The 72,089-nt window shown below is 43.7% G+C and overlaps 2 protein-coding genes and 1 long non-coding RNA gene across 4 annotated transcripts; all 3 read left to right on the top strand.

The window, feature by feature from the left end:
- The first annotated feature begins 9,534 nt into the window (after positions 1–9,534).
- LOC118964986 lies at positions 9,535–10,891 on the top strand. The gene is made up of 3 exons (XR_005052321.1): positions 9,535–9,616; positions 9,773–9,880; positions 10,775–10,891. It is a non-coding gene; the product is annotated as an uncharacterized LOC118964986 (long non-coding RNA).
- Positions 10,892–19,788: 8,897 nt separating this feature from the next.
- LOC110532522 (tyrosine-protein phosphatase non-receptor type 13-like) lies at positions 19,789–31,700 on the top strand. Its single transcript, XM_036989748.1, has 7 exons — positions 19,789–19,979; positions 29,505–29,606; positions 30,056–30,149; positions 30,248–30,333; positions 30,840–31,002; positions 31,428–31,642; positions 31,695–31,700. The coding sequence occupies exons 1-7, from the start codon at positions 19,812–19,814 to the stop codon at positions 31,698–31,700; spliced, it is 834 nt and encodes a 277-aa protein (XP_036845643.1). The 5' UTR covers positions 19,789–19,811.
- Positions 31,310–66,368, top strand: LOC110519525 (tyrosine-protein phosphatase non-receptor type 20-like). Of its 2 annotated transcripts, XM_036981596.1 has the most exons (21): positions 31,310–31,642; positions 32,535–32,633; positions 32,773–33,212; positions 33,410–34,238; positions 34,852–35,022; positions 35,118–35,292; positions 35,850–36,060; positions 36,162–36,199; positions 37,327–37,391; positions 37,901–38,062; positions 40,118–40,550; positions 41,736–41,857; positions 41,961–42,046; positions 53,625–53,761; positions 53,988–54,136; positions 54,303–54,393; positions 56,249–56,405; positions 56,663–56,840; positions 57,190–57,405; positions 65,407–65,469; positions 65,945–66,368. In XM_036981596.1, exons 3-21 carry the CDS (start codon positions 32,914–32,916, stop codon positions 66,113–66,115), a joined length of 3,753 nt encoding a protein of 1,250 aa, XP_036837491.1. In that variant the 5' UTR covers positions 31,310–31,642; positions 32,535–32,633; positions 32,773–32,913; the 3' UTR covers positions 66,116–66,368. The 2 variants fall into 2 exon arrangements, with proteins under 2 accessions (XP_036837491.1, XP_036837499.1); XM_036981604.1 differs by lacking the exons at positions 31,310–31,642; positions 32,535–32,633; positions 32,773–33,212; ... (3 more) ...; positions 35,850–36,060; positions 36,162–36,199 and adding an exon at positions 36,799–36,916.
- The last annotated feature ends 5,721 nt before the right edge of the window (positions 66,369–72,089 follow it).

The raw sequence follows: 72,089 nt of genomic DNA, 5'->3' as shown, positions 1-72,089 counted from the left end.
TATATATCTCTCACTACTTGTTGTCTTTGACTCTGAGCAACAATGACACTGTCTGAGTGTGTCACTCATCTCCCCTGTCCCCTTCTGCACATTGTCCTTGTTTATTTCTCTCTCTCGCTCTCTCTTTCTCTCCTTCCCTCTCTGACTATCTCTCTTTCTTTGAATCTCTCCATCTCTCTCTGATTATTTCTCCCCTGTCCTTCAAGACTGCCACAGGGTCTCAGACACAGAGAAAGTAGTAGTAGCTGGCTGTGCCAGAGCCCCTACATTGGCGTCCCCTCAAAGGGCGCACCCCAATCCCCCAGCCCCTCCATCACTTTCAGCGACTCCTCAGCCAGCCTCACCCAGAGGAAAGCCAAGGTAAGTCTGTCTGTCCATCCGTACCTACAGCCATACCTACATCCATCCGTCTGTCCGTTTGTCTATGATCTATCTATGACACCCTGTGATGTTGGCTGAGACCCATGGAGTTATTTGCTGGGCTCTGGGGGTAATAATGCACAAGAGCATGCATGACTCTAAATCATAGATTCTATAGACTGTGTACTTCTTATTATTCTCATAGTTTGTCCTATGAGGCATATGGCTCCTATACAGTTTAAGCTAGAATCCCAGTTTCTTAGATAATTTGATTGATTTGTATGTTACTCAAAGTACATTCAAGGTTTTTTACAGGAAAAATAGTTTTTCTTTGATAACTAGGATGTGTACATGCAGCAAAGTGTGTGTGGGGATGAAACGAAGATACAATAAACTAGGTTCAGTCAGCTTAGCCTGTGACGTCATGGCCCCAGTGAGATTGAGGTAGCTGTCACCTCCGATCCAGTTCTGGTTTATCAGACTTGACTTCAGACTGCAGTGCTGCTGAAGCATAGTGACGGTCACAACCAGGGTTGGTGCATCCTACACACAGACTGGAGAGTGTACGGACGTGTGTTAGTGAGTGTGTGTGTGTGTCTGTGTATTGTGGTGTTAGTATTGTTTCTGTGTGTAGCAATGTTATCATGGTGTGATTGTGTATCCGCATTGCTGTGTTTACATCGTGTTGTGTCTTGTCAGGCTCTTGGTCCCGAGTTTATCAGAATGGCTGACGAACCCCAGGTAGTTCTGGAGCTACCCGGATCCATAGTGGTAAGAACATTTACCACAATATTCATGATTTTTGTCCTTGAGTGCATATTTTTGTTGACTACAGATTGATTATCTTTTTTTTTTACCCTCCTTTCTGTTTGTGTGTCTGTTTGTGTGTCTCTCTCTCTCTCTCTCTCTCTCTCTCGCACTCTCTCTCTTTTTCTCTCACTCCTGCGTCTCATCCCTCTCTTCCCACCAGTCTAAGAAGGGCAGGTCTTGTTCGTCTCAGAGGGAGGTCATTGTGGTGTTGCCCAGTGGTCAGTCTGTATTGGTCAGATGTGACATGAAGTCCAGAGGGAGGGACGTGTTCGACATGGTGGTGGCTCACGCTAACCTGGTGGAGCACTTCTACTTCGGACTGGCCTACACAGACGGTAAGAAACTGACGATAGCTTTGTGTCTCATAAACATAGGATCTTAATTTGATCACTCTTTTGTTGCTGAGAAGTTTGCAGGGCATGCAAACTTGTAGTGTATTTAAGGTTTAAAAAGGCATCTAAAGTTTGTCATTTCTACTTTAAAATGTCAGACTTGATTTTCCCTAACTAAAAATGTATCGACCCCTACAAAAAAAATGTAAATTCATTATAATCCACATAATAATTCACATTTCCTGTTGCGGCAGTATTATTTTCCTGCTGTAGCAAGCTGGCTCAAATTAAGATGCTACATCTGTAAATATATCTTTCCTTTCATTTAGATGATGAATATTTCTTCTTGGACCACGAGACGAAAATCTCTAAAGTTGCTCCTGACAGTTGGAAGAAAGTAGTGTCGACCTCTTTTCTTGTTTTTCTAAGGATCAAGTTTTTTGTTGATGATATCTCCTTCATATTGTGAGTCTGCAATACTTTTTTTATTTAAAGTATCTGGAGATTTGGTGTCATGAACTGTTAGTGAAATTCAGTTATCAGTTTTTTCGTTAAAGAACTGTACATTGTTGTGGTGTTCCAAGACACAGAGTGACGCTTCACCAGTACTACTTGCAGCTGCGGAAGGACATCCTAGAGGACAGGTTGTACTGCAACGAGGAGACAGGCATGTTCCTGGCAGCTCTCGCTCTACAGGCTGAGTTTGGGGACTACATGTCTGAGGTAAACTGAGTGAAGCACTGTCTCAGATATTTTATTTTTTAAATATTTTATTTTATGAAGTACATAATGGATTACGTTGTCCATAAAACCCTGAGAGATTGTATGGCTCTTAATCAGTCTTCCAGCCAGAGCAGTAGGTTTATGAGTAAGTAGTACATCTCACTGACAGACCTGCAACAGTGGTGTTAAATTATGTAGTAAAGGGTATTGATAGGATGAAGCACTAAGCTCTCCTCTATTGACTTATTGAAGGCTTTCGATACTGTTGACCACTCTTTATTTATTCAAAGATTGACTGCAATTGGTATATTTCTTCAGGTGTCATGTAATTGGTTCGACAATTACTTGACACACGGGACACTGTTTTTTTCTGATGGTATTACGTCAGATTTCCTTTAATTTACGAAAGGTGTCCTACTAGGATACATTTAAGGTCCTGTACTTTTTACTGTCTTGTCACGCCCTGACCTCAGTATTCTTTGTTTTCTTTATTGTTTTGGTTAGGTCAGGGTGTGACATGGGTGATGTATGTGTTTTTGTACTGTCTAGCGGTTTTGTAGGTTTATGGGGTTGTTTATCATCTAGGTGTTTATAATGTCTATGGTTGCCTAGATTGGTTCTCAATTAGAGGCAGGTGTTTATCGTTGTCTCTGATTGGGAACATATTAAGGCAGCCATCTTCTTTGGGTATTTCGTGGGTTATTGTCTATGTCTAGTTGCCTGTGTCTGCACTAGTATTATTATAGCTTCACTGTCGGTTTGTTGTTTTTGTAGTTCGACACTAATCAATCTTTATTAAAATATATAAGATGTATTCATATCACGCTGCGCCTTGGTCTCCTCAATACGACAATCGTGACATGTCTATATGAACTATATTGGTTTATCTACAGAAAATGTTAACATGCAGATGACACTTTTGTGTATGCTATTGCCCTCGCGGTTGAGCTGCTTCTTTCAGTGCTTTACAGAAAGCCTTTGTTGAACTGAATTTGGTACTTAATGCAGGTAAAATCAAGTAAAAATGTATCTGATGGTATATGCATATGTAAACTCGATGGTTCCCTCATTGATCGTTTCCCCGCTTATAAATAGTAAATTGGGCTTATTTTATAGGAATAAGCCATGCCTTAAATGATAGAAAACAAATCAATCGGTCGACATTCATAGCCGTTATAGATTTTTGCAATATTGTCCTTATGAATGCCACTGCCACTGTATGGAAGCCATTGGATGCAGTTTATCATAGTACATTAAGCTTTATTACTGACAATAGGTTCCGTACACATCACTGCATTTTGTATCAGAAAGTAGGTTGGCCCCTCTTGTAGATCGATGCATGTCACTCTTTTTGTTTATAAAGCCCTGCTCCATAAACTTCTGCCGTACCTTACTTCATACGGATGTACGAGATACCAGACCGTCTCGGGGATGGCTAACTCTGGAGATCCCTTCGATCTCCACTGAGTTAGGTAAATCTGCTTTTAGTTTTTTTTTGCACCTTTAGTGAGTAAGGGGGCAGTTGAAATCGGTGAAGGGCCAACATTTTGGGGGGTTCTTCCATTGGAATTATATTGAATTATATTATATATATATTATATATTGAATTAGTATAGTGAGTTCTATTGGCTCCTGTATTTAACATTCGGCAAAAAGAGCTTGCTTTCCTCTTCGAATAGTCTATTGGTATGTGACATGCTAAAAACATGATGTCCAACAAGCTATTCTAGTCTACCTAAGGAGTATTTTTTAAGGATAGGCCAGCGGAGCACAGGTGCTTGCGTAGTGCGCAAGAGACATAAGTTAGAAGCTTATAATGCATAACCCATCATTAATTAAATAAACTAAATATAAGGCTAATACTGCATTGAATGTATTGCTTAAAAGAGGCAGGCTAGGACATATATATATATATATATATATATATATATATATATATATATATAGGGTATATATCAATCTATAATAGGATTATCTATTTTGGATGCAATTTGAATGGAGTTGATGGAGAGGGAGAAAGACTGCAAGAGATGATTGGTCTACATGTATTGTGAACTGCGCTCCATACTGAGATGGGCTGTCTGTCCCCACCCTGAGCGTTGATTCATCATGCAGAGACCGTAGAGAAGACAGATTTAGACACCGCATATAATTTAACAGTTCCATTTCACGCCATGCTGTTCATATAAATTATTTATTATAATTTATCGGTTCCTTGCAGTGATTTATCCCTGGAAAAGGGAGTGGTTTTGGGGGGTAAATCTTGGTAACCGGGTTCCCGTCATTCAACTCTGTTCAACAATAAACATAAAGTTAAAATGCAGAGACACCGAGACCATTGAGTGCTTTTGAAGTGACGGGTTGGTGTGAAATCTGTAGCCCATCTCCACTTCGCTGTATCAACACAATGGATCCCGCCCTACATCCTAAAGCAAGGCCTATTTGGCAATGAACATAGGCTACAAGATACTATCGATAAGATAATTCACCTATTACAAACCGAGAGTGTGGTGCCTGGAAAACAACCTCTCACTCAATGTCAACAAAGAAGATGATCGTGGGACTTCAGGAAACAGCAGAGGGTACACCCCCCTATCTACATCGACGGGACCGCAGTGGAGAAGCTTCAAGTTCCTTGGCGTACACATCACTGACAAACTGAAATGGACCACCCACACAGACAGTGTGGTGAAGAAGGCGCAACAGAGCCTCTTCAACCTCAGGAGGCTGAAGAAATGTGGCTTGTCACCTAAAACCCTCACAAACTTTTTTTGAAAGCATCCTGTCGGGCTGTATCACTGCCTGGTACGGCAACTGCACCACCCGCAAGTGCAAGGCTCTCCAGAGGGTGGTGCGGTCTGCCCAAGGCATTACCGGGGGGCAAACTACCCGCCCTCCAGGACACCTACAGCACCCGATGTCACAGGAAGCCGAAAAGATAATCAAGGACATCAACCACCCAAGCCACTGCCTGTTCACCCCGCTATAATCTAGAAGGCGAGGTCAGTACAGGTGCAGCAAAGCTGGGACCAAGAGACTGTTAAACATCCATCACTAGCACATTAAAGGCTGCTGCCTATAGGCATAGACTAGAAATCACTGGCCACTTTAAGGAATGGAACACTAGTCACTTTAGTTATGTGTATATACTGTATGCTATACTATTCTACGGTATCTTAGTCACTTAATAATGTTTACATGTCTTGCATTACTCATCTCATATGGTATATACTGTATTCTATAATATTCTACGGTATCTTTGTCACTTAATGTTTATGTATCTGGCATTACTCATCTCATATGTATATACTGTATTCTATACTATTCTACTGTATCTTTGTCCATTCCGATCATATGTACAGTATATAGTCTTAATTAATTCCTACTTAGATTTCTGTGTATTGGGTATATGTTGTGTAATTTGTTAGGTATTACTGCACTGTCGGAGCTAGAAGCGCAAGCATTTCGCTACACCCGCAATAACATCTGCTAATCACCTGGATGTGACCGATTTTGATTTGATACACACAAACACACACACACTCCGAGGCGTGCTCTGTCCGTGGTGCTGATACAGCGCAGCGGAGATACAGATTTCACGCCAACCTGACACTCAATCATTTTAACTTTTTAGTTAATTTTATATAGGGGCATAAAAACTGAGGTGGCACAAGTTTCAACTGAGGGGTCTATGCCCCCTTTTCCAGCCTCGCGGAACTGGGTCTGTGCACCTTACTTGTGGAATAATCTCCTAGGCTCTCTAAAATTGAATCGAGGACCTTTTTACTGGAGAATGTGTTTGTTTTTATGATTGTGTTTTGCTTTTCGTGTATTGATGTGAATAGTGATGTGTATATTGATGATAATACAGGGCTCATCTGTAAAAGAGACCTTGGTCTCCACATGACAAAAATGAGCATTTCTTATTGGACAAGTCAAGGTAGTCCCTTCCTTGTTTCAGTGACTTTTCTTCCGTTTGGTACCTATGGAACACTACTACACTAGTGGAAGTATATGTCATTGACAGGCCTGTTATCTCTGTTCAGTTGTATGGCAGGAACTACTACCAGCTAGAGCAGTTTGTGTCTAAGAGGATGCTGGAGAAGATGGCTCTGCCCAATCTAAAGGAGGAGTTGCCACGGTTACATGCCAACAATGCCCAGATGCTGCCAGAGGAGGCAGAAACCGAGTACCTAAAAGTAGGCAAGAGGAGAGACAACACACATAAATATAGTATACAGTACTGTTTGCACACACACTCAGTACATTTACTGAATTGAAATAACCACTTTTTTATAGAACTTTTATTTGACTTATAGGTGTCGAACATCTTCATTTTAACCTTGTTTAGCCCTGCAACATAAAAAAAATGGCCCGCTCTCACACTTGATTATTACTTCCAATAATATAAGCTTTGTAAATTAAAGGCAATTAAAATCAAGCTTCTATTATTGCAAATCATAATCAAGTGAGTGCTGGCCTTTTTTTTTATTTCATCTATTTTGGTTTCAAGCACTCTGTTTACTTGTCTACACAATAATATTTTGAGTTGAGCACATTCTTCTCCTTTACTACGATTAACCTTGCAGCGTACTTGTTCTATCTCCCCGTCAGATCGCCCAGCAGCTTCCAGAGTATGGGATGGTGTTCCATCGGGTAGGCCGGGAGAAGAAGCCGGTGGTAGGGGAGCTGGTGCTGGGAGTCTGTGCCACAGGAATCATCGTCTATGAGCTGAAGAACCACCTCCGCACTGTCACACGGCGATTCCTCTGGAGGGAGACCGATACCATCTCCGCCAACGTGAGTACTACTGGAATACTAAGGCTGTACTACAACTACTATAGTACTTTACTAATTCCATTGTAGACCAGATAGTAGATTTTCCACAAGAAATAAGGGTTCGTTGCAGAGGGATTGGGTTCTACTTAGAACCTTTATCATCCGAAGAACCGTTTTTTCATAATTTCATAATTAATAAACATGATTTAAAATAAAATTAAAGTGTTATTTTTCTGTGATGTAAATAAAATGTAATATTGGAATGCAAACTCAAAATGTAATACATTTCAACTCTATATCTAACATGGTACAGGTGTTTATTTTAAATTCTCTAAGATCATAACCATGTGTTTAAGGTGAATACTTTTGTTTCAGGCTACCAAGAATACACTGTATGACCCTGATTTAGCCCACTGCAGTAAAAGGTTCAACTTTAGCCTTCTAGAGTTTAAAAACATGTGACAATGTTTTAAACTGTACCTAATATGAGAACATTTGTGCACAGCAAATTGGCCAGTATTACCTAGTGTTGATTTTTCAGTGTAACAGAGGTAAATTAACACTCGGTGGTGTAAAAGAACCCCAGTGTTGGTGTGAAAACCAGAAGTGAGTGTGATTTGTGTAATTCTTTACTTTGTGTAGAGTAAAACACTCAGCCACACCCATCATTATTATATTTCCCAGCATGCTCTAAAGCATGCTCTACAGTTTGTTTCAATATCTGTGTTTTTGCATGTGCATTGGTTGATTGCTTGATCTGATGCAAAGATAAATAGCATACTTATTCTAAACTAATTGAATCTGTTAGTAGTTGACTTATTGCCCTCATTACGGAGATGGTTGTTCCAGTCAAGATGGTTTAGGTAGTCTCATTTATCAATCTTCCCCACCCTGGCAGTCATTCTGAATGCAGGTTGCGGGTGATTAAAAGGTTCAATTGTTGTATATCCTCACTCACTCTATTGGCTGGATGCCAATAAGAATTACACATCGTTTTGCAAGCTTGCATAACGTGACTAGAAGGTATGGTGTGGCCTGTAAACTAGGATTTTCAATATTAGGAAGGTGTTCTTAATGTTTTGTACAATAAGTGAATGTCTATTGTCATAAAGAGTTCAATTTTAAAGCCTGGTTGAACCTTTTATAGAGGGTTCTAGGAAGAACCAATTACAGGGGTTCTAAGAAGAAACAAACATAGAGGGTTCTATGCAGAACCCTCTGCAAAAGGTTCTACCTAGCATTAAAAAGGGTTCCCCCATGGGGACAAACCCAAAACCCCTACATTGTTCTACCTAGCACCTTTTTTTTTGTAAGGGTGGACTGTGCATTCAGAAGGGTTTGCCATTAACAGCTCCAATGCTCTTGATTTAAAAGGCAACCCCCTGACAGTTGTCTCTCCTCCCCCAGCATCGTAAGCTGACCATAGAGTGTGGTGGTCCCAGTGGTAAGAAGCACAGCTTTGTAACAGAGAGTTCTAAGATTGCGCAGTACCTCCTTAGTCTCTGCTCCGGGCAGCACAAGTTCCACAGCGAGATGAGTTCCAGGCAACTCAGCCACAGCATCGCTCAAGGTACGGGGCTCTTAGAGCACACACAGGCAGGCACACACGCAAACACACACACACACACACACACACACACACACAATTACTTATTCATTATGATTATTTGTTGTCTTTCCAGATGAGAACATTGACAAGTACCAGTCTATTTGTCGGACCAGTGACTCCCGTATGAAGCGTCTTTCATGTTCTGAGGTTGTCCTGAACAGCGTAGAGTTACCATCCAACCTCGGCCACCGCGAGTCATTAAGTAAGTCGTGTGATGACATCACGGCGAAGGTGGAGGCGCGTCTAAGGCAACAGAGAGAGTTGAGGGAAATGAGCAGAGATCTACCCGAGCCATGCCCACTGTCAGAGATGAAGGAACAGCAGGCCTGGAGGTAACAGTACATAACACGATGTAACCCTACATAGCACTGCATGCACTAAATAACACTACATAACAATGAACCTCATCATCTATAACATGATTTTCACTTGAGCTCAAATGGTCCTACATTCCATGGGGGTAACGCACCTCTGCCTCACCTCACCTCCAGTGCAATTTGTTTATTCATCCACAAAGGGAGAGACCCTCTGCTTATTTACGTTGACTTTATCCTTTGACAATGATGACAATATTTGTGGTGACAAACTATGTGTCGTTGTGTTCTAGTACTCTAAAATGATTTCCAACAGTACAGATTGTTAGTATAATGATGAACTTTGCAAACCCACGACTGTTGTGTTCCAGTACTCCAGAGCCCATCCCCAGAATCATGTCCAATCCCATGCTACAGAAACATGACTCCACAACCTCCTCTATACAAGGTGAGGACTGAGTACGCTATATACTCTTATCTGAAGAATTTACTATAACACTGCATATGCTTAACTCTCTGCATTAACTTAACTCTTAACTCTAATTTTGGCTTTTTTTTTATGAATACCCTTGGTATTATGTTTAACCACTGACCTGTGGGTTATTTTATAGTAGACACTCCAACCAGGGGTTCTCCAGAGAGAGAGATCATCAGTCTGGTCCTAAGGAAAGACCCTAAACTGGGCTTTGGTGAGTAACAGGGTTTTAGGGGTGATTAGGAATTGAAGGGTGCATTTGTAGATTCATTTTTTTTGCCATAGAAATACAATGACTCTGGTCCTCTGTCTCTCTCTTGTCTCTCTCTCTATATATATATATTTTGTATCTATATCTCTTTTTTCTCAGGGTTTGTGATAGTGGGGGAGAACAACACAGGGAAACTGGACCTGGGAATCTTCATAGCCTCCATCGTACCTGACGGACCAGCAGACAGAGACGGCAGAATCAGACCAGGTACTGAACAGGGAGCAAAAACAAGTCTTCGGGTGTCAGACAAGATTACGTATCAAGTGAACAGAGTTCAAACACACTGCCTTCAGGAAGTATTTTATTGTAATTTTTTTGTCAACGATCTACACTAAATATTCCGTAATGTTAAAGTGTAAGAAAAATTTGAACATTTGTTGAAAAGCCATGAAAAATAAAACACTAATATATCTTGATTAGATAAGTATTCAACCCCCTGAGTCAATACATGGTAGAATCACCTTTGGTTGCGATTACAGCTGTGAGTCTTTCTGGGTAATTCTCTTAAGAGCTTTCCACACCTGGATTGTGCAACATTTGCCCATTATTCTTAACCAAATACTTCAAGCACTGTCAAATTGGTTGTTGATCATTGCTAGACAACCATTTTCCGATCTTGCCATAGATTTTCAAGCAGATTTAAGTCTATACTGTAATTCGGCCACTCAGGAACATTCACTGTCTTCTTGGTAAACAACTCACAGTGTCTGGTGGAAAGCAGACTGGGCAAGGTTTTCCTCTGGGATTTTGCCTGTGCTTAGCTCCATTCCATTTCTTTTTTATCCTGAAACTCCCCCGTCCTTAACAATTACAAACATACCCATAACATGATGCAGCCACCACTATGCTTGAAAATATGAGTGGTACTCAGTAATGTGTTGTATTGGATTTGCCCCAAACATACAGTAACACTTTGTGTTCAGGACAAAAGGTGAATTGCTTTGCCACACTCCAGATACAGACTGTAACACAACAAAATATGGAAAGAATCTTTGGGGTGTGAATAGTTTCTGAAGGCACTGTACATATCATATTAGTATTTTCTTTTATCTTTGGTTGATGGTCAGACTGATATTGTGCTTTGATTGGTTGATTATGCAGGTGGTCGTCTGATTTCTCTAAATAAGATCAGTCTGGAGGACGTGACGTTCACTGACGCAGCTGTCATCCTCCAGAACAGCCCTGATGAGGTGGAGCTCATCGTCTCACAGCCCAAATGTACGTAGAACCTATTACAACCCTTACACAACCCACCCAAATATACTCTTCATACTCTGTCATTGTCAAATCAAATGTTCAAATCACATGCGGCAAAAACAACAGGTGCAGACCTTACAGTGAAATGCTTACCTACGAGACCCTGATCAACAATGCAGTTAAAAAAAATATGAGTAAGAAATGAAAGTAACAAGTAATTAAAGAGCAGCAGTAAAATAACAATAGCGAGACTATACACACGGGGTACCGATACAGAGTCAATGTGCTGGAGCACCGGTTAGTTGAGGTAATATGTACATGTAGGTAGAGTTATTAAAGTGAGATGCTAACAACAGAGAGTAGCAGCGGTGTTAAAAAGGGGGGGGGGGGGGGGCAGCAAAGCAAGTAGTCTGGGTAGCCGTTTGATAAGATGTTCAGGAGTCTTATGGCTTGGTCCTGGAGGGCAGGAAGCTTGGCCCCAGTGATGTACTGGGCCGTACGCACTACCCTCTGTAGTGCCTTGCAGTCGGAGGCCGAGCAGTTGCCATACCAGGCAGTGATGCAAACAGTCGGGATGCTCTCGATGGTGCAGCTGTAGAACCTTTTGAGGATCTGAGGACCCATGCCAAATCTTTTCAGTCTCCTGTTGGGGAATTAGGTTTTGTTGTGTCCTCTTCACAGCTCTCTTCGTCATTTGTTTTTATTTCTAGACCTTATCTGGAAGATTGCTGCTTTTCTCACTTGTCTTTTGTGGTACTCAGCATAATTATATATTTTTTTATTTGGTTGATTAGCTTTTTTCACCCTCTTCCATTTGTCTATGTGTGTATTTCTGGGAAAGGGTAAGGGGGATACCTAGTCAGTTGTACAACAGAATGCATTCAACTGAAATGTGTCTTCCGCATTTAACCCCTCTGAATGTGCCTGAAGCTAGGTTTCCATCCAATTGGCGACAAATTTTCATTGCAATATTCTAAAATCTGCATAAAAACATAGTGCGACCTGTATGGTCGCAGTGGTGGGTAATATATGGGGCTTTGGTGACAAAACGGATGGCACTGTGATAGACTGCATCCAATTTGCTGACTAGAGTGTTTTGTAAATGACATCGCCAAAGTCAAGGATTGGCAGGATAGTCAGTTTTACGAGTGTATGTTTGGCAGCATGAGTGAAGGAGTCTTTATTTGTAAATAAGAAGCCGATTCTAGATTTAATTTTCGATGGGAGGTGCTTAATATGAGTCTGTAAGGAGAGTTTACAGTCTAGCCAGACACCTAGGTATTTATAGTTGTTCACATATTCTAAGTCAGAACCGTCCAGAGTAGTGATGCTAGTCGTGCGGGCGGGTGCGGGCAGCGATCGGTTGAAGAGCATGCATTTAGTTTTACTAGCATTTTAAGAGCAGTTGGAGGCCACGGAAGGAGAGTTGTATTGCATTCAAGCTCGTTTGGAGGTTTGTTAACCCAGTGTCCAAAGAAGGGCCAGATGTATACAGAATGGTGTCGTCAGCGTAGCGGTTGATCAAAGAATCACCCGCAGCAAGAGCGACATCATTGATATGGTGATGTGGGTGCCGTCTTTTGCTCCATTCGTATTTGGGGAAACCATTGATGGCAAAGAAACCCCTCTTGACTTGCGATGGTGTATGGAAATGGAATGTTACAGTTTATTTAGATGATAATTGCATCCAAAACATTGGTTTATCAAGTGATGCCGATCGGCAAGTTTCACTTGAAAAGTGCCCTTTGTGGATAGCACTTGCCTTTTTAAAGTAAGCCTTAAATCCTCACAAAACTCCTATAACAGTTTTGGGAAACAATGTCTGATGAGCCAATCTGTACTTTTCACTTTCACAGTACCTATAATTTAACAAATGACTGTACTTTATATGGATTTTTATCATAACAAATGTACTGCTGTGGTGAAATGATATGGCTGTCAAGATAATGTTGCATGAATTCATGATGGAAATACAATGACATCGAAATGATTTAATTATTACTCCCACAATTTGACATTTTCAACATATAGTATATTTTCCCCATTTTATGCTTGACAAGCAGCTCCCTTATTCCACCAGTTGACACTGTGCATATACATGGTCAAGGCTGTGCGTACATTTACGCACACTCTCAATCGAACATTGAAATTATCCCACGCATGGTTAACGCACAGATTTGTCCCTAGGCATGATTTATAAATAAGGCCCCTGGTTTGTTTCTTTCTCTCTATCTCTCTCTCTCTCTCTCTCTCTCTCTCTCTCTCTCTCTCTCTCTCTCTCTCTCTCTCTTTCTTTATTTCTTTATACAGTAACTGTATATAGTACCAGTTGAAAGTTTGGACACACCTACTCATTTTTATAAATTATTTAAAACTATTTTCTACATTGTAGAATAATAGTGAAGACATCAAAACTATGAAATAACACAAATGGAATCATGTAGGAACCAAAAAAGTGTTAAACAAAACAAAATATATTTTAGATTTGAGATTCTTCAGAGTAGATCCATTGCCTTGATGACAGCATTGCACACGCTTGGCATTCTCTCAACCAGCTTCATGAGGTAGTCACCTGGAATCCATTTTAATTAACAGGTGTGCCTTGTTAAAAGTTGGGGTTGGGGTGGTATACAGAAGATAGCCCTATTTGGTAAAAGACCGAGTCCATATTATGGCAAGAACTGCTAAAAAAAATCAAAGATAAACGACAGTCCATCATTACTTTAAGACATGAAGGTCAATACAGTCAATACAGAACATTACAAGAACTTTGAATGTTTCTTCAAGTGCAGTCACAAAAACCATTAAGTGCTATGATGAAGCTGACACTCATGAGGACCGCCAAAGGAAAGGCAGACCCAGAGTTACCCCTGCTGCAGAGGATTAGTTCATTAGAGTTACCAGCTTCAGAAATTGCAGTGCAAATAAATCCTTCACAGAATTTAAATTAACAGACACATCTCAACATCAACTGTTCAGAGAAGACTGTGTGAATCAGGCCTTCATGGTTGAATTGATGCAAAGAAACCACTACTAAAGGACACCAATAATAAGAAGAGACTTGCTTGGGCCAAGAAACATGAGCAATAGACATTAGACTGGTAGAAATCTGTCCTTTGGTCTGATTCCAAATGGTCTTAGTCTGAGTCCAAATTTGAGATTTTCGGTTCTAACCGCAGTGTCTTTGTGAGATGCATAGTATGTGAACAGATGATCTCTGCATGTGTGGTTCCGACCGTGATGCATGGAGGAGGTGTGATGATGATGTGAGCTTATTGAGAGAATGCCAAGAGTGTGCAAAAGCTGTCATCAAGGCAAAGGGTGGCTACGTTGAAGAATGTCAAATTCAAATGGCACTCGCACATCTGAGCTATCTTTTTTGCAGGTGCATGGTAACAGTTGAATAAAATGAGAAAGAAGAAGAAACCCGCACACTGCTCTTGGTAGTAACACTGCTCTGTAATAATAAGCTTCAGATTCATTCCAAGATGGCGTAGCAGTCAGACGTATTTGTCCTTCGTCTTGCCGTGTCCCATGTATACATATTTTATATATTTTTCTAAACCCTTACTTCAATATACTCTCCTGCAACCCGCCTCACCCAATGTGGTGTGGACCTGCTTTTTCTCTAAAGTATTTTTCTTTGCCTTTATTACTGGAATCTCTCCAACATAAACCAGCTAACGGTCATCAGCTAACCTCTAGCTCGGAAAGCTCTCGCCAGTTTGTACAACGCGATTCAACCAGAGCATACCGGACCTATTATTCTCTCCATATGCCCGGATTCCTATCGCAAGCTCTGAACCTTCTCACCTTTTGACCTTTGCAGCTAACGTCCCCTGAATGCTCGCTGTCTAGAGCACAACAGACTGTTGGCCTACGAGGCCCATCGAATACATTCCGAAGCCACTAGCGGTCATCAGCTACCTTTATTCCGGACAACTCTCGCCATTCTGTACAGCGCGACTCAAACCAGAGCTAGTCGGACTTATTCTTCTCCATATCTCCGGATTCCTACCGCAAGCTCTGAACCTATTTTTTTAGATAAAAAAAAAATCCACCAGGCATTATCACAGCTAACGACCCCTGAACGCACAGCCGCTAATCTGCGGCCTGCTAGCTATCTAAAGCACATTGGACTGCTGGCTTAAGAGGCCCTTCGGACATATTTCTTCGGCCACTATACATAGTTTGCCAATTGGCCTGGTTTACCACACGGAGCCCTGCTGATCCGTCCGCTGATGTAACTGCACGAGGGGGCCACACTTTCCTCCATCGCGTCATCCTCTAAGGCCTTTCTGTTAGCCTGCTAGCCCCGTGCCGCTAGCTCAAGCCACGCACTGGACTTGTATGATCACCCAGCTACGCATGCCTTTCCCTAATGTCACCATGCCGTGTCGATTGCTGTTTTGTAACTATTGTTTTATTTCACTGTAGAGCCTCTAGCACTGCTCAACACGCCTCAGCTAACAATTTAGTTACACCTCCCACACACGCAGTGACATCACCTGGTTTAAATGCTATTTCTAGAGACAATATCTCTTTCATGATCACTATATGCACAGGTTTACCCCCACTGTATTCACATCTTAATATTCCTTTGTCTGTACATTATGCCTTGAATATATTCTATCTGCTCCTTTTACTCTCTGTTCTGAACGTACTAGGCATCTAGTTCTATTAGCCTTTAGCCGTACCCTTATCCTACTCCTCCTCTGTTCCTCTGGTGATGTAGAGGTTAATCCAGGCCCTGCAGTGTCTACCTCCACTCCCATCTCCCAGGCTCTCTCATTTGTTGACTTCTGCAACCGTAAAAGCCTTGGTTTCATGCATGTTAACATTAGAAGCCTCCTCCCTAAGTTTGTTTTATTCACTGCCCTAGCACACTCCACCAATCCGGAAGTCCTAGCCGTGTCTGAATCCTGGCTTAGGAAGACCACCAAAAACCTTGACATTTCCATTCCTAACAATAACATTTTCTGACAAGATAGAACTGCCAAAGGGGGCGGTATTGCAATTTACTGCAAAGATAACCTGCAGAGTTCTGTCTTACTATGCAGGTCTGTACCCAAACAATTTGAGCTTCTACTTCTAAAAATTTACCTTTCCAGAAACAAGTCTCTCACCGTTGCCGCTTGCTATAGACCACCCTCTGCCCCCAGCTGTGCCCTCGGCACCATATGTGATTTGATTGCCCCCATCTATCTTCTGAGCTCGTGTTGCTAGGTGACCTAAACTGGGACATGCTTAACACCCCAGCCATCCTACAATCTAAGCTTGATGCCCTCAATCTCACACAATGTATTAATGAACCTACCAGATATAGTCCCAAATCCGTAAACACAGGCACCCTCATAGATATCATCCTAACTAACTCACCCTCCAAATACACCTCTGCTGTTTTCAACCAAGATCTCAGCGATCACTGCCTCATTGCCTGCATCCGTAATGGGTCTGCGAGCAAAGGACCACCCCTCATCATTGTCAAACGCTCCCTAAAACACTTCTGCGAGCAGGCCTTTCTAATCGACCTGGCCGGGGTGTCCTGGAATGACATTGACCTCATCCCGACAGTAGAGGATGCCTGGTTATTCTTTCAAAGTGCCTTCCTCACCATCTTAAATAAGCATGCCCCATTCAAAACATGTAGAACCAGGAATAGATATAGCCCTTGGTTCACTCCAGACCTGTCTGCCCTTGACCAGCACAAAAACATCCTGTGGCGTTCTGCATTAGCATCGAATAGCCCCCGTGATATGCAACTTTTCAGGGAAGTTAGGAACCAATATACACAGGCAGTTAGGAAAGCTAAGGCTAGCTTTTTTTAAACAGAAATTTGCATCCTGCAGTACAAACACAAAGTTCTGGGTCACTGTAAAGTCCATGGAGAATAAGAGTACCTCCTCCCAGCTACCCACTGCTCTGAGGCTAGGAAACACTGTTACAACTGACAAATCCACTATATTTGAGAATTTCAATAAGCATTTCTCTACGGCTGGCCATGCTTTCCACCTGGCTACCCCTACCCCGGTCAACTGCCCGGCACCCTCCACAGCAACCCGCCCAAGCCCCCACCATTTCTCCTCCACCCATATCCAGATAGCTGATGTTCTGAAAGAGCTGCAAAATCTGGACCCCTACAAATCAGCCGGGCTAGACAATCTGGACCCTCTCTTTCTAAAATGATCTGCCGAAATTGTTGCAACCCCTATTACTAGCTTGTTCAACCTCTCTTTCGTATCGTCTGAGATTCCCAAAGATTGGAAAGCTGCCGCGGTCATCCCCCTCTTCAAAGAGGGAGACACTCTAGACCCAAACTGCTACAGACCTATATCTATCCTACCCTGCATCTCTAAAGTCTAAGATTACTGACCATTTTGAATCACATCGTACCTTCTCCGCTATGCAATCTGGTTTCCGAGCTGGTCATGGGTGCACTTCAGCCACGCTCAAGATCCTTAACAATATCATAACCGCCATCGATAAGAGACATTACTGTGCAGCTGTATTCATCGACCTGGCCAAGGCTTTCGACTCTGTCAATCACCACATTCTTATTTGCAGACTCAACAGCCTTCGTTTCTCAAATGATTGCCTCGCCTGGTTCACCAACTACTTCTCTGATAGAGCTCAGTGTGTCAAATTGGAGGGCCTGTTGTCCGGACCTCTGGCAGTCTCTATGGGTATGCCACAGGGTTCAATTCTCGGGCCGACTCTCTTCTCTGTATACATCAATGATGTCGCTCTTGCTGCTGGTGATTCTCTGATCCACCTCTACGCAGACGACACCATTCTGTATACTTCTGGCCCTTCTTTGGACACTGTGTTAACTAACCTCCAGACGAGCTTCAGTGCATACAACTCTCCTTCCGTGGCCTCCAACTGCTCTTAAATGCAAATAAAACTAAATGCATGCTATTCAACCGATCATTGCCCTCACCTGCCCGCCCATCCAGCATCACTACTCTGGACGGCTCTGACTTACGAATACGTGGATAACTACAAATACCTAGGTGTCTGGCTAGACTGTAAACTCTCCTTACAGACTCACATTAAAAGCATCTCCAATCAAAAATGATTTCGCAACAAAGCTTCCTTCATTCATGCTGCCAAACATACCCTCGTAAAACTGACCATCCTACCGATCCTTGACTTCGGCGATGTCATCTATAAAATAGCCTCCAACACTCTACTCAGCAAACTAGATGTAGTCTATTACAGTGCCATCCGTTTTGCCTACAAAGCCCCATACACTACTCACCACTGCGACCTATACGCTCTCGTTGGCTGGCCCTCACTTCATACTCGTCGCCAAACCCACTGGCTACAGGTTATCTACAAGTCTCTGCTAGGTAAAGCCCCGCCCTATCTCAGCTCGCTGGTCACCATAGCAGCACCCACTCGTAGCAAACGCTCCAGCAGGTATATCTCACTGGTCACTCCCAAAGCCAATTCCTCCTTTGGTCGCCTTTCCTTCCAGTTCTCTGCTGCCACTGACTGGAACGAACTGCAAAAATCACTGAAGCTGGAGATTCCCATCTCCCTCACTAGCTTTAAGAACCAGCTGTCAGAGCAGCTCACAGATCACTTCACCTGTTCATAGCCCATCTGTATACAGCCCATCTATCTACCTCATCCCCATCCTGTATTTATTTATTTTGCTCCTTTTGCACCACAGTATCTCTATTTGCACATCCATCTTTTGCACATCCATCTTTTGCACATCTACCATTCCAGTGTTTAATTGCCATATTGTAATTACTTCGCCACCATGGCCTATTTATTGCCTTAACTCCCTTATTTGACCTAATTTTCTACTGTATTATTGACTGTATGTTTTGTTCATTCCATGTGTAACTCTGTGTTGTTGTATGTGTCGAACTGCTATGCTTTATCTTGGCCAGGTCGCAGTTGCAAATGAGAACATGTTCTCAACTAGCTTACCTGGTTAAATGAAGGTGGAAAAAACAAACAATGTATTCCACGGCCTTCGTCAGAGCTTTTGTGAGTTTTTATATTATCACCACGCATACAAATGGGGTTGGTTTCGAGGGAAAACAAATAAGTGCTACCAAATAAAACTATGTGCGTTTCATAAACATTCAAATAAACTGTGTACATAAAACGTATTAAACACATCTGTAAAACCACAATGAGGACATCGACCTACCAAGCAAGTTTTCAAAAATCTTTGGGTACAGTCAAGAAAAACGTCAGAGTAATCTGAAATGGGGGCATAATTCATATTCACATTTACAACATAACACACATAGGCATTTCATCATTAAGATCTTTAGGAAATAATGTCTGGAGGGTGAAAATCCCAAAACATTCTCTTTTGCTTAGAGTATTATTAATAGCTCCTCCCCTGTCTGATATCTTAACTTTCTCTATGCCACAAAATCGAAAGGTAGAAATGTCATGTTTCAGGTCATTAAAATGGATAATCCTTGTCGTTTCTCCTGATTGAAATGTTATGTTCACAAATTCTCTATTTGAGAGAATGTCGTGGAATTATTGTAATTTTAAATTTCTTCAAAACAAGTAAACTTTCTTGTTTGATTACTGCAGTAATGGCTCAGACTTTCCATGTTGGCGTTTTGGTGGCATTGTCTCTCTGTTTTTAACAAAGGGATTTTTAACTTCTCTATACTGCAGTGCAAGAGAGAGAAAGTTTACGACCTGTCATTAAAAAACCAGCCCAACTCCCCCTCTCCTGTGGGAGAGAGGGTGGTTTGTGCTATCTGTTGTACTGTGATCCTCACCGAGAGAGTCATGACAACATCATCTTTTTCACACGTTTCCAGCAACTAGGCCAGCTCAGTACGGCTTGGTTTGGCATGGCTCGTTACTGCTCATTAGTGTAAAAAGCACCTCTTTGTCCCTTCTCTCCCATGCAGATTCTCTGAGAGACAGTAAGACTTCTCTGGCCACCAGTACCATGAGTCTGATGTTGGAGAGGGGCATTGGGTGCCAGACCACCCTGAGTGGAACAGAATTCCAACCAGCCATGGAGGAGCTGGAGGAAGCACTGGCTCTGTCCAACCTGGCCACACCTAAACATGGCAAGAGACTCCACATCCCTGTGGTCCGGATCCTGGATGCTCAGGTAATGCTGGTATATTAATCAATTTTTGTTATGGTGTTAAAGGCCCAATTCAGCCATTTTTATCTCCGTATAAAATCATTTATTGGTAACAATTAAGTAATAGTTTTTCATAAAACATATTATTTTTTTAAATGCTTTTTAGCAAAACAATGTTTCTCAGGCAGTAATTTAGCTAGGACTGTCTGGGAGTGGTCTGAGTGGGGAGGGACCTAATAGGAGGGATATGTAATCAGAAAACTAGCTGGTATTGGAGAGAGAGATTTTGATCTTTTTTTGTTATTGGTCTATTTACAGTGCCTTCAGAAAGGTTGATTTATTCCACATTTTGTTGTGTTATAGCCTGATTCTAAATTAATAAAAATAATGTTTACCCATCTACACACAATACCCCATAATGACAAAGTGAAAACATGTTTTTAGCAAATTTATTGAAAATGAAATACAGATATACGCTATATATACAAAGGTACACTACCGTTCAAAAGTTTAGGGTCACTTAGAAATGTCCTTGTTTTTGAAAGAAAAACACTTTTTTTGTCCATTAAAATAACATCAAATTGATCAGAAATACAGTGTAGACACTGTTAATGTTGTAAATGACTATTGAGCTGGAAACGGCTGATTTTTAATGGAATATCTATATAGGTGTACATTAGAATATCTACATCGGCTTTTTCTTTGCAACTCTGCCTAGAAGGCCAGCATCACGGAGTCGCCTGTATGCCGATGTAGATATTCTAATGTACACCTATATAGATATTCCATTAAAAATCAGCCGTTTCCAGCTCAATAGTCCAGTGTCTGTGTAATTTTGCCAGTCTGAGATATCGCTTTATCTTTGCAACTCTGCCTAGAACGTCAGAGTCGCCTCTTCACTGTTGACGTTGAGGCTGGTGTTTTGCGGGTACAATTTAATGAAGCTGCCAGTCAAACCAGACACTCTAATGTACTTGTCCTCTTGCTCAGTTGTGCATCCCACGCCTCTTTCTATTCTGGTTAGGGCCAGTTTGCACTATTTTGTGTAGGGAGTAGTAAACAGCTTTGTACGAGATCTTCAGTTTCTTGGCAACTTCTCGTATGGAAAAGCCTTCATTTCTCAGAACAAGTTTCAGAAGAAAGTTATTTGTTTCTGGCCATTTTGAGCCTGTAATCAAACCCACAAATGCTGATGTGCCAGATACTCAACTAGTCTAAATGTAAGGTTCTGCTTTTCTTTTCTTAGTCAACCTTGTGTTCTTTTTCTTTGTGTTCTGGAACGTAGCCCTGTCTTTAATTTTTGTTCATTGATTTGACCTGTGTTCGTTTCTCACCTGGTCTCATCAACTCCCTATTTAGTTCAGTTTGAATGGTTGTGAGGCATTGTTTGTTTTTGCCTACCTGTGTTTGACTATTGCCAGCGACCACGATTCCTACCATCTGCGAAGCCTTAATAAACGTCTGCTGCGTTCTGCGTGTGAACCTACACCTTTTTCTCCCTGAGTATTCATTACAGAATACCTTACCTAAAAACGGAATGGGTTTCAGCAGAGCTACAGTGGCGCCTAACCCAGCAAGAGGAGCTTATGGAGGAAATTAGTCATATTCTCCGCCAGCCTATCCCTACTCCTCCGACGCCAGATATCGTAACCCATAGCCCTCCTTCGTTGATACCCTTGCCTGGAAATTATGACGGTTCGCCTGGGAAATGTCAAGGATTTCTGATGCAATGCAGCAAATACATTGAGCACAACCCCACTAACTTCGCCATACCAGGGGCACCTGCTCCTGCTGACTCCATATTCGGGTGTGGTATTCTGTAAGGGGTGCGTAACTGGTGGCAGGGAAGTCAGACGCAGGAGAGCACAACTAGGTAATAGCCGAAGCAGTTTAATTCCAAAACCAACGGCATCAAGAAAATAACAACTTGGGTACAAAACCCGATGCGCACCAGTCAACATGTACACAAGCACTTACAAACAAACAATGCCAAAAAAAGACATGGGGGGAACAGAGCGTTAAATACACAACACGTAATGAGGGAATGAAAACCAGGTGTGTGGGAAAACAAGACAAAACAAATGAAAAATGGAACGGCGATGACTAGAAGATCGGTGACGTCGATCTCCGACCACCGCGCAAACAAGGAGAGGAACTGACCTCGGCAGAAGTCGTGACATTCTCTGTTAAAACCGGTCCCCTACAGCCCTCTTCATCCTCCAGTCTCTACCCGCAGTGCGCCCCCACCGTTGGGCGTCGAAGGGGAACCTACCTACGCCATACGGGCCATCCTTGATTGCCTGAGGTCGCATCCAGTCCACTCCCTAGTGGACTGGGAAGTTATGGGCCTGACGACCGGTCCTGGGTGCTTGACCAAGACATCCTCGACCCAAATATGATTCAGGCATTTCACCCTGATTGTCCCGCTCCCCGACCTTGGGGTCAACCCCTGAACAGACCCATTGGACATCAGCCTCGACGCAGAACGTCGGCTCAGTCCACGACCTCGTCAAACCAGCCTGCCGGAACTCGCCCCCGAGGTAGGCGTCCTCTGCTCCCCCGCCTGCTCCATCCTCCTGTGCCGTTGGGTCGTCAGGAGCCTCCCTTGTAAGCACTGTTTCTTTGTGTTCTGGAACGTAGCTCTGTCTTTCATTTTTGTTCATTGTTTTCACCTGTGTAAAGATTTAAATAAAGGTTTAAAAAAATCTGCCAAATCGGTGTCCAAAAATACAGATTTCCGATTGTTATGAAAACTTGAAATCGGTCCTAATTAATCGGCCATTCCGATTAATCGGTCGACCTCTAGTCAATACCAAATTCCAAATTGCCTCTAGAAGCAACGTCAGCACAAGAACTTAATGAAATGGGTTTCCATGGTTGAGTAGCCGCAAATAAGCCTAAGATCACAATGCCAAGCGTCAGCTGAAGTGGTGTAAAGCTTGGCGTAATTCGACTCTGGAGTAGTGGAAATGCGTTCTCTGGAGCGATGAATCATGCTTCACCATCTGGTTGTCCAATGGACAAATCTGTGTTTAGCAGATGCCAGAAGAAAGCTACCTGCCCAAATGCGTAGTGCCAACTGTAAAGCTTGGTGTAGGAGGAATTATTGTCTGGGATTTAGTTCCGGTGAAGTGAAATCTTAACGCTATTGCATACAATTACATTCTAAATGATTCTAGGCTTCCAACTTGGTGGCAACAGTTTAGGGAAGGCCCTTTACGGTTTCTGTTAGACAATGCCCAAGTGCACAAAGCGAGGTCCATACAGAAATGGTTTGTCAAGATCGGTGTGGAAGAACTTGACTGGCCTTCACAGAGCCCTGAACGCAACTATATCAAACACCTTTGGGATGAATTGGAATGTCAACTGGGAGCCAGGCCTAATCATTTCCCGACCTCACTAATGCTCTTGTGGCTGCTCTCGCAGCAATTTCCAACTTCTAGTGCAAAGCCTCCCCAGAAGAGTAGTAGAGAAGGGGGACCAACTCCATATTAATGCCCATGATTTTGGAAGGAGATGTTCAAACAAGCAGGTGTCCACATACTTTTGGTCATGTAGTGTATCTTATTTACATAAGTATTCACACCCCTGAGTCAATACGTGTCAGAATCACCTTTGGCAGCGATTACAGCTCTGAGTCTTTCTGGGTAAGTCTTTAAGAGCTTTGTTATTTTTCAAATTCTTCAAGCTCTGTCAAGTTGGTTGTTGATCATTGCTAGCCAGCCACTTTCAAGTCTTGCCATAGATTTTCTAGCTAATTTAATTCAAAATTAATCTAAAATGGAATAAACAGTTTTTCCCCCTCATCAATCTACACACAATACTCCATAATGTCAAAGCAAAAACAGGTTTTTAGAAATGTTTGCAAATGTATTAAAAATTAAAACTGATATCAAATTTACATAAGTATTCAGACCCTTTACTCAGTTCTTTGTTGACGCATCTTTGGCAGTGATTACAGCCTCGAGTCTTCTTGGGTATGACGCTACAAACTTGGCACACATGTATTTGGGGAGTTTCTCCCATTCTTCTCTGCAGATCCTCTCAAGCTCTGTCAGGTTGGATGGGGTGCGTTGCTACAAAGCTATTTTCAGATCTCCAGAGATGTTAGATCGGGTTAAAGTCCGGGCTCTTGCTGGACCAGTCTAGGACATTCAGAGACTTGTCCCAAAGCCACTCCAGTGTTGTCTTGGCTGTGTGCTTAGGGTCGTTGTCCTGTTGAAAAGTGAACCTTCGCCCCAGTCTGAGGTCCTAACCTGCTCCAGAGCGCTTTTCATCAAGGATCGCTCGGTACCTTTCTCTGTTCATCTTTCCCCTAGATCCTGACTAGTCTCCCAATCCCTGCCGCTGGAAAACATCCCCACAGCATGATGTTGCCACCACATTGTTTCAGCGTAGGGATGGTGCCAGATGTCCTGCAGACGTGACACTTGGCATTCAGGCCAAATAGTTCAATCTTGGTTTCGTCAGACCAGAAAATCTTGTTTCTCATGGTCTGAGTCCTTTAGGCACCTTTTGGCAAACTCCAAGCAGTCTGTCATGGGCCTCTTTCTGAGGAGTGGCTTCCTTATGGCCACTCTACCATGCAGAGATGGTTGTCCTTCTGGAATGTCCCATCTCCACAGAGGAACTCTGGAGCTCTGTCAGAGTGACCATCAGGTTCTTGGTTACCTCCCGACCAAGGCCATTCTCCCATGATTGTTTAGTTTGGCCGGGCTGCAAGCTCTAGGAAGAGTCTTGGTGGTTCTAAACGTCTTCCATTTAAGAATGGTGGACACTGTGGTCTTAGGGATCTTCAATGCTGCAGAAATGTTCTCATACCCTTTCCCAGATCTGCGCCTCGACACAGTCCTGTCTCGGAGCTCTACGGACAATTCCTTCGACCTCATAGCTTGGTTTTAGCTCTGAAGTGCACTGGCCTCTGTGTTCTCAGTTCTTAACCTTCTAACAGTATTAAGCATGTGTTTGTAGGACTTATAGTTTTGAAACTGAAATGTACTTAATGAGGGTAGTATACAATGTTATGCGTTGTTTAGAAAATGCCACCAGAGGGCGTCAGAGTTTGATGTTAAAGAGTCTGTGCACACTTTGATGGCATTTGACATGGTTATGATGCCAATCATTTCATTTAACTGTAATATTGTGACGCAGAGGTTGGTAAATTACATAACACCTGTTATAGCACCTGGTATGTAGACTCTTACGTAGCATGTAATATCATATTTGTCATGCAGACTGTGTAATAGCAGTTGTTATTAACAGTTGACATTCAATCATATGACAACAGGATGAACAGTCATCTAGAACACCCATTATGACTAGTTTTATATAATCTTATGCTGTTACTCATAACAATTCAAAACTGCTTATGACAAATGCTATAATGTGTTATGTAGCTGTTATAAAGGCTTTATGCCTGGTTCCTCTAGGTTTCTTCCTAGGTTCTGGCCTTTCTAGGGAGTTTTTCCTAGCCACTGTGCTTCTACATCTGCATTGCTTGCTGTTTGGGGTTTTGGCTGGGTTTCTGTACAGCACTTTGTGACATCGGCTGATGTAAAAAGGGCTTTATAAATACATTTGATTGATTGATATGCATTCATAAGGACACCTAAAGTAAAGTGTTACAAAGTTCATCGTACTGACCAGGCAGTGTGCCATGGAACAGTTCTGTCGGCTGCCAAACTGCGTAGGATCTAGTTTCGGTGTGATGTCCCTCAGGATCCAGTGTGCAGAAAACTGTTCACAGTTGAGATGTTAATGAGATCGGCCTCAGTTCTTCAATGTTTTGTGGGGTAGATTTCGGAATGGGGACAACAGTAGTCTCTTTCCATTGTCCAGGGATGATAACTTATGGACCTGTTGATGACGTCACAGAGAGGAACGCTGATCTCGCATGCAAACTCCTTCAATATTCTTGGAGGAATCATGTCTAGGCCAGGGGATTTATGACAGTTGATGGAGGCCAGTCTACTATACAGATTCCCCCAATGAAATGGTGGGCAGTGAGGGGGCTGGCAGGAAAGGAGACAGAGCTGAATGTTTGAGGAGTGTAAATGACTAGGACATCTTGACAAACTTTGTGTTGATGGCGTTTGCGATTGCCGACAAGTGCTGGCGATGGATTCCAGGAAAGTTCTTTTAAAGTTCTTTCGGTCAGCTTATTTTGCTGTGTTGCACATGGATTTTACTCTACAGTCAAAAAAAGTTGTTTTTTTTGGGCCAAAAGTTTTGAGATCGACACAAATATTAATTTCGACAAAGTTTGCTGCTTCAGTGTCTTTTGATATTTTTGTCAGATGTTACTATGGAATACTGAAGTATAATTACAAACATTTCATAGGTGTCAAAGGCTTTTATTGACAATTACATGCAGTTGATGCATAGAGTCAATATTTGCAGTGTTGACCCTTCTTTTTCAAGACTGTTAGGAATTTTATGAATAATGACTACATTTAAATAGAACTATAACTAATTAACTCTACCCTGTTTTACAATATCCTATTCATAATGTTAGTTCCTAGGAAAGAGGTTATGTAGCATGGATAAGGGGTAATTGGAAATGATAACCATTGTGTAGGAAGGAATGTGTGTGTGTGTCTTAAGTAAGCAAAGAGGTTCATTAACCTATGTTTGAACCGACTCAACTATAACTCTGTGGCGATAAAATAAGACAGCGAGAGCCTCTCCAGGATTTCCGTATCTGGAACTGTCTGCTAAGTAGTGATAAATTATGGTGAGACTTCAGGAGTTAATCCATATATAGTGTGTGTCATGAGTGTGCGCTAGTAGGTTGGAATGAACTTTTGAACCTGCTTTGTCCTGGTCGAGAGGAGGAGATACATTTTAAAAACCTATGACGTCATATGTGATATATAAGCTGTTGTACATGGTTCTATGGGCAGCGCGCTCCGAGAATAAATGCTATTGGCTAATTTTTTATAGACTGGTCTCTGTCTATTTTATACAAATAAGGATCTTACAAATTCTTAGAAACAGACAGAGTGATTTTAATTGAATTGGTTAATGAACACATATAGGAATTGTAAAATTCCCATGACAAAGACCTCTACAATCCTCCCTGGCATGCTGTCAATTAACTTCTGGGCCACATCTTGACTGATGGCAGCCCATTCTTGCGTAATCAATGCTTGGAGTTTGTCAGAATTTGTGGGTTTTTGGTTGTCCACCCGCCTCTTGAGGATTGACCACAAGTTCTCAATGGGATTAAGGTCTGGGGAGTTTCCTGGCCATGGACCCAAAATATCGATGTTTTGTTCCCCGAGACACTTAGTTATCCCTTTTGCCTTATGGCAAGGTGCTCCATCATGCTGGAAAAGGCATTGTTCGTCACCAAATTGTTCCTGGATGGTTGGGAGAAGTTACTCTCGGAGGATGTGTTGGTACCATTCTTTATTCATGGCTGTGTTCTTAGGCAAACTTGTGAGTGATCCCACTCCCTTGGCTGAGAAGCAACCCCACACATGAATGGTCTCAGGATGCTTAACTGTTGGCATGACACAGGACTGACGGTAGCGCTCACCTTGTCTTCTCTGGACAAGCTTTTTTCCGGATGCCCCAAACAATAGGAATGGGGATTCATCAGAGAAAATAACTTTACCCCAGTCCTCAGCAGTCCAATCCCTGTACATTTTGCAGAATATAAGTCTGTCCCGGATGTTTTTCCTGGAGAGAAGTGCCTTATTTCCTGCCCTTCTTGACACCAGGCCATCCTCCAAAAGTCTTCACCTCACTGTGCGTGCAGATGCACTCACACCTGCCCGCTGCCATTCCTGAGCAAGCTCAGACTTCAAGTACGATGTCTTTATGTTGGTGACAATCATGTCAGGATGGCTTCACCTCTGGTGTTGTTCTGAACTACCTGACAGTTTATTATCCAAGGCAGATTCCATTGACACTGAGGCGGTTGAAGTTCCCAAGAGTTGTCCGATGTCTGGGTACTTAGTACGGAGCAGATCAGATGAGGATATTAGATGTTCAAAGAGTTCATCCTGATGTGGTGATTGTGGCGGTGAGTACACCACACAATGTAATAGCAGATATGTGCTGTGCGAGTCTCAGGTGTCTCACGTTCACCCACAAGCATTTCAGATGGTCGGTAACACTAATGAACAGTCTCTGATGTACAGTGCAACACATCCTACCTGGTTGATGCTTGTCTCAAAGATTAAGCCATGCAAGTCTAAGTGCACACGGACGGTACATTGAAACTGTGAATGACTCATTAAATGGCTCAAAGATTAAGCCACGTAAGTCTTAGGGTGTTTCTCAATATGTATACTACCGTGCTCCGATCAATCAACTCTGAGCATATGCGGTCGGGAACATGAGTCCAAAACAGAACACTCGAAACGGAGCAAGGAGGGCACCTATCGGATGAGAACTCCATTTGTACACATTTTGAATAATGCATTGATGCAAGCTTCAAAGGAAAGTATGCACAGAAATATGACTCAACCACTTTAAAAAAAACAATGCAACATTTCTTGAAAACAATGGCAGACATTATTTGAGCTGGAGCGAGAGAAAATAAACTCTGACGCAGAATTAAATGTTGCCCATTCACATCTCATACGTTGCCTGAAACGTTGTATCTTGATACATTCATAAATATGAACTGTGTTCATTTTGGCATGTTTAAGTCAATAGTGCAAACTAGCTAGCTAGCCACGAAAAATTGGTTGCCAGCTAGATTAATACGATTCACATATAGCTAGCTGGTAATTATGAAGTAAAAAGTTTGCTTTATGTATATCTTGTTTCATCTCTTTTGCCATTGCCCTGGCTGGAAGCAGGTTCAGTGAATGGGAATGTGCAGCGTGAGGGAATACAGTAGCAACGGAGTGCGAGTGCAATATCAAATGTAATATTTGATGCTTTCTCCGCACTCTCGTCCCCACAAGAACGTACTCAATAGAACACTCGTGGAGAACAAACTCTGAGCATGAAAGTGTAGAAGCACGGTTGTATGAGAAACACCCTTAAGTACACACGGCCGGTACAGTGAAACTGCGAATGGCTCATTAAGTCCATGATATAGCTATAGCTTAGCAGCTGTCGAAAGCTGTGTATGCTGGAAACCCTTGGGTGAAGAGGTCAAGTGAAGGGTTGTGTTGTTCATATGAATTTAGTGTGTTTTAACACTATTGACAACCTTTAACAGAATGGTTGTGTGGTATAGGATGTGATTTTTTTTTTTTGTCCCTGAGGGGAAATTCTTGGAAAATGCTACTTGTTCCAGAGACTTAATGGGATAATAGGTTAGCCGGTCATGTTCGTGGCTAATGGATAACTGGATTAAGGCTGGAGTTCAGGAAATTTGGAATACGTTTATTTGTACGACATTATTGTAAACGAGCTGTAGAATTCACGACGTGATAGCATTCTTGGCATTCATTCATTTTCTCTCTCTTTCTCTCACACACCCCCCTACCCCTTACCACCTCCCCTATCTCTCTCTCTGTCCCTCTCACTGTCTCCCCATTTTCCCCTCCTGTCTCTCTCTTTCTCTCCCTCTCCCTCCCCCTCCAGGAGGTGCGTTCCAGGTCTCCCTCTCTCTGCAGTCTGAGAGCCAGGGAACAGCTTGTGGTGGAGCTGAAGAAGGCCAACGGCAGCCTGGGTATAAGTGTAGCTGTGAGTAAATCTATATATGTTACAGTAGTGCTTCCCAACTCCACACCTTGGCCATGCCATAGAAACAGAATAACTAGAACGTGTACCCATGAGTGTTCCAGTGAAATTGCTTTGTCGCTTCTAGTAATTATATTCCTCATTTCCACCTATAATACTACTACTGTCTCAGTTACACCAATCTACAGTACACATTATTCTATAGGGTGGAGGTTAGGGGTCAGGCTAGGGTTTAGGTTTAGGGGTCATGATCAAAACAATCCCTAGGTGCCTTTGCCTAGCCCCTACTCGCAGTCTCCTATACTTAATGCAGTATCTTATATTTTCTCTATAGGGGAGTCAACACCCGTGTTAGTTTTAGAGGCAGTAGTCTGAGGCTAGGGCCAGGGGTAGAAGCTATGATATAATATATACAGTACAGTATGGGATACAGTATGGGTTGTGCCCTACAGGGTGGAATGAACACCTGTGTTCGTTACGAGGGGATATACATCAAGAGTCTGGTGCCAGGGGCCGCTGCTGAGCAGGACGGGCGCATTCAGATAGGTAACCAAACATCACTACTCAACCAATACCAGACTAGCTTCACACATTCAAATAGGTAACCAGACATCACTAATCAATCATGTGCGTATGTATGACAGGTGACCGACTGCTGGAAGTTGATGGGTCCAACCTACGAGGTGTAACACACAAACAGGCCGTGGAGTGCCTGAAGAAGACTGGAGAGGTACGATGCACGCACACACTCCATCTTTCTTTAGTCTCGCCTCTCTTTAGTTCTCTCTCCTTCTCTCTTGGCAGTGGCAGGGCAAACCATATGTTTACAGCTGTTGTTATTTTAGCCTTTGCTAATAAGCTTTAGCCTCAGCCTTTAGGCTTGCTGACGTTAGCATGCTCTACACTGACACCTGGGCCACATCTCTAACATAGTGTTGACAGACAGCTTAGCTTAGACCAGTCACCCCCTGTCTAATCACTGGGTTACGTAACTCCCAGATTCCAGGACAAAAACAAATAACATAACAAATCTAGCTATTTTCTCACATGACTTCACTAGCATAATGAGTCTCTAAACAGCACTGTCTTAACGCTTTCTCCCTATTGTCGGACAGAATTCTGTGATTTTAGCTGTTTTGTTTTTTCTGTGTGCATGATCATTGTGTGTGTATGAACGCTGTGTGTATGTTCACTGTGTGTGTGTGTGTGTGGTGTGTGTGTGTGTGTGTGTGTTAGGTGGTGAGTCTGCTTTTAGAGAGGGAGCCCCAGGTGGTGTTGGGGGCGGGAGCGAATCGCCCCCGCTCAGCTTCACAGAGCCAATCAGGAAGTCTCAGGAGAGACAGCTCCATGGAGATGACCTTGAGTGGCAAGACCAAGGACTACAGCTTTGTCACTGATGGTGAGAGGAGAGGGCACACACATACACAAACACAAAGGCACACAACCAGGCAGACACACACAGACTCCCCCGAGGTGGCTGTGACTTATCTGACAGCTACATTGTGTTGGCTGTCACAGACAGCCCCGACACACCCCCAGTCCCCTGAGAGCTGACACACTGATGCCTTATAGCTCAGTGTGTGTCTGCACGTGCGTGTGTGTCAGCACTGTGCGTATGCGTGCGTCCGTACATATGTACAGACCTCGGTCTTGGTTTTACTGTTTTACACACATTCCAGTCTGGTGGAGGGCTACAATGAAATGGAATGAGTTTAACAGCAGAAAATGCTTGTTGGTGCATGTAAATAATGATGTGAAGCTGAATCACCCTCCCCCTCTCTCAAACACTCTGAAAATAATGATGACCCTTTGCGCTCTTCTCAGACAACACTCTGGAGGTGCTGTTGAAGAAGAGCCTGTGTGGTTTGGGCTTCAGCTTCTACATCAGTGAGTTGAACAGTGGTTGTGACCAGGGCAGCAGTGTGGTGCGGATCAAAACCCTTTTCCAGGGTCAACCAGCCAAGGAGTCAGGACAGATCAGAGAAGGAGACGTCATATTGGCTGTTAATGGACAATGGGTTAAAGGCCTCAGCTACCAGGTACACAATGTCTTTCTTGTACAAATCTCTTTATCTTTGTCCTTCAAACCAGATATGAAGAATTGTGTCCTGTTGGTGAGTGTGAATGAGGTGGTTAGAGTTAGCGTTGTATTGAGATTAGGTTGTGAATGTCAGGGTTCGGTGTTAAATATTTTCATATGTTGGCGTGCCTTGCTGAATCTGAGAGGGGGGGGGGGGGGGGGGGGGGGGGGGTCTACCGATGAGGCGCAAGAGCGTCACCAATGGCGTTCTTTGTCTTTTTGTATGTTCCTTTAACGAATTATGATTTGGCGCACCGGCATCACAGATTATTTTGACAAGTGATGATTTCGTGGAGGTGGTGCTTAAGAGGAGGCGAGCGATTTTAACCAGAGAGTTTGGGTAGTTCCGTTCGTGTCATCTAGGTATCTAGCTAGTGCATGCAATATTTGGTTGTAGTTTCTGAAAAGAGGTTTAGTTTAGTGTTAGAATGCAGTGCGTCTCTCTGTATGTTAGCTCCGTGCTTTATTCAGCATTCTCTCTCTCTACCTCCTTTGCTCTCTGTGCCACATCGCAGTTAATCCCCTAATCTGATCTATCAGAAATGAACTCTCCACGTCTCACCTATGGCTCTGAACTATGGATTACACAGCGGTCGGACTGAGACGGCAGTGTCGTTAACATGCAAATTAGCTGTTGTCATGGGAATGCTTGGTGGCAAAGGGGTACTGCATGTGTCTGTGGCCCGCCAAAATAACCATACATATTTACGTTAGTGCACAAAGTACGTTGACAAATAAATGCAGCAGATACAGAGAACTCCCGACCAATATGCCCCTGCCCACCCCAGCAGACTGAACCACACACATACCCAAAAATTCCTTGTACTGACCCTTTTACCGCTCATCCACAGAGGGTGTTGTTCCTGCTCCGTGGGCCTCCGTCTGAGGTCCACCTGACTCTCTGCAGACCTGCTCTTGGAGTACTGTCTCAACTGGATGCTGACACACTGGTGAGTACACACACACACACACACTCACTCACACACAGAGAAAAACAGGCTCACAGATAAATAGACACATGCACACACACACCTACACACACTGAGCACTGAGAATTGAGCACTGAGTGGTATCTCTCTCTTTAAATAGGTTCCTTTCTTGTCTCCAACCCGTGGGGTGAGGTCCAAGTCTCTAGACATCAGGCTAGGGGAAGATTATAGCCAGCTGCTCAAGCTACAGGCATACCAGAACCGTCAGTACAACCAGGAAAACCAGGCTCAGAAGGAGCCAATGCAGACATCACAAGCCCAGGACCAAGCCTCCAGGCAGGCCAGACAAACAGACAAATCCCCTGAGCCCTCTGGAGGTCCGAAGACTCAACAGAGTCAGGATAGTCAAGACAGTGAGATGGACGCAGCTGAGAACCAGCCTTCCTCACCCTCTCCCTCACCCCCTTCCCCCATCTCCCTCGCCAGCAGAAGTGACGCAGGAGACAGTGAAGAGTTGTCGGTTGTGGACGAGGAAGGTTCCGAAGAAATGAGCTCGGCATCTGTCGGGGCCAAGACCAGTACTAGTCCCGTGTACACCAGGTAACGTTGATGTAACATTTTAAGTACAGAACAAATTTTTGATTGCTGCCTTTTAGAAACAGGTCGCTCTTGTAAAATAAATGTTTATTTTCAATGCGATTTACCTGTGTAATTAAAGGATCAATTAAATGCAAATAAATACAAAGACAAACACACACACACACACAACTGTTAATTAACCCTGTATGTACTTCCAGTGGCATCAGAGAAGAGGCGGACGGCAGTTTAACATACTGCCTTATGGGTGATGGAATAACCATTCTGTCTGATAAAGAGTACTTGACCATCAGTTCGACTTCGGACAGGCCCTCTAGCCTTACCTCAAACACCTCATGTACCCCCAGTGTGGCTCCACACACTACCTCTCAAACCTCCAGGACCAGATCCACCCCCCCCACTAGGGTCCGATCCACCACCCCCAAAAGTACTTCCATCCCCCACAGCTTGTCCTCGCAAACCACAAGCTCAACAAACCCCAATTTGTCATTGCAAACCACCTCTGTCCAGCAGACACCAGCTCAGCCCTCCTCTAAGCCTACATCCAGCCTTTCCTCTAGGATGTCTGACCTCAACATCAGCCACTCAGTGCATCCTCTCCAGCCCCAGCATGCTACACCTCCTCTTCCCAGCCTCTCCTCCCATACCTCCAACCCCAACTCCAGGATCTCTGATTGCAAACACAGCATCACCTCCGATCGTAAACACAGCATCACCTCCGATCGTAAACACAGCATCACCTTCGATCGTAAACACAGCATCACCTCCGATCGTAAACACAGCATCACATTCAAGACTACCAATGCCTCCAACATCACTCGTTCAGTCATCCAATACAATCCCCAGCCCCCTGACACATTGCCCCCCTCGCAACCCCCCGCACGCCACCCCTCTCCCCAGCCTCCCTTGTCCTCACTCTCTCCCCCCATTCAGGCTGCACCTCTCCAAAACACACACCCTACCTGGAGACAGGAGACAGAAGGGGAGGAGGACGAAGATGAGGATGAGAATGAGGAGGATCCCAGAAAAGTGAGACTTAATGTCAAAGACATTACTTTTTTTTGTTTTTTTTTGTTTACTCACATCCATAAAATCACTTTCCTAGATGCTGGATTAAAGAGGATAATGTAGAACAAAAAATATATCTGTCAGGAATATTTTCCTGACGCAGCCCTAGTTTTGGGTTGAAATGTTGTCCAATTAAACAACACTTTGGAAGGATATACCAGTGTGCAGATTAATTTTTTGTTCTAGTGACATGTGATTGAACTTTATTCATAGGGATCCCGAGTGGGGCAGCGGTCTGAATCTTGAACCAGGGACTGTAGACTCACTACAGCCCCTAGTTCTAATCCAGGTTGTATCACATCTGGCCGTGATTGGGACTCCCATAGGGAATCACAATTGGCCCCGCGTCGCCGGTGTAGGCCGTCATTGTAAATAATATTTTTTTTCTTAACTCACTTTCCTAGTTAAATTAAATTGAATTTTAATTTAAAAATTATAAAAACAATGACAAAAAAATGAAATAGCACTTTTCACAACTGCGTTCACAAAAACCCAAGCCTAAACCCTAAAGAAAACAGCAGAGATAGAAAATAGAACAAAGGCCTGGACACTGTCTTTTGTGTTTTCCATCCAGGGCATGATGAAGGAATTTGAGATGTGTGTGGTTCTGACCAAGTCGTGGAGTGGTAGCTTTGGGTTCACCATCACACGCAGCAAACTGGATGCCTGCTACTACATTCAGGACATACTGGACAACCCTGCTAAGACGGACGGACGGCTCAGACCAGGGGACAGACTAGTCACGGTATGCACACACACATCGGCACACACACATGGACAAACACATACACATAGGCACACATTATCTTTACCTGTCTCTCCCATATTCCCCACTCCCAGGTCAACGGCCAAGATATGACGAATGTGACGGATGAGGTTGCCATGTCGATCCTGAGGTCGTCTCCTAGGAGACTGAGTTTGATCCTGGGGAGGGCGGTGACCAACCTGATCGCTCCACCTTTTCCAGACAACCTGCAAGACATCATACTGCACAAGACACCGACTGGACAGCTTGGTAAAACACTGAATGGGAGCGTGACTATTAGTATTTATCAGATGGGAGAACTATAATATGGGAAGCCAGTGTGAGGGTCTGCGCTCAGGCTGCAATGTATGGTGGCCGGTGCGTGGGAGAAAAAAATCTGTGTAGAACTACATAGGTACTCAAACCATGTAAAGGGAAAACCAAGGAGGTCGAGATGCAAAAATATACTTACATTTAATCCATCCTCAAACGGTTATTAAAAGATCCTCGTTGCGAAGTGCTAAACAAAGAAAGGAGCGTACGTTTCGGCTTCTATGCCTTCGTCGGTGCTGTACAAACTCATTAAGGAGGCACGGACTTAAGAAGACACACCTGCTGTGCGTAACAGATGCACAGGTGCAGGGAAAAGGTGCTCTGTTACAATTTCAACCTTTCTGTCTGTATTATATCGCTAATATCTGGATGGTGCTCATTAGGGCACGCCATAGCAAACACTTTGCAATGGAAAACATTCAGTTGTTTAGGTTGTATATCCTCTGGTTACTCTGTTTTCTTCTGTTTTTGTCCCTAATGAACACGTCTCTCAGGTATAAAGCTGACGGGTGGTATAGGCAGCAAATGGCAGGGGATCTACTGTCTGGAGGTGGTTCCTGGTTCACCTGCGTGTGAGGAAGGCAGCGTCCAACCAAACGACAGGATCCTGTACATCTGTGGCCGATGCACCATGGGAATGACTCTGGAGGACGCTGTCAAGGCCTGCGAGACTGCTCCGCGCAAAGTGAAACTTAAGGCCACCAGGTGTGTGGGGTTGCCTGAATGTGTGTGTGTGTTTTGTAGGAATGCATGCATTTTTTTTGTTAAATGATCCGTCTGTTTGCTTTCTTTCTTGTTTCTTGTAGAGATGACCAGCCTGTGACTCCCAAAGCCAAGAGTAATGGTGCGTATAAGATCATGTACTGAGATGCTTTAACCTCCCGGTGACCACTATGTTCAGTTCAGGACTCTCGGTGTATGTGACTGCTGGTTCACATAGAAACAGACACGAACTGAAACACTGGAATGTTGGCTAAGTGTTGCAATGGGTTAAGTTGATGGAATGAGAAGTTTGTAACCAGGCAGGTTGATGCCTCATTGACGAAGTAGATGCTATTCTCAGATCAATCATTACCAGGTTAGATAACCATATTACCTGAGACAGAAGCTTCATGGTTTGGTCTTTCAACATTACGGTGTGTGATTCTGTGTCCTGTCTGTCTGTGTCCAGGTCTCAGTGACCTGAGAGAGTGGAAGAAGGAGGAGCAAAGGGAATATTTCAGTGGGACCTCTCTCTCTCGCTAATATTTGTTATTGGTCTCGCTCCTCTCATCTCTTTGTCTGTGTTTGTAGCCGTAGCCCGGTGCTGACAGACAGTGTGTGTGTGTTTGTTGACGGACAGGGCCTGTGCTGCCACTGCAGGATTAATTATTACAGAGCATCTAAACCTCCACTGGGGTATTAGACCACACACACACACACACACACACACACTAGTTGTTTGTTGACTGTGAGGGGTGAGGTAGAGGGACAAGAGAGGGGCAGTCTGAAAGGCCAGTGTTGTCTACCTGTTCGAGAGGACACCTACGCACCAAAATGGCCACAGAGGAGAGAGGTCAACGTGAGTTCCTGTCCTGTTCTGAATATATCATCACCAGGGGGAATGTTTTACTTTTGTTTGACGTGGACAGCTTTTGCAGAGGCTTTTTTTGTGTGACTGGAGGGATAGAACATTATCCAAGGTCAAACAGGAATGAATACGTGTTAGATTGATCTTGTTTGATCATACGTCTGTATTGGTTGTGGTACCTTTGCTTATGAATTATTGATGATGTATGTTTCTAATACTTGCAAGTTGTTTTTTTTTATCTCTCAGTAGATTAAGTTACATTGAGCAGGATTCAGGAACATTGAGCAGGAGCTATCATTTACCTTACCTGCCACACTGGCCTTTTGGTTACATAATATAGCAAACCTTTTTTGTCCGTTGAAATGGAAATATTTTGTTCTGTCTCTCTGTTTGTCCTGTAGCTAAAGCCGTGCCCGAGACCACTGGGAAATTCAGACCACTTCTCTCTGTCACCTCCGATCAAGACGTAAGTGTTAGCTCTCACTCTCTCTGTCTCTCTATCTACCTATCACTCTCTCTCTTTTGCTGTCTCTCTTTCTCGATCTCTCTCTTTCTCCAACTTTTCTTTCTCTTATCTCTCATCTTTCTCCAACTTTTCTTTCTGTCTCTTTCTCCAACTTTTCTTTCTCTATCTATTTCTCTCTCTCTCTCTCTCTCTCTCTCTCTCTCTCTGATGACACAGGTTGAAACTAGAGTCATCTGTTCTCTCGGCTTGGGGCCTGTGTGGGCATTCTCACCTGATTCATGCATTAATATTTTACTGCTCAAACACTGCTTACCTCAGCCTGTGGCAGAGAATTGGGAATGTTCTTATAGCAGTCTGGATAAAAGTGTCTACTTAATGGATACATTGTAATTGCAAGTATCGCGGGATAAGGGCATCCTAACTAGAATTCTCACAGTAATTTGACTTAAGTGGAAGTTGGCATTCACCCCGATGACTGGATTTGTAACTTCCACCTCTCCCTCTCTCAGAGCTGTATCTTGCAAATATATGTGTGTAAACCAGAGAGAGGGGGTCTGGGCTTTGCTCTGATTGGAGGATGCAACGGAAGTACGCTCAGAGTGAAGGAGATATGCGCTGGAGGCATGGCGCAGCAGGATGGACAGCTCAGAGTGGGAGACATACTGCTCGAGGTACACACACGCTAAAGCCCTGCACAGGCATGCATTTTAAGCCCAAGGCCTACCCATGCCTGCGACATTCAGAAACTCTAAATCAGAAATAACTTCCTCCGTTAGTACAGTAAATCCATTAGTTGCTCCTCTCTGTCTGTCACTCGCTCACTGGTCACAGCTCGCTCTGCATGCGCTCTACTCATGGCTGCTTTGAGTCTGTGAGTATCCCATAGCAACGGCTCCACTTGGGCTGCTCTGCTCAATGAAGAGACATAAGTGAGCATTTAGCTGTTAGCTATTTTTTGTCACTCTAAACATTTTCTGTGAAATAATCTCTCCTGTCTTATATTTGACGAGGTTGAAGCACTTCGTTATGATCTTAGTCAGATATGACTGTACTGTGCAGCAGAGCACAAACAAAGGGTTCAGCTTCAAAATATTAGTGATAGACGATAGACGAGCCCTGCCTGTACCCTAGTTATTCGGGCTCTGGTCGGGTAGCAGAGCTCTAACGCACACGTGACTTATCAATGACTGATCCATCCATGACTGATGATGTGTCCAAACATGACTTTTAATACAGTTGAAGTCAGACTTTTACATACACCTTAGCCAAATACATTTAAACTCAGTTTTTCACAATTCCTGACATTTAATCCTAGTAAAATTCCCTGTTTTAGGACAGTTAGGATCACCAGTTAATTTTAAGAATGTGAAATGTCAGAATAATAGTAGAGAGAATGATTTATTTCAGCTTTCATTTCTTTCATCACCCAGTGGGTCAGAAGTTTACATCCACTCAATTAGTATTTGGTAGCTTTTCCTTTTTAAATCCCACAATAAGTTGGGTGAATTTTGGCCCATTCCTCCTGACAGAGCTGGTATAACTGAGTCAGGTTTGTAGGCCTCCTTGCTCTCACACGCTTTTTCAGTTCTGCCCACAAATGTTCTATAGGATTGAGGTCAGGGCTTTGTGATGGCCAACCCAAAACCTTGACTTTGTTGTCCTTAAACCATTTTGCCGCAACTTTGGAAGTATGCTTGGGGTCGTTATCCACCCCCACAACATGATGCTCCCACCCCCATGCTTCACAGTTGGGATGGTGTTCTTCGGCTTGCAAGCCTCCCCCTTTTTCCTCCAAACATAACGATGGTCATTATGGCCAATCAGTTCTATTTTGTTCGTCAGACCAGAGGATATTTCTCCAAAAAGTACGAACTTTGTCCCCATGTGCAGTTGCAAACCATAGTCTGGCTTTTTTTATGGCAGTTCTGGCGCAGTGGCTTCTTCCTTGCTAAACGGCCTTTCAGGTTATGTAGATATAGGACTCGTTTTACTGTGGATATGGATACTTTTGTACCCGTTTCCTCCAGCATCTTCACAAGGTCCTTTGCTGTTGTTCTGGGAATTATTTGCACTTTTTAGCACCAAAGTACGTTCATCTCTAGGAGACAGAACGCGTCTCCTTCCCGTATGACGGCTGCGTAGTCCCATGGTGTTTATACTTGCGTGCTATTGTTTGTACAGATGAAAATGGTACCTTCAGGCGTTTGGAAATTGCTCCCAAGGGTGAACCAGATTTGTGGAGGTCTACAATTTTTTTTCTGAGGTCTTGGCTGATTTCTTTTGATTTTCCCATGATGTTAAGCAAAGAGGCACAACGTTTGAAGGTAGGCCTTGAAATACATCCACAGGTACACCTCTAATTGACTCAAATGATGTCAATTAGCCTATCAGAAGCTTCTAAAGCCATGACATAATTTTCTGGGTTTTTCCAAGCTGTTTAAAGGCACAGTCAAGTTAGTGTATGCAAAATTCTGACCCACTGGAATTGTGATACAGTGAATTATAAGTGAAATAATCTCTCTGCAAACAATTATTGGAAAAAAGACTTGTGTCATGCACAAAGTAGATGTCCTAACCGACTTGCCAGAACTATAGTTTGTTTTAACAAGACATTTTTGAAGTGGTTGAGAAAAAAAGTTTTAATGACCTAAGTGTATTTAAACTTCCGACTTCAACTGTATATTTGTACTAAATATGTGTCCTTGTTGTATTCAAATGTGTTCTAGGTGAATGGTATAATAGTATCAGGTCTGAGCCACTGTAAGGTGGTGGATATCCTCCGTCAGGCTGAGGGAAACATCCAACTCACAATCTGTAGAGACATACCAAGGGCCAACACAGCACCCTGCACTGATGTATCCTTCTCTATGGCCTTCCCTGGAGACAACATGGCCGTCTGTCCTGGATCCAATATGGCTTCCTGTCCTGGATCAAATATGGCCTCTTATCCTGGATCAAATATGGTACCTTGTCCTGGATCAAATATGGCCTCCTGCCCTGAAGTCAACATGGCTACCAGCAATGGATCCAACATGGCTCCCTGCACTGGATCAAATGTGTCAGTCTTCATCGAAGCCCGTATGTCGGACAATGCCGAGCCATTCTCCAACCCTTCTGCATGTTCCTCACCTGATGTCCAGCAGGAGGACCTTCCCCCTGGTGAGATAGGGATAGTTAATCCAAAAGTAATATTTGTTTTGGGGTTTCATACTTAAAAAGTGTTATTTTTAGCTATGTTTAGCGAAGTAAATATTTCAATCTACAGGCCTAAATCCTAAACAAAATGTACTTAAAGGCCCAATGCAGCCATTTGTATCTCAATGTCAAATCATTTCTGGGTGACAATTAAGTACCTTACTATGATTATTTTTGACCATTTTAATTGAAAACGAACAAAAATACCTTCTTAACAAGAGCAATTTCTCAAGCTAAAATTGCTCGGACTTTCAGGGAGTGGTCTGAGTGGGGAGGGGAAAACTGAAAACCTGTTCTTATTGGCAGATAGGTTTGTAACTCTTTCTTATCAAATCAAATTTTATTGGTCACATACACATGTTTAGCAGATATTATTGCAAGTGTAGCGAAATGCTTGTGTTTCTAGCTCCAACAGTGAAGTAATATCTAACAAGTAATATCTAACGATTTCACAACAATACACAAAGTAAAGAAATGGAATTAAGAATTTACAAATATTTGGTCGAGCAATGTCGGAGCGGCATAGACTAAAATACAGTAGAATACAGTATGAGTAGAGCAAAATATGTAAACATTATTAAAGTGACTAGTGTTCCAAATTATTAAAGTGGCCATATATTTCAAGTCTATGTATATAGGGCAGTAGCCTCTAATATATTAACAAATTTACCGTCTGGTGATTTCACCAGGCAGGCCAAAACTCTATCCTACCAAAACAGGCTTAAATTTCAGGCGGCCTTTTCAAACGGCTCTTACACTAAAAGGGCATTAAAAAACTAAAAAGATATTTGTCCTCCGAAAAGGGGTGGTGGCGGGTGGGTTAATATATATTTTTTTAATAAATAAAGAATAGGAGCAGGGTAAATTTGATTCCGATGGCCATCAGGCTGCTGAACAGTGGGACATAGGACAAATGTTGGGCCCAATACATGGTCGGGCAGTAGACTGAGACTGCCAGTTTTTCAAATTTTCATGTAAAAAAAAAAAAAAATAGGGCATTACATTTGCACAATTTCACAGTATTATTCCAACCTCATACTGTGGAAATATATGTATAAAACCCAGGAAAATAACATTTTTGACTGCACTGGGCCTTCTAAATAATTGAGTCATACTGTATATAATTTTTTCCTGTGTATTTGATTACAGAGGGGACTTCAGATCCAGTACCTGATGTAGAGGAGGACATTACCCCACTTTCACCCCCCGATGCCTCCTATCACCCCTCACTCCGCCTGCGGACCCTCACAGAAGAGGACATGGCTGGACAGGTAACACACAACACTGTAGCATTGCAGTCTATCGTGAAAATAGGAGCCCCCATACTCACCTGTCACTTCTCGCTCTCTCTTTCTCTCTCTGGTGCGTGTGTAGGAGAGCTGTAACAGTAAACCCTCTCATCAAGCTTGCTGCCTGTCCAGCAAGAGTATGACTAACTTGCTCCATGAAGCCTCGGACAGGTAAGACTGATCTTATCATCCTCTCCTCTTTTCCTCCTCTCCATTTGTCTCTCATTAACAATCACACATTGTTGCCAGTAGGGGAGAGCGGGGTAAGGGGAACCAAAATAAAAATATATACAGTGCCTTCAGAAAGTATTCAGAACCCTTGACTTTTTCCACATTTTTTACGTTACAGCCTTATTCTTAACCAGATTAAATATTTTTTTCCCATCATCAATCTACACTCAATAGGCAAAAACAGGTTAGCGAATTGAGGATGCTTTTCCTATGGTTCATATTCATACCAGCCAGGTAGACTATACTCCTGTTGTAAAGAGAAGCAATGTGCTTAATTATAGGCAAGTTAAGTTAAGAAATAAATATAGTAAGCCTAAAGAAAGGTGATGGGATTCTCCTATTTTTATTAGAGGCCATCACTCTGTTTTCTCACACAATTGCATAGCCTATAGAAATGTTGCGCAACATGAGCTCATGGCCTCTCATGGAGTGTTTGATAAAATGTTTAATTACATTTGAATTGATGTCCGAGTGATTAGAAGGACAATAGTGTGCTGAGTAGCAGGCAGTTTGCAAGTTTGCTCGGCTACTACCAGACGGCGGTTTCAGACGACTGTGTGATCACTCTCTACGTAGCCAATGTGAGTAAGAATTTTAAACATTCACAAGGCCGTAGGGCCAGACGGATTACCAAGTCGTGTACTCTGAGCATGCGCTGATCAACTGGCAAGTGTCTTCACTGACATTTTCAACCTCTCCCTGACTGAGTCTGTAATACCAACATGTTTCAAGCAGACCACCATAGTCCCTCTCTCCAAGAACACTAAGGTAACCTGTCTAAATGTCTACCTACCTGTACCTCTCACATCTATAGCCATGAAGTGCTTTGAAAGGCTGGTCATGGCTCACATCAACACCATTATCCAAGAAACTCCAGACCCACTCCAATTTGCATACCGCCCCAACAGATCCACAGATGATGCAATCTCTATTGCACTCCATACTGCCCTTTCTCACTTGGACAAAAAGATCACCTATGTGAGAATGCTATTTATTGACTACAGCTCGGCGTTTAACACCATAGTGCCCTCAAAGCTCATCACTAAGCTAGGACCCTGGGACTAAACATCTCCCTCTGCATCTGGATCCTGGACTTCCTGATGGGCCGCTCCCAGGTGGTAAGGGTAGGTAACAACACATCCGCCACGCTGACCCTCAAAACAGGGTGCATGCTCAGTCCTGTCCTGTACTCCCTGTTCACTCATGACTGCATGGCCAGGCACGACTCCCAACACCATCATCAAGTTTGCCGATGACACAACAGTGGTAGGCCTGATCACCGACAATGATGAGACAACCTATAGGTAGGAGGTCAGAGATCTGGTTGTTTGGTGCCAGGACAACAACCTCTCTCTCAACGTGATAAAGATAAAGTAGATGATATGGACTACAGGAAAAGGAGGACCGAGCACACCCCCATTCTCATCGACGGGGCTACAGTGGAGCAGGTTTAGAGCTTCAGATTCCTTGGCGTCTACATCACCAACAAACTATCACGGTCCAAACACTCTTAAGACAGTCATGAAGAGGGCACAACAAAGCCTATTCCCCCTCAGGAGACTGAAAAGATTTGGCATCCTCAGATCCTCAAAAGGTTTCAGCCACACACATTGCTGACAGGTGTATAAAATCGAGTGCACTCTCATAGGATGACACCTTTCTAAATAGTCAGTTCATCAAATTTTTGTCCTGCTATAGCTGACCCGGTCATCTGTAAGTGTTGTTATTGTGAAGTGGAAACAACAGCTCAGCCGCGAAGAGGTAGGCCACACAAGTTCCCAGAATGGGACCACTAACTGCTGAAGCACGTAGCACTTATAAATCGTCTGTTCTCGGTTGCAACACTCACTATCGATTTCCAAACTGCCTCTGGAAGCAACGTCAGCATAAAAACTGTTCGTCTGGAGGTTCATGAAATGGGTTTCCATGGCCACGCAGCCGCACACAAGCCTAAGATCACCAAGCGCAATGCCATGCATCGGCTGGAGTGGTGTTAAGCTCGCCGCCTTTGGACTCTGGAGCAGTGGAAACAAGTCCTCTGGAGTGATGAATCACACTTTACCATCTGGCAGTCCGACGAACGAATCTGGGTTTGGCAGATGCCAGGAGAAGGCTACCTTCCCAAATGCATAGTGACAATTGTAAAGTTTGGTGAAGGAGGAATAATTGTCTGGGGCTGTTTTTCATGGTTTAGGCTAGGCCGCCTAGTGAAGGGAAATGTTAACACTACAGCATACAATGACATTCTAGACAATTTTGTGCTTCCAACTTTGTGGCAACGGTGTGATCAGTGTGGAAGAACTTGACTGACCTGCACAGAGCCCTGACCTCAAACCCATCGAACACCTTTGCGATGACTTGGAACGCCGACTGCGAGCCAGGCCTAATCGCCCAATATCAGTGCCCGACTTAACTAATGCTCTTCTGGCTGAATAGAAGCAAGTCCCTGCAGCAATGTTTCTACATTGAGTGGAACATTTTACCTGAGGAGTGGAGGATGTTATAGTAGCAAAGAGGGGACCAACTCCATATTAATGCCAATGATTTTGGAAGGAGATGTTCGGCGAGCAGGTGTCCATATACCACACCCCCATTTCATTGAACCTTCACGAACTGTCACTGGACAACATCTCCCACGTACCCCAAGGAAACTCAACTTACCCTGTCCCTATGTTCAACTTACCCCATACCCCTACGACCATGCTTCACAATAGGGATGGTGCCAGGTTTTCTCCAGATGTGACACTTGGCATTCAGGCCAAAGGGTTCAATCTTAGTTTCATCAGACCAGAGAATCTTGTTACTCGTGCCCTGAAAGTCTTTTAAGTGCATTTTGGCAAACTCAAAGTGGACTGGCATGTGCCTTTTACTGTGGAGTGGCTTCTGTCTGGCTACCATAAAGGTCTGATTGGTGGAGTGCTGCAGAGATGGTTGTTCTTCTGGAATCTTCTACCTTCTCCACAGGGGATTTCTGGAGCTCTGTCAGTGACTATTGGGTTCTTGGTCACCTCCCTGACCAAGGCTCTTCTGAACCGAATGCTCAGTTTGGCTGGGCAGTCAGCTCTGGGAAGAGTCTTGGTGGTTCCAAACCTCTTCCATTTAACCTCTACGGATCGGTCCATGTTTTTTTCTTTCTTTCTTTTTTCTTTTTACCAGATCTAATGTGTTAATTAATTAATTAATTAATTTCACATTTCCACAAACTGCAAAGTGTTTCCTTTCAGATGGTATCAAGAATATGCATGTCCTTGCTTCAAGTCCTGAGCTAGATTTGGGTATGTCATTTCAGGCGACATAAATTGAAAAAAAGGGTCAGATGGAGGCCACTGATTGAGGCCACTGTGTTCTTGAGGACCTTCAATGCTGCATACATGTTTTAGTCCCTTCCCCAGATCTGTGCCTCAACACAATCTTGTTTCTGAACTCCACGGACAATTCCTTTGACCTCGTGGCTTCATTTTTTTCTCTGACGTGGTGTCAACTGTGGGACCTTATACAGACAGGTGTGTGCCTTTCCAAATCATGTACAATAAATAGAATTTACCACAGGTGGAATCCAATCAAGTTGTAGAAACATCTCAAGGATTCTCATAGCAAATGGTCTCATAGCAAATGGAATTTCAGTTTAGTTTTTTTGTAATACATTTGCGAAAATTTGTAAAAACCTGTTTTCACTTTGTCATTATGAGGTATTGTGTAGATTGATGAGGATCATTTTTCATTTAACTTTTTGACGCTACCAATCCCTGTAGCGGGATAATTTTCGTCTGCAACCGCCGAATAGCATAGCGCAACAGTCAAATAATATTACTAGAAAATATTCATATTCATGAAATCACTAGTGCAATATTTTGAAACACAGCTTAGCCTTTTGTTAATCACCCTGTCGTCTCAGATTTTGAAATTATGCTTTACAGCGAAAGCAATCCAAGCGTTTGTGTAAGTTTATCGATAGCCTAGCATAGCATTATGTACACTTAGCATCAGGAAGCTTGGTCACGAAAATCAGAAAAGCAATCAAATTAACCGTTTACCTTTGATAATCTTCGGATTTTTTCACTCACAAGACTCCCAGTTACACAGCAAATGTTCCTTTTGTTCCATAAAGATTATTTTATACCCAAAATACCGACGTTTGTTTGTCGCGTTATGTTCAGAAATCCACAGGAAAGAGCAGTCACGACAACGCATACGGAAATTGCAAATAGTCTTCATAATGTCCACAGAAAAATGTCAAACGTTTTTTATAATCATTCCTCAGGTAGTTTTTAAAATATATATTCGATAATATATCAACCGAGTGTGTAGCTTTTTCCATAACAGCGGGAGGAACAATGGCTGCTTCACTCAATTGCGCACCATCTCACTCTGAGAGCCACCACCTCTCCACTTACGCAATGTGATCCTTCACGATCATTTTTCAAAATAAAAGCCTGAAACTATGTCTAAAGACTTGACACCTTAGGGAAGCCACAGAAAAAGGAATCTGGTTGAAATCCCTTTAAATGGAGGACAGGCACGCATAGGAACACAGAGGTTTCAAAATAAGAGGCACTTCCTGATTGGATTATCCTCAGGCTTTCGCCTGCAACATCAGTTCTGTTATACTCACAGACAATATGTTTACAGTTTTGGAAACTTTACATTGTTTTCTATCCTAATCTGTGAATTATATGCATATTCTAGCATCTGGTCATGAGAAATAGGCCGTTTACTTTGGGAACGTTATTTTTCCAAACATAAAAATAGTGCCCCTTAGCTTCAAGAGGTTAATGAATTGCAAAATAAGGTTGCAATGTTGAAAAAGTCAAGGAGTCTGAATAGTTTCCGAATGCACTGTACAGTTGAAGTCAGAAGTTTACATACACTTAGGTTGGAGTCATTAAAACTCGTTTTTCAACCACTCCACAAATTTATTGTTGACAAACTATAGTTTTGGCAAGTCGGTTAGGACATCTACTTTGTGCATGACACAAGTCATTTTTCCAACAATTGTTTACAGACAGATTATTTCACTTATAATTCACTAATAACTTATAATTCACTAATTCACTTATAATTCACAATTCCAGAAGTTTACATACACTAAGTTGACTGTGCCTTTTAAACAGCTTGAAAATTCCAGAAAATTACATAATGGCTTTAGAAGCTTCTGATAGGCTAATTGACATCATTTGAGTGAATTGGAAGTGTACCTGTGGATGTATATCAAGGCCTACCTTCAAACTCAGTGCCTCTTTGCTTGACATCATGGGAAAATCAAAGGAAATCAGACCTCAGAAAAAAATTGTAGACCTCCACAAGTCTGGTTCATCCTTGGGAGCAATTTCCAAACGCCTGAATGTACCATGTTCATCTGTATAAACAGTACGCAAGTATAAACACCATGGGACCATGCAGCCGTTATACTGCTCAGGAAGGAGACGAGTTCTGTCTACTTGAGATGAACGTACTTTGGTGCGAAAAGTGCAAATCAATCCCAGAACAACAGCAAAGGACCTTGTGAAGATGCTGGAGGAAACGGGTACAAAAGTATCTATATCCACAGTAAAATGAGTCCTATATTGACATAACCTGAAAGGCAGCTCAGCAAGGAAGAAGCCACTGCTCCATAACCGCCATAAAAAAAGCCAGACTACGGTTTGCAACTGCACATGGGGACAAAGATCATACTTTTTTGAGAAATGTCCTCTGGTCTGATGAACAGAAATGTAACTGTTTGGCCATAATGACCCTTGTTATGTTTGGAGGAAAAAGGGGGAGGCTTGCAAGCCGAAGAACACCATCCCAACTGTGAAGCATGGGGGTGGCAGCATCATGTTGTGGGGGTGTTTTGCTGCAGGATGGACTGGTGGACTTCACAGAATAGATGGCATCATGAGGCAGGAAAATTATGAGAATATATTGAAGCAACATCTCAAGACATCAGTCAGGAAGTTAAAGCTTGGTCGCAAATGGGTCTTCCAAATGGACATTGACCCCAAGCATACTTCCAAAGTTGTGGCAAAATGGCTTAAGGACAAAGTCAAGGTATTGAAGTGGCCATCACAAAGCCCTGACCTAAATCCTATAAAAAATCTATGGGAAGAACTGAAAAAGAGCGTGCGAGCAAGGAGGCCTACAAACCTGACTCAGTTACACCAGCTCTCAGGAGGAATGTGCCAACATTCACCCAACTTATTGTGGGAAGCTTGTGGAAGGTTACCCGGAACGTTTGACCCAAGTTAAACAATTTAAAGACAATGCTACCAAATACTAATTGAGTGTATGTAAACTTCTGACCCACTGGAAATGTTATGAAAGAAATAACTCCTGAATAAATCATTCTCTCTACTATTATTCTGACATTTCACATTCTGTGGTGATCGTAACTGGGATTTTTACTAGGATTAAATGTCAGGAATTGTGATAACTGAGTTTAAATGTATTTGGCTAAGGTGAATGTATAATTGTATAACTGTGTAATTCCACCATCACTCTCCAGCAACTAGGTCACTGGCTTTGCTCTGCTACACCTCACTTGTTAGGCCCAATCCATTTGACTTCTTCTCAGCTATCGCTCCTTACCATAGCTATCAATAGCTAATTTATTTGGCGAGTTTCCGATGATATGTGTGTGGCGGTCATTCATTTTACACCTGGCTTTTGGCTTGTTTACTGCATGCATGACTGGGTTCGAAGCAGCAAACATCTCAAATTTGACAAATCACATTACATCATGTGTGTTTGGGTGCTACGTAACATTTCTTCTAAACATAATCAGCGTAACAATTCGATTCACTTGACAACTGTATGTGATGAGTCAACAGAGTTAGTGCAAAAGGGTCAATGCAGATAGTCTGTGTAGCTATTGGCTAACTATTTAACTAACTATATTGTTAAAATACTGTAAATAAATGCAACATGTAAAGTGAAATAAAAGAGCACAGAAATGTTCCATGCTCACAAACGGCTTATTTCTCACACATTTTGTGCACAAATGTGTTTACATCCCTGTTAGTGAGCAAGGTAATCCATCCATTTGACAGGTGTGGCATGTCAAGAAGCTGATTAAATAGCATGGTCATTACACAGGTGCCACTTGTGCTGGGGATATTAAAAGGCCACTCTAAAATCAGCAGTTTGTCACACAGCACAATGCCACAGATTCAACGTGTACGACAGTGTGTTCCGGTTCCCTAGCAATATCAAGCAGCTTCGCACAGCCATTACATGTCGGTAACATTCCACACGCCACAATCAACAGCCTGATGAACTCTAAGTGAGGGAAATGTGTTGCTCTGCACAAGGAAAATGGTGGTCACACCAGATACTGACTGCGTTTCTGATGCACATCCATTATTTTTTTTCTAAATGTACAGTATCTGTGACCAACAGTATTCTCAGTCATGTGAAATCCGTAGATTAGGGCCTAATGAATATTGTATATTTCAATTGACTGATTTCCTTATGTGAACTGCAACTTAGTGAAATCTTAGAAATTGTTGCATGTTGTGTCTATATTTTTTGTTCAGTGTATGTACAGTAGCAGTCTTACGGCTTAGGGTAGAAGATGTTTGGGGTCCTGTTGGGCGGCAGGTAGCCTAGCATTTAAGAGTTGCAGTTGGGCCAGTAACCAAAAGGTTGCTGGTTTGAATCACTGAGCCGACTAGGTGAAAAATCTGTCTGTGACCTTGAGCAAAGCACTTAATCCTAATTGTTCTTGTAAATCTCTCTGGATAGATACGTCTGTTAAATTACTAAAATGTAATGTAAAATGTTCCAAGTGCATCGGTACGGCTTGCTGTGCAGTAGCACAGAGAATAGTCCATGACATGGGTGGCTTTGACAATTTTTAGGGCATTCCTCTGACACCTCCTGGTATAGAGGTCCTGGATGTCAGGGAGCTCAGACCCAGGGATGTACTGGGCCATGCATACTACCCTCTGTAGCGCTTTGCGGTCGGATGCCAAGCAGTTGCCATACCAAACGGTGAATCAGCCAGTCAAGATGCTCTCAATGTCGCAGCTGTAAAACGTTTTGAGCATCTTAGGGCCCATGTCAAATCTTTTCAGCCTCTTGAGGGGGAAGAGGTATTGTTGTGCCTTCTTCACGGCCGTGTTAGTGTGTGTGGACCATGATCATTTCTTAGTTATGTGGACACTGAGGAATTTGAAGCTCTCGACCTGTTCCACTATGGTGCCGTCAATGTGGATGGGGACATGCTCAGCCCTTGGTTTGCTGCACTCTACAATCAGCTCCTTTGTCTTGCTGACGTTGATTGAGAGGTTGTTTTTCCTGGCACCACACTACCAGGTCCTCCCTATAGACTGTCTCAAAGTCGTCGGTGGTCAGGCCAACCACCGTTGTGTCGTCAGCAAACTTAATGATGGTGTCAGTCGTGGGTGAACAATCGAGTACAGAAAGGGCCTAAGCACGCACCCCTGAGGGGCCCCCGTGTTGATGATCAGTGTGGCTGATGTGTTGTTGCCTACCCACACCCACTGGGGGCGGCCTGTCAGGAAGTCCAGGATCCAGTTGCAAAGGGAGTTTAGTGATGAGCTTGGAGGTCACTATGTTGTTGAACACTGAGTTATGGTCAATGAACAGCATTCTCGTGTAGGTGTTCGTTTTGTCCAGGTTGGAGAGGACAGTGTGGAGTGCAATAGAGATTACGTCATCTGTGGATCTGTTGGGGCGGTATGTGAATTGGAGTGGGTCTAGGGTGTCTGGGATGATGTTGATGTGAGCCATAACCAGCCTGTGTTTCATTGTTACAGATGTGAGTGTGTCGCGTAGAGTAGACCAGAAGGCTAAACTGCAAAACCTTACCTCTATCAAATAAAACGATGGAGGAGCCGCAAAAGTATACATTATGGGACAGCTAAAAACAATGCTGCCCCATCAACAGCTTGTATGCAGGAATCCAGGGGATAGAGTTACGGTCAGATTTGCCAAATGGAGGGCGAGGGAGAGCTTTGTATGCATTTCTCTGTGGAGTAAAGGTGATCTAGAGTTTTTTTGCCTTTAGTTGCACAAGTGAAATGCTGGTAAAAACTAGAAAACGGATTTCAGTTTCCCTGCATTAAAACCATCGGCCACTAGGAGCGCCACCTCTGGATGTGCATTTTCTTGTTTGTTTGTTTAATGACTGCCTTGCCTGGTTCACCAACTACTTTGCAGACAGGTTCAGTGTGTCAAATCGGAGGGCATGTTGTCCGGTCCTCTGGCAGTCTCTATGGGGGTGCCACAGGGTTCAATTCTCGGGCCGACTCTTTTCTCTGTATATATCAATGATGTTGCTCTTGCTGCGGGCGATTCCCTGATCCACCTCTACGCAGACGACACCATTCTGTATACTTCTGGCCCTTCCTTGGACACTGTGCTATCTAACCTCCAAACGAGCTTCAATGCCATACAACACTCCTTCCGTGGCCTCCAACTGCTCTTAACCGCTAGTAAAACCAAATGCATGCTTTTCAACCGTTCGCTGCCTGCACCCGCATGCCCGACTAGCATCACCACCCTGGATGGTTCCGACCTAGAATATGTGAACATCTATAAGTACCTAGGTGTCTGGCTAGACTGTAAACTCTCCTTCCATACTCATATCAAACATCTCCAATCTAAAATCTAATCTAGAGTCGGCTTTCTATTCCGCAACAAAGTCTCCTTCACTCACGCCGCCAAACTTACCCTAGTAAAACTGACTATCCTACCGATCCTCGACTTCGGCGATGTCATCTACAAAATAGCTTCCAATACTCTACTCATCAAACAGTGCCATCCGTTTTGTTACTAAAGCACCTTATACCACCCACCACGTCTATGCTCTAGACGGCTGGCCCTCGCTACATATTCGTCGCCAGACCCACTGGCTCCAGGTCATCTACAAGTCCATGCTAGGTAAAGCTCCGCCTTATCTCAGTTTACTGGTCACGATGGCAACACCCACCCGTGGCACGCGCTCCAGCAGGTGTATCTCACTGATCATCCCTAAAGCCAAAACCTCATTTGGCCGCCTTTCCTTCCAGTTCTCTGCTGCCTGTGACTGGAACTAATTGCAAAAATCGCTGAAGTTGGAGACTTTTATCTCCCTCACCAACTTTAAACATCTGCTATCTGAGTAGCTAACCGATCGCTGCAGCTGTTCATAGTCCATCGGTGAATAGCCCACCCAATTTACCTACCTCATCCCCATACTGTTTTTTTTTTGCACACCAGTATCTCTACCTGCACATGACCATCTGATCATTTATCACTCCAGTGTTAATCTGCAAAATTGTAATTATTCGCCTACCTCCTCATGCCTTTTGCACACAATGTATATAGACTCTTTTTCTTTTTTTTCTTTTTTTCTACTGTGTTATTGACTTGTTTATTGTTTACTCCATGTGTAACTCTGTTGTTGTCTGTTCACACTGCTATGCTTTATCTTGGCCAGGTCACAGTTGTAAATGAGAACTTGTTCTCAACTAGCCTACCTGGTTAAATAAAGGTGAAAAAAAAGAAGAAAAAATAAATAAATAAATATAGCCCTATACAGTTTGTTGAGTGCGATCTTAGTGCCAGCATCGGTTTGTGGTGGTAAATAGACAGATATTAATAATATAGTTGAAAACTCTTGGTAAATAGTTTGGTCTGCATCATTCTAATTTAGGCAAGAAAAAATACTTAAAGATTGCGAACTAGCTGTTGTTAAAAAAAGAGACACACACCTCCCCCTTAACCTTACCTGAAGCTGCCGTTCGGTCTTGACGATGCATAGAAAACCAGCTCGATGTATATAAGCCATGTCGTTGTTCAGCCACGACTGAAAAACACAGGATATTGCAGTTCTTCAGGCGCCATTGATTGGATAGTCTTCGATTGAAGCTTGTCAAGTTTAGTGTACATTCATCATTAGAACGGAGGATAGAGGCAATTTTATTTACTCGCCGACGTAGACTCGTCAGGGAACCCTCTCGTCTGCCTCTCTTGTACTGTCGCTTTCAAACCCCATTAGGGCCTGGTCCAGAATGAGCAGTACATCCATAGACTCAAAATAGAAGATGTTTCCATGATACGTTAACTGCACTGTAAGCACTCTGTGTTCATATTGAAGTTGTGTTTCAGTTGTCCTCGGAGTACACTGTGTACATCTGTAGTGTCATACCACAGACTGTTACTCAACGTTTCTGGAGTGTAGACTAACTTTGACCACAAGGAGGCAGCAAAGAGTCACCGATGAAATACAAACTTGTGCTGCCTATGATGATACTGTATAACCATATCACAATGGGATCTCCTGGTTGAATAGAGGTTGCCTTGATAGTTAGTATATCAGTAATGATATATCATAATATAATTATTGATAAATAATTTGATATCAGATACAGTATAGAAAAGCTGCTATTGTATCTTAGGTGCAAAAGGTGCACGGAAAATAGGCTCAGCATGATTTCAACCCCCTACGAAACACTATAAATGGTCTGGTCTGCCTCCCTACAGAAGAGTAGAAATGGTCTCATCCCTACCCCCTGATTCCTCCCCCCCCCAGGAACCAAATCCCTGTGATGCCATTGGACGAAACCATGACTGGCAGCAAAAACAGCCAATCAGATGGCTGGAGCAGCGAGGATGAGGATGATGAGACATTTGAAGCTAAAGGTCAGGAGACCATGTCACACTTCCCAGGTACAGGGTCAGGGGAGGGTGGCCGGTTCAAATCCTACTCTGACAGGAAAATGTGTTTCCGTTGTGCCTTTGAGCAAGGCACTTTACCCCTAAACTGCTCCTAGCGCTGCACCATCGGCTATTATTTTTATAACACTGTTAAATTGTTGGTTTTTGAAAACCTAACTACAGTGCATAGGTCCCATATTTATAATCATGAAGAACTTATTCCCCCTCCTCTTTCCAGGTCCACCTATAGTATCAGAAGAAGAGTTGGCCAGACTAGCCATGATCAGTCCAGCTAAGACCAGTCAATACGCTGGGTCGAGAGTAAAAGCCCTCATACAGATTCTACAACATCAACTAGACCAGCAAGAACTGGTCCGAGAGTTCATGGTGGGTAGACACTATGTGTTCCTCATTCATGCACATGCGCACACACACACACACACACGCATGAAAACACACACACACTTTTGAAGTATGTTAACCATGTCCTGTAACTTGGTCTGCCTTTTCAATAGCAGCAGGAAACATTTTCAGTTGGTGTTGTTTGTTTCAGGCCTTGGAGCATCTAAAGCCGTCTGATAACTGTCTAGTGGGGAAAGCTCCGGAGAACCGGGAGAAGAACCGCTATCGTGACATCCTGCCCTGTAAGTCCCTGTTAAACCGGTTGAACTACAGTCCCTTTCATGCCTCTGTGTAGTTTGCACTAGAACCATCTAATCTGGGCTGGAGAGGACAGCTGCGGGAAAAATTGACACAAGACGTTTTAATTCCGTAATTTTCCGGTTGTAAGATTGCAACCTAACGGTCCCTGTTTGAACCAGATAATGACGGCTTTTTCATGACGGTATCGAGACGTCATATTTTGTTTGTTATCTGGTCATATAATAGTTAATAAAGATAAAGACATATTTTTATGGTGGCTAAAAGACGCCAGCAACACGTCCTTATACAACCAGTAAACAACCTAAAGGGTATACTACAAAGCAGATTCAATGAGTTAGCCAGTATTTCTGTATTTTTAAGTGGTGTATCTTGAAAACTTTATTGCTGTCATGCAAAACATTTTGGGACTATATCAACAATGGACTCATGAAACAAATACCTAAATATGGTTTTGGGGTGGAATTTTCCTTTTAAATTTGATAAACAACCAGAAATAACGATTTTATTTTCTGTTTCAATGAGAAAGCTAAACATAGGAGTTCAGGGTTTTTGAGTCAATTAGACCATGTCCGTTTCAAGCTCAAGGCCATCTTTCTAAAAAAAATTACATGTATTTCAGAATATTTTGACAAGTTAGCTGGTTAACTAATTTATGCTGCTTTGTAGTGTACACCTCTGAACATAACGATATAATAATGTCATTTCAACCAGTTTTGCTAGCTGGGCAGTGGTCACTCTAGTCTTATCCCTTATTTTATGAGTTCCCATATTTAGTATATTTCTTTCCTCTCTCACACTCTCACACACTCCAATTTCCGTGGTAATTTACTCTGGTGACTCTTACCCACTCTAGCTTGTGCCAATTGCTTTCTTGTTAACCGTGGAAACGTGGAAACGTTCGTAATGACCTCTCAGCAACACTCCGTTGTGGATTTAACTCAGTGTCTCCACACTTACATCACAAGAAAGAGAGGAAAGTTTACTTTTATTTTAGTGGGTGTGGATTTTTTTTGTGCGATTGAAAACGAACAAAAAAAAAGATTTAATACAGTTGAAATGTTTACAAATTAGATGTGCTGAAATGAAAGCATCCACACTCGGGTTATAGTGATATTATGTCTGCTCTCACAAACAATGTAAAGTATGTACAGATAAGTGTAATCTACAGTCAAGTGTTTAGATTTTAAATCTGTGGGCATCCTTCTCTTGACATGGTTGTTGTCACGTTCTCTTGCATAATTCAACAACAGTAATTCATTTGGCAGTCTAGACAGCCCAGGTGAGTGCAGATAGGGGTGTCGGCGGGGAAAGTCGGCGATGAGGGCCGGGTCTAGGATGTCTTTAGCAGGGGACCCAGCACCTATCGTCCGGGCCATAACCCATATGTCGATCAGGTACTGGAAACCCCTGCCCCGTGGTCGAACACTCAGGAGGCGTCTCACCTTGTACTTGCTTCTCGTTTTCCAGCGTCTGTCCTCACACCCTCTGTCATTATTAAAGTAATCACCAATCACTTTAATAATGCCACTTTAATAATGTTTACATATCTGGCATTGCTCATCTCACATGTATATACTGTATTTTAAACCATCTATTGCATCTTGCTTATGCTTTCTCTGTCATTGCTCATCCATATATTTACATGTACATATTCTCATTCCAATTCTTAGATTTGTCGTGTATTGGGTAGTTGGTGTGGAATTGTTTTTGTTAGATGTTGCTGCACTGTCGGGAACCAGAAGCACAAGCATTTCGCTACACTCGCAATAGCATCTGCTAACCATGTGTATGTGACCAATAAGATTGGATTTGATTCTCTCTACTCCTGCTCTCTAGACGATAAGACGCGTGTTCCAGTGGGTGATAACCAGGACTATATTAACGCCAGTTATATCCGTATGGAGGTTGGCAGTGAGGAGTTCATCTATATCTCCTGCCAGGGTCCTCTGCCCTCCACCGTGCCCGACTTCTGGCAGATGGTCTGGGAGAACAGGTCTGTGCTGATTACTGTGTTGTGAAGTTCACATACAGTGCATGACATTAGTGTATACACAATCGTTGTTCGCCGGGCATCGTTTCGACAGAAGACGTTTTGCAGGGGAAAATTAGAAGTTCTAATTGTCCCATGTAGTCCCTCCCTGTTTCAGTCCGTTTTCTTCTGTTTGGTGCCTAATGAACACGACCTGTAACTAAAGTCCTATGGCATGAATAGTACAACATGGTTAACAACCCTCCTTCCCCATTCCCCAGGTCTGATGTGATAGCCATGATGACCCAGGAGGTGGAGAGAGGCAGGGTGAAGTGTCACTGCTACTGGCCAGAGAGGGTGAGCTGTCCCCTAGACACAGGGCGCTTCCAGCTCAGCCTGGAGAACCAGCAGATCAAGGAATACTTCCACATCAAGATCATCCGCATGGTGGAGAAAGAGGTGAGGGGGAAGGAGGGACGATCGAAAGAGGGGACAGCTCCAATACAATCCACTCACAGATGTGCCGGAGAGTATTCTAAAAAAGAAGGGAAAAAAATGTAAAGCATGAATTAGCATGAGTACAATGTGTCTATTTTTTGTGTCTACTAAATCCAGCGAAAGTCATTTTGAAGAATACACTATCTGTCATATCAATTACACTTTTCGTCAGCCACTGTCATCTCTGCTGTCTCTTAGAGGGTTTAGGCACTGGTCTCCTTTATGACAAAAACACATTTGTAAAATTTTTCAATTTGCAATTTCATTGGTTGATCAGTTGATTGACATCTGCTCCCTCCTCCTGTTCCAGTCTGGTGAGACCCACTTTGTCCGTCACCTGAAGTTTATCCGTTGGCCTGACCACGGTGTGCCGCGGAGTTCAGAGCAGCTGGTCAGATTTATCCGCTACCTCCGAGCAGTCCACCATAAAGGACCTGTCACTGTACACTGTAGTGCTGGGATAGGACGAACAGGAGTACTGATCTGCACCGATGTCATCCTGAGTCTCATAGAGAACGATCTCCCGGTGAGTTCGAACACATAGGTGCGCACCAATGATGTATACACACTAGATTGCTGATACTATGTATTGGCCAATGAGAGTCTTTGAAGCCACCATATTGGTACTCCTCAGAAGGAGCCAGTCCTCCATAGGAATTAATAGAATCTGCAGTATTTCAATTTAATGTTTTAATTTAATGTATTTCTTTGTTGTAGTGGAGACGTTAAAAGTATGCATTAAGATGTCTGTAATATAATATATTAGCAAACATAAATGTAGTCACAGGATCGGACCCTTTAAAAAAAATTTTTTTTCCTAAAAGGGCATACCCAAATCTTACTGACTGTAGCTCAGGACCTGGAGCAAGGCTATGCATATTCTTGATACCATTTGAAAGGAAACACTTTGAAGTTTGTGGAAATGTGAAATTAATGTAGGAGACTATAACACATTAGATCTGGTAAAAGATAATACAAAGAAACAAACATGCGTTTTCAAAAAAAAATCATCTTTGAAACGCAATAGAAAGGCCATTATCTCGCTTAGGAGTCTAGGTACAATTTAGCAATTTATTTTTATACTGATCCAATGAACCATTGCATTACTGTTCAAATGTTGTATCAAGTCGGCCCAAATGTGCCGAATTGGTAAATTGATACATTTTCAAGTACATAACTATGGAGAACATACATTTTTTATTACCATATCATTTTTGTAAGTTTACACAATTCCAGGAATGATATAAATTATGGATAATTGGCTTCACTAACCTTCACACATCTAGATGGGCGGGGGCACAGCAGGGGTTCAAACTGTAGAACCCAGTTCCTACATTTTAATATCAAAACAGATTTTATCAAGCAAAACTATGCTATGTTTTATTTCTGGGATCCTCAGGATAACAAATCAGAGCAAGACTACTGAATGTAAGAATAATATTTACCTTCAGAGGTGAATGTATCAAATCAGTTGCCGTGATAAAGTTTTTTTGTTGTTGTTCACTCTCCTCACTGTAATAGCTACTGTAAATTGGACAGTTAGATTAGATTAACAAGACTTTAAGCGTTCTGCCCATTTAAGACGTTTCTATGTCCTAGGAAATGTTCTTGTTACTTGCAATGTCATGCTAATGTAACGGTTTTCTTTATGTGAAGGAGAGTCGGACCAAAATGCAGCGTGTAGATTGCGATCCATGTTTTAATGAACAAACGTAAAACACGAATCAATGCAAACACTACAAAATAAAGAACGTGATGAACGTAACGAAAACCTAAAACAGCCTATCTGGTGAAAAACACATAGACAGGAACAATCACCCACAAACACACAGTGAAACCCAGGCTACCTAAATATGGTTCCCAATCAGAGACAATGACGAACACCTGCCTCTGATTGAGAACCATATCAGGCCGAACATAGAACTAGACAAACTAGACATGTAACATAGAATGCCCACTCAGATCACACCCTGACCAACCACAACATAGAAATATACAAAGTAAACTATGGTCAGGGTGTGACAGTACCCCCCCCCCCCCAAGGTGCGGACTCCGGCCGCAAAACCTGAACCTATAGGGGAGGGTCTGGGTGGGCATCTGTTCGCGGTGGCGGCTCTGGCGCTGGACGTGGACCCCACTCCATAATCGTTTTAGTCCACCTCCTTAGCGTCCCTAGATAGGTTACCCTCCTTAATGACCGCTCGGGACAGAGGGACAGCTCGGGACAGAGGTAGCTCGGGACTGATGGGTAGCTCAGCACTGAGAGGAAGCTCAGCACTGAGAGGAAGCTCAGCACTGAGAGGAAGCTCAGCACTGAGAGGAAGCCCAGGCAGGTAGTAGGATCTAGCAGATCCTGGCTGACTGGAGAATCTGGAAGAGTCTGGTCGACTGGCAGATCTGGAAGAGTCTGGTCGACTGGCAGATCTGGAAGAGTCTGGTCGACTGGCAGATCTGGAAGAGTCTGGTCGACTGGCAGATCTGGAAGAGTCTGGTCGACTGGCAGATCTGGAAGAGTCTGGTCGACTGGCAGATCTGGAAGAGTCTGGTCGACTGGCAGATCTGGAAGAGTCTGGTCGACTGGCAGATCTGGAAGAGTCTGGTCGACTGGCAGATCTGGAAGAGTCTGGTCGACTGGCAGATCTGGAAGAGTCTGGTCGACTGGCAGCTCTGGCTGCTCCATGCTGACTGGCTGCTCCATGATGACTGGCAGCTCTGGCTGCTCCATGCTGACTGGCTGCTCCATGCTGACTGGCAGCTCTGGCTGCTCCATGCTGACTGGCTGCTCCATGCTGACTGGCAGCTCTGGCTGCTCCATGCTGACTGGCTGCTCTGGCTGCTCCATGCTGACTGGCTGCTCCATGCTGACTGGCGGCCCTGGCTGCTCCATGCTGACTGGCGGCCCTGGCTGCTCCATGCTGACTGGCGGCCCTGGCTGCTCCATACTGACTGGCGGCCCTGGCTGCTCCATGCTAACTGGCGGCTCTGGCGGCTCCTTGCAGACTGGCAGCTCTGGCGGCTCCTTGCAGACTGGCAGCTCTGGCGGCATCCTGCAGACAGGCAGCTCTGGCGGCTCCTTGCAGACTGGCAGCTCCTTGCAGACTGGCAGCTCTATGCAGACTGGCAGCTCCTTGCAGACTGGCAGCTCCTTGCAGACTGGCAGCTCCTTGCAGACTGGCAGCTCCTTGCTAACTGGCAGTTCTATGCTAACTGGCAGCTCTATGCTAACTGGCAGCTCTATGCTAACTGGCAGCTCTATGCTAACTGGCAGCTCTATGCAAACTGGCAGCTCTTTGCAAACTGGCAGTTCTGAACAGGCGGGAGACTCCGGCAGCGCTGTAGAGAAGGAAGGCTCTAACAGCGCTAAACAGGCGGGAGACTCCGACAGCGCTGGAGAGGAGGAGGGCTCCGACAGCGCTGGACAGGCGAGGCGCACTGTAGGCCTGATGCGTGGTGCTGGCACTGGTGGTACTGGGCCGAGAACACGCACAGGAAGCCTAGTGCGGGGAGCTGCTACCGGAGGGCTGGGGTGTGGAGGTGGTACTGGGTAGACCGGACCGTGCAGGCGCACTGGAGCTCTTGAGCACCGAGCCTGCCCAACCTTACCTGGTTGAATGCTCACGGTCGCCCTGCCAGTGCGGCGAGGTGGAATAGCCCGCACTGGGCTATGCAGGCGAACCGGAGACACCGAGCGCAAGGCTGGTGCCATGTAAGCCGGCCCAAGGAGACGCACTGGGGACCAGCTGCGTAGAGCCGGCTTCATGGCATTAGGCTCGACGCTCAATCTAGCCCGGCCGACACGCGGAGCTGGAATATACCGCACCGGGCTATGCACCCGCACTGGAGACACCGTGCGCACCACTGCATAACACGGTGCTTGTCCGGTCTCTCTAGCCCCCCGGTAAGCACAGGGAGTCTGCCCAGGTCTCCTACCTGGCGTAGCCATACTCCCTGTTAGCCCCCCCCCAATACATTTTTGGGGCTGCCTCTCGGGCTTCCTTCCGCGCCGCCGTGCCTGCTTCGCCAACTCCATTCTCTGATAACCTTCCGCGCACTGCTCCATCGAATCCCAGGCGGGCTCCGGCACTCTCCCTGGGTCGGCCGCCCACCTGTCGATCTCCTCCCAAGTCGTATACTCCATACTGTACTCCTCTTTGGGCTGCTCCTGTTGTTTCCTCTCCCGCTGCACCTTTGGGCGGCTACACTCCCCTGGTTTAGCCCAGGGTCCTCTCCCGTCGAGGATTTCCTCCCATGTCCAGAAATCCTTATTGCGCGTCTCCTCGCGCTGCTCCTGCCTGTTGACACGCTGCTTGGTCCTTTTGTGGTGGGTGATTCTGTAACGGTTTTCTTTATGTGAAGGAGAGTCGGACCAAAATGCAGCGTGTAGATTGCGATCCATGTTTTAATGAACAAACGTAAAACACGAATCAATGCAAACACTACAAAATAAAGAACGTGATGAACGTAACGAAAACCTAAAACAGCCTATCTGGTGAAAAACACATAGACAGGAACAATCACCCACAAACACACAGTGAAACCCAGGCTACCTAAATATGGTTCCCAATCAGAGACAATGACGAACACCTGCCTCTGATTGAGAACCATATCAGGCCGAACATAGAACTAGACAAACTAGACATGTAACATAGAATGCCCACTCAGATCACACCCTGACCAACCACAACATAGAAATATACAAAGTAAACTATGGTCAGGGTGTGACAGCTAATCACATTAGCGCACGTTAGCCCAACAGTCCTGCAGGGGGGACACCGATCCCGCAAATCTCAATTCAACGGCTCAGACACAAGAGGTATGTGGCAGGGTCTACAGTCAATCACGGATTACAAAAAGAAAACCAGCCCCGTCACGGACCAGGATGTCTTGCTCCCAGGCAGACTAAATCACTTTTTTGCCCGCTTTGAGAACAATACAGTGCCACTGACACGGCCTGCAACCAAAACATGCGGCCTCTCCTTCACTGCAGCCGAGGTGAGTAAAACATTTAAACATGTTAACCCTCGCAAGGCTGCAGACCCAGACGGCATCCCCAGCCGCGCCCTCAGAGCATGCGCAGACCAGTTGGCTGGTGTGTTTACGGACATATTCAATCAATCCCTATCCCAGTCTGCTGTTTCCACATGCTTCAAGAGGGCCACCATTGTTCCTGTTCCCAAGAAAGCTAAGGTAACTGAGCTAAACGACTACCGCCCCGTAGCACTCACGTCCGTCATCATGAAGTGCTTTGAGAGACTAGTCAAGGACCATATCACCTCCACCCTACCTGACACCCTAGACCCACTCCAATTTGCTTACCGCCCAAATAGGTCCACAGACGATGCAATCTCAACCACACTGCACACTGCCCTAACCCATCTGGACAAGAGGAATACCTATGTGAGAATGCTGTTCATCGACTACAGCTCGGCATTTAACACCATAGTACCCTCCAAGCTCGTCATCAAGCTCGAGACCCTGGGTCTCGACCCCGCCCTGTGCAACTGGGTACTGGACTTCCTGACGGGCCGCCCCCAGGTGGTGAGGGTAGGCAACAACATCTCCACCCCGCTGATCCTCAACACTGGGGTCCCATAAGGGTGCGTTCTGAGCCCTCTCCTGTACTCCCTGTTCACCCACGACTGCGTGGCCACGCACGCCTCCAACTCAATCATCAAGTTTGCGGACAACACAACAGTGGTAGGCTTGATTACCAACAACGACGAGACGGCCTACAGGGAGGAGGTGAGGGCCCTCGGAGTGTGGTGTCAGGAAAATAACCTCACACTCAACATCAACAAAATTAAGGAGATGATTGTGGACTTCAGGAAACAGCAGAGGGAACACCCCCCTATCCACATCGATGGAACAGTAGTGGAGAGGGTAGCAAGTTTTAAGTTCCTCGGCATACACATCACAGACAAACTGAATTGGTCCACGCACACAGACAGCATCGTGAAGAAGGCGCAGCAGCCTCAGGAGGCTGAAGAAATTTGGCTTGTCACCAAAAGCACTCACAAACTTCTACAGATGCACAATCGAGAGCATCCTGGCGGGCTGTATCACCGCCTGGTACGGCAACTGCTCCGCCCACAACCGTAAGGCTCTCCAGAGGGTAGTGAGGTCTGCACAACGCATCACCGGGGGCAAACTACCTGCCCTCCAGGACACCTACACCACCCGATGTTACAGGAAGGCCATAAAGATCATCAAGGACAACAACCACCCGAGCCACTGCCTGTTCACCCCGCTATTATCCAGAAGGCGAGGTCAGTACAGGTGCATCAAAGCTGGGACCGAGAGACTGACTCAACTCCAGCCACTGTAATAATGGGAATTGATGGGAAATGATGTAAAATATATCACTAGCCACTTTAAACAATGCTACCTAATATAATGTTTACATACCCTACATTATTCATCTCATATGTATACGTATATACTGTACTCTATATCATCTACTGCATCTTTATGTAATACATGTATCACTAGCCACTTTAATTAACTATGCCACTTTGTTTACATACTCATCTCATATGTATATACTGTACTCGATACCATCTACTGTATCTTGCCTATGCCGCTCTGTACCATCACTCATTCATATATCTTTATGTACATATTCTTTATCCCCTTACACTTGTGTGTATAAGACAGTACTAGAAGCACAAGCATTTTGCTACACTCGCATTAACATCTGCTAACCATGTGTATGTGACAGCTAAAATTTGATTTGACTTTTTTTACAATGGCTTTCGAAACAGTGCCTCTGGTCAGTTTTCTAGTGTTTATATACATAATTGGTGCACACCCAGACACAAACACATGCATGCACACACTTACACACACTCCTTAACTCAAATAAGGATACAAACTATGCTTTTCACTTGGTGTTCTTAAAAGTCCTTCTACAGTGGGGGGGGGGGGGGGGGGGGGTATAGTCAGCCACCAATTGTGCAAGTCCTCCGACTTAAAGATGAGAGAGGCATGTAATTTTCATCATAGGTACACTTCAACTATGACAGACAAAATTAGGAAAGAAAAAATCCAGAAAATCACATTGTAGGATTTTTAATGAATTTATTTGCAAATTATGGTGGAAAATAAGTATTTGGTCAATAACAAAAGTTTATCTCAATACTTTGTTATATACCCTTTGTTGGCAATGACAGAGGTCAAATGTTTTCTGTAAGTCTTCACAAGGTTTTCACACACTGTTGCTGGTATTTTGGCCCATTCCTCCATGCAGATCTCCTCTAGAGCAGTGATGTTTTGGAGCTGAACACGGACTTTCAACTCCCTCCAAGGATTTTCTATGGGGTTGAGATCTGGAGACTGGCTAGACCACTCCAGGACCTTGAAATGCTGCTTACGAAGCCACTCCTTCGTTGCCCGGGCTGTGTGTTTGGGATCATTGTCATGCTGAAAGACCCAGCCACGTTTCATCTTCAATGCCCTTGCTGATGGAAGGAGGTTTTCACTCAAAATCTCACGATACATGGCCCCATTCATTCTTTCCTTTACACGGATCAGTCGTCCTGGTCCTTTTGCAGAAAAACAGCCCCAAAGCATGATGTTTCCACCCCCATGCTTCACAGTAGGTATGGAGTTCTTTGGATGCAACTCAGCATTCTTTGTCCTCCAAACACGACGGGTTAATTTTTTACCAAAAAGTTATATTTTGGTTTCATCCGACCATATGACATTCTCCCAATCTTCTTCTGGATCATCCAAATGCTCTCTAGCAAACTTCAGACGGGCCTGGACATGTACTGGCTTAAGCAAGGGGACACGTCTGGCACTGCAGGCTTTGAGTCCCTGGCGGCGTAGTGTGTTACTGATGGTAGGCTTTGTTACTTTGGTCCTAGCTCTCTGCAGGTCATTCACCTGGTCCCCCCGTGTGGTTCTGGGATTTTTGCTCACCGTTGCGTGAAGCCCCAGATCGAGGGAGGTTATCAGTGGTCTTGTATGTCTTCCATTTCCTAATAATTGCTCCCACAGTTGATTTCTTCAAACCAAGCTGCTTACCTATTGCAGATTCAGTCTTCCCAGCCTGGTGCAGGTCTACAATGTTGTTTCTGGTGTCCTTTGACAGCTCTTTGGTCTTGGCCATAGTGGAGTTTGGAGTGTGACTGTTTGAGGTTGTGGACAGGTGTCTTTTATACTGATAACAAGTTCAAACAGGTGCCATTAATACAGGTAACGAGTGGAGGACAGAGGAGTCTCTTAAAGAAGAAGTTACAGGGCTGTGAGAGCCAGAAATCTTGCTTGTGACCAAATACTTATTTTCCACCATAATTATTGCAATTGCAATAATAATTGCAAATAAATTCATAAAAAATCCTACAATGTGATTTTCTGGATTTTTTTTCTCATTTTGTCTGTCATAGTTGAAGTGTACCTATGATGAAAATTACAGGCCTCTCATCTTTTTAAGTGGGAGAACCTGCACAATTGGTGGCTGACTAAATACTTTTTTTGCCCCACTGTTTATATCAGAACCTAACTCCTTGTTCTTCTCTCTCCACAGATCAACGTTAGTAACATTGTGAGGGAGATGAGACTGCAGCGATATGGCATGATTCAGACTAAGGTCAGTACAGTAGGCCTACCCTTATGAGGTTAGTGTCACGTGTCACAGGTAAAACTTTTGATTGAACAGGCTACCATCAATCAGGCTACCATTGATTGTTTGTCTATGGCTTCCATAATCCTATCCACTATTTGTTTACTACATAATCAAAAATGAAATATTCCACAAACCCACTTTGAGTGGTGGTTCTTTGGTTCTACTAACCTGTGGTGGGTTTCCCAAATCCTTCATAGCTAAAGTCTTGTCACTCAGCCACCGAGCCCTGAAAGAGTAACAATTCTAAAAATCTATGTTTGACGGTCAATCATCTATGCATGAATCATATATCATTTGTAAAGTAAAGCACTTTGCGGTTCGAGTGGCACGAGTCTGGATGATCGAAAGAAAGTATGTTCCCTGCCACCCAGAGAGTTAGAGCGACAGTGCATGAGTGTTTGGGTGTGTGTAGCAACATCTGCCTTGTCTCTGGTTATAGGAACAGTACCTGTTCTGCTACAAGGTATGGTTGGAGGTTCTACATCGCATCCTGCAGCTGCATGGTCAGCATTGGCAACCAGAGAGCCCCCGCAAACTTAATTCGAGCCCTCGTACACACAGTAACCGATGGCAACCTGAGAGCCCCCATGAAGATAATCAATTTGTTTGACCAGTTTTCTTTTCCCCCACCCGTTAGCTGATTTTGTTATGAACACTGTATATGTATGCGTTTTAGCCAATTCCTCTGTTCGTTTTATGTCATGCCAAAACATGACAGATGGGACGACCAGGCTACAGTATGTTTCTGCATGGTTTTGATATTTGGGTTTTGAATTTATTGATGGAGGTAGACATTTTTACTGTTGGTTATTTTGTGGGGGAGGGTTTGAGATGGCAGTGACTGATTAAAAACTTAATTGAAATGAGAGATACTGTGATTGCAGTATTGGTTTTAGTTAGATAAATTATTTGACAGCCATTAGGGGTTTAGTGACTTTGTCTTCTGTGTTAAGTTAGGAGTGTTTTGGTCGTGTGACTTTTAAAGGGTGTTACTATTTAATCATTCCACATTTTATTTTGAAGTTAATGTGTATATTTTGCATGTTATCAATTATAACCTAAATACATTTAATTGCACCACAGCACATCACTAATCAACGATGTCACTGCTCATTGCAATGCACAGGGTGAGGTGTATTATACCAAAATGTATATTAGAATATCTTTAAATATGTAGCTAATATATAGAGTTAATGAAATATTGTGTTTAAATATTGTGAAATAAGTGCATGTAAATCTTGTATGAGGTTTTGTCAATGACTGAAACCAGAAGTGAATAGAATCAAGTGCCTTGGAAAGACTTTGTTTCACCTTCGGAAACCTGAAAACCAGGTTTGATTGAACAGGACCCTGTGTGATTCTGTAAGGAATCTCTGTCCGATACTTTCACAGTTGTTTGTTCATGTTGTGTTGTCCCACAGCTTGGATTCACTGTATGTGAATTAGTGGTGAAACCATCTTCATTTTACAGTCTGTCTACAACCACTGAACAAGTGCTTCGGCGTTTTGAAATGTAATGGGCAGTCAAATGCACAAAAACGTATTGGATTTCTGAAAGCATTTCTCATCATTGTACAGTAACATCACTATTGTAGCTGCAGTTTCAGTAGCATGGTAGTATACCTCACTGTAACATACACTACCAGTACAGTGTAACCTTGGTCTGGTCACTATGTATTACCTCTGACTGTCATATAAAGCTGTTCTCAAATACATATTTGTTTCACATCGTGGTAAGAGACAGGATCAGGATTAGAAACAGATTTTCTTCATTTGATAGGTCATAGGTATTGTATATGACAAGGACTATTTACAAACTGACAGAACATGGAAAAGAGGGAGAGAAGAAAGGAGAGAGGTCTACCTACAGGGCTAACTGACAGAACATGGAAAAGAAAGAACGAGAGAGAAGCTTAACTGTGACTACATGGAGCCCTTCTCTTGTACAGAGTAAATTCTCTCTCCAGGTTTACTACATGATAAATAAATGTGTCTCACACGGGCTTTTGTGACTGCATGGAAAACCCACTGGGTGCACACTAGTTGAATCAATGTTGTTTCCATACACACACACTTCTTAAAACCTGAGACTGGGGAAAGCCCTGCATCAATGTCTCCCTCTCCCACTGTCAGGACTCCATACTTCACTCCTTCACTAAGTCCCTTCCTCATTCCCTCTCTCACCCTCTCTCCCTCCTTCACTCTCTACCTCAGATGTTGTTATAGTTGTGCTTTATTGTGTAATAGGCCTGACATGGGTTATTCAGGGTCCAGTCACTTTTAGGTTTATAGAGTTATATACATCCTAATAGCCTTTTATAGTTTTGTATAAATAGATATTTCCTTTTTTATAAAATGTGATCGCAGGAGTCTTGGCTGGAATGAAGAAATTAGTGAATTAATGAAATATTGTAATCCCTGGGCAGGGTCTGAGTGAGAGCTGGAACCTCTCTGGGAGGATCTCAATTGCATTGCCCTGATTCCTTGCGACCTCTGACCTCCAACGGGTTTTGAGAAGGAGAGAGGAGGCAAGGAATTTAGGAAATGCAATTTAGATGATCCTGTCCCCTGATCAAGTCTCACATCCTCCTTATCCGTCACCAGCCACCATTCTAAACCACCACTGTGAATACTGCCCTCTCCTTTCTAACCACATGACACACAGGAGCGGATAAACACTGCTTTAGCTGTAAGGAGAAGAGAGAAGGAGGGGAGGAGAGGAGAGGACAGACAGAGGTGAAAGAGAAGGAGTGGAGGAGAGGAGAGGACAGACGGTGGTGATGGAGAAGGAGTGGAGGAGAGGACGTACAGAGGTGATGGAGTGTGGAGGACATGGGGAGGTGGTAAAGTAATTAGTTGTGGTGTGTTCAGTGAGAGAACAGTAATTTATAGACCACGCGGGAATGTGTAGAAATGAACTCACTGACTTCCAGTAAATCCTCATTCTCTCGGTTGGGTTCACACAGCAACACACACACACACACGCCACCATGTTTTCTGTTAAGTAGATATATATATATGTTTTAATGACACACATGAGCTGCTGCATTACTCATCCCACACACATCTTGTTGGGCTTTAAAGAGCGTCTAACTGTTCTAGGTTGGTCTCGGACTCATCACCTGCGGGACACTGGGAATTTGAATTTTCTCATGACCACTGTGGACTCCTCATGGACAGTTATGGGAGGGGCTCAATCGTCTTGGAGCATACAGTACGAGTCAGTACATACCTCACTCACCACCACAACTTAGCAGTAGTTGGTGCCTGTGTGTGTGTGTGTGCACAAATGTGTGTTTGTATGTGTTATTCACATCCCTTGTGTGTGTTGACCCCCATGTCGTCTCTGGAGTGACAAAGTGACACTCACAGAACAACCATTCATGACAACACTGAATAAAACCACTTATTTTACAGACAGACTCAAAGGAACAAAGAAGTCAAGGGAAAATGATGAGAAGTCCCGCTTGTCGGTCAACTTATAATTGTCTTGGGACTGACTTAAGCGGGAGTAGCTGCTGTCATGTTCTGTGGTCATGTGGGGTTTTGAGTTACTGCCAGAAGTAAATAAAACACCATTTTATTTGTCACATGCTTCGCAGGTGTAGACTGACAGTGAAATGCTTACATACAGGTCCATTTCAAACATTGCAGAGTTAAAGATAAAACAGAAATAAATAGAAATAGTGACCCGAAGAATAAATACACAGTGAATTACGAATACAAATAAAGAGTAAAAATACCATGGCGATATATAGGGGAGTAGAAAATAACGTGGCTATGTACAGGGAGTACCAATACGGAGTCGATGTGCGGGGGTACGAGGTAATTGAGATAGCTATGTACTGTACATATAGGTAGGGGTAAAGTGACTAGGTAACAGGATAGATAATAAACAGTAGCAGTAGCGTGTGTGTGGCATCACAATGTGTGTGTGTCAGTGTAAGTATGTGTGAGTATGTGGGTAGAGTCAAGTGTGTGTGCATACAATCAGTGCAAGAGAGTTAGTGAAAAAAAGGGTCAATGCAGGAAGTCCGGGTAGCCATTTGTTTAGAAGTCTTATGGCTGTGTGAGGGTAGAAGCTGTTCATGGTCTTGTTGCTTCCAGACTTGTTGCATTGGTACTGCTTGCCGTGCAGTAGCAGAGAGAACAGTCTGTGGCTTGGGTGGATGGAGTCTTTGACAATTTTGGGGGCTTGGTATAGAGGTCCTGGATGGCTGGGAGTTCGGCCCTGTGATGTATTGGGGTGTACGCACTCCCCTCTGTAGCACCTTGTGGTCATACCAAGCTGTGATGCAGCCAGTCAAGATGCTCTCGATAGTGCAGCTGTAGAACTTTCTGAGGATCTGAGGGACCATGCCAAATCTTTTCAGCCTCCTGAGAGGGGAGAGGAGTTGTCGTGCCCTCTTCACGACTGTGTCGTGGTGTTTGGACCATGATAGCTCCTTAGTGATGTGCCTACCCTCACCACCTGGGGGCAGCCCGTCAAGAAGTTCAGGATCCAGTTAGAGGAATGGTCCTTAGCTTAGTGAGGAGCTTCAAGGGCACTATGGCGTTGAACGCTGAGCTGTAGTCAACAGCATTTTCACGTAGGTGATCCTTTTGTCCAAGTGTGAAAGGCTTGTGTGGAGTGCAATAGAGATTCCGTCATCTGTGGATCTGTTGGGGCAGTATGCAAATTGGAGTGGGTGATGGTGGTGTTGATGTGAGCCATGACCAGCCTTTTAAGCATTTCATGGCTACAGATGTGAGTGCTACGGGGCAGTAGTAATTTAGACAGGTTACATTGGCATTCTTGGGCACAGGGACCATGGTGGTCTGTTTGAAACATGTAGGTATTACAGCCTGGGTCAGGGAGAGGTTGAAAATGTCAGTGAAGACACTTGCATCTGGCTACCATCTTGCCTTGTGAACGTTAACCTGGGTCTTACTCACATCGCTACTGAGACCGTGATCACACAGTCGTCCTCTCACGCATGGTTCAGTGTTGATTGCCTCGAATAGAGCATAGAAGGCCTTTAGCTCATCTGTTAAGCTCGTGTCCCTGGGCAGCAGGTGGCTGGGTTTCCCTTTGTAATCTGTGATAGTTTGCAAGCCCTGCCACATCAGATGAGCATCAGAACCGGTTTAGTAGGATTTGATCTTGGTGCTGTATTGATGCTTTGCCTGTTTGATGGTTCATCGGAAGGAGTAGTGGGATTTCTTATAAGCATCAGGGGTAGTGTCCCAATCCTTGACAATGGCAGCACTAGCCTTTAGCTCAGTGTGGACGTTGCCTGTAATCCATGGATTCTGGTTAGGATATGTACGTACGGTCATTGTGGGGACAACATCGTCGATGCACTTATTAAAAAAGCCGGTGACTGATGTGGTAAACTTCTCAATGACATCGGATGAATCCCGGAACATGTTCCTGTCAGTGCTAGCAAAACAATCAAGTAGCTTAGCATCCACCTACCATATCAGTATTGAGCACATCACTGGTGCTTCCTGTGAGTTTTTGCTTGGAATCAGGAGGATAGAGTTTTGGTCAGATTTTCCAAATGGAGGGATGAGGGAGAGCTTTGTATTTTTCTGTGTCTGGAGTAAAGATGTTTTTATCCCTCTAGTTGCAGATATCCTGCATTAAAATCACCTATGAGTGCTGCCTCTGGCTGAGCAATTTTTTGTATTGGCTTATGGCCCTATACAGCTCGTTGAGCGTTGTCTTAGTGCCAGCATCGGTGTGTGGTGGTAAATAGACAGCTACGAAAAATGTAGATGAAAACTTAGTTGGTAAATGGCACGGTCTATAGCTTATCATGAGGTATTCTAACTCAGGCGTGCAGAACCTCGAGACTTCCTTGATATTAGGGACTGCGCACCAGCTGTTCTTAACAAAAAGACACACACCCCTGCACTTGAGTTTATGACACACTGCCGTTCTGTCCTTCCGATGCATAGAAAAAAAACAGCCAGAGTCGTTCAGCCACGACTCCATGAAGTGTAGGATATTACAGTTCTTCAGATCCCGTTGGTAGAATCATCTCGAACGGAGCTTGTCTAGTTTGTTCAGCAGTGATTATACATTTGCCAATAGAACAGAAGGTCGTGGCAGTTTATTTACTCGCCGCCGTAGTTTCGTCAGGGTGCCCCACGTCGGCCTCTATAATGGCGTCTTTTCCTCTTCCGAGCGTCGGGGATTAGAGCCTGGTTTGGAACCTGCGCAGCCAACTCGATGAAGTAGAATTCTTTCATCCAAATCGAGGTTAGTAATCGCTGTTCTGATGTCCAGAAGCTCTTTTCGTCATAGGAAACAATGGCATTATGTACAAAGAAAGTTAACATTAGCGCAAAAAAAAACACACAATAGCTGATTGATCTGTGAAACGGCTGCAATACACCCCAGCGCCATTCTCTCCTGCTCTCTGTGCATGCTCCTCTTTCTTTCAGTTGGTGAGTGTTTTGAGGCTGTCAGTTGGTGTTTTTCACAAGAGTATTTTCTCATTGAGGGGTTGTTGTATTGTGAAAGCAGGAGTTACTATATCAGCAAAGGACAATTGCTGTCTTTGAGATCTACCTGTGAGATTGATGTAAATGAATAA

This window comes from Oncorhynchus mykiss, chromosome 1 (assembly GCF_013265735.2).
Source record: "Oncorhynchus mykiss isolate Arlee chromosome 1, USDA_OmykA_1.1, whole genome shotgun sequence".
Classification (NCBI taxonomy): domain Eukaryota; kingdom Metazoa; phylum Chordata; class Actinopteri; order Salmoniformes; family Salmonidae; genus Oncorhynchus; species Oncorhynchus mykiss.
The sequence above is the reverse complement of the archived record's forward strand: the minus strand, read 5'-3'. Positions and strand labels throughout refer to the sequence as shown.

Bases quoted from the DNA above. Each gene is read 5' to 3' on its own strand.
- LOC110519525 (XM_036981596.1), top strand. From the start codon at position 32,914: ATGCAGACATCACAAGCCCAGGACCAAGCCTCCAGGCAGGCCAGACAA. The intron at 41,858-41,960 runs GTAACACACAAC...GTGCGTGTGTAG, and splicing joins AAGAGGACATGGCTGGACAG to GAGAGCTGTAACAGTAAACC. The intron at 54,394-56,248 runs GTAAGTCCCTGT...CCTGCTCTCTAG, and splicing joins CTATCGTGACATCCTGCCCT to ACGATAAGACGCGTGTTCCA.
- LOC110532522 (XM_036989748.1), top strand. From the start codon at position 19,812: ATGAGTCTGATGTTGGAGAGGGGCATTGGGTGCCAGACCACCCTGAGT. The intron at 19,980-29,504 runs GTAATGCTGGTA...CTCCCCCTCCAG, and splicing joins TCCGGATCCTGGATGCTCAG to GAGGTGCGTTCCAGGTCTCC. The intron at 29,607-30,055 runs GTGAGTAAATCT...TGTGCCCTACAG, and splicing joins GCCTGGGTATAAGTGTAGCT to GGTGGAATGAACACCTGTGT.